Raw genomic sequence first — 72089 nt, forward strand, 5'->3', positions numbered from 1 at the left:
GAAGGTCTCCTGAAGACCTTGCTTCAATTGTTTGAGGTCTCTCTTCGTGACCTCAATGCCTTCTTCCATCGAGAATTGTTCTATCAACTTCTCAGAAATGTCTTCCAGGGTTCTCACCTCTTCCGGCTTCAGCCTCAAAAGCCACTTCTTGGCTATTCCTGTCAGAGAGATCGGGAACAACTGGGCCATCTGCTCACGGCTCAAACCGTACTACTGGGATAGAATGATAAACCATCTCATATGATTGCGCGGACATCCGGTTCCGTCATATTTATCATAATCCGGGGCTTTAAAGTTGGGCGGCAGAGATACTGTTGAAGACAGTATTAATTCGGAGACATCAAATTTCTTTGGCCCCTGTACCTTCATCTGCTCCATCTCATGAGCCATCTTGCTAAATTTTTCAGACATTTCCTTTTCAAATTTTTCGAACTTTTCTTTTTCTCTATCAGCCCCCGGAGCACAATACTCTGCAGCATATTGGGCATCATCTATATCAACCTCAAAAGGCGAGATAGCAGGTCTACGCGCTTCCGGAGATGTAGCACGAGTAGGCTGAAGTACAGGTCTAGAGGTGGAAGTCTTATCACTTATCTGGGTCTTCATGTTTGCCATCTCTTCTTTCATCCCCGCCATGTCTCGGGTGAGGTTTTTCATCATCTCTTGCATACTCAACAGAAGGTCAGTTGGGTCTGCCATTTGATTTACTTCAAAGGAATTTGAAGACTCTGGTAAAGAAGGTAAATGTACTATGGATGACACAGGGGAATCAAAGTGACGAACAAGTCTAGACACTGAAGTAGGTCTAGACCAGATAGGTTTAGCTTGGGAGTCCTTTTTGGGAGCGATGGTTGCTATCTTTCAGAATCCTGATTGGAAGTTAACAAACTAGATTAAATGATTGACAAATGAAATAAGATAGTTTGCACCAATAGAGAGAAAAGAAAAACAAATATCCTTTGTATTGATTATATTGACAACGATTGGTTACAATGTAAAATGCTGAAACCCTGAATCATTGACTGTCTATAACATGTATCAAGTAAAATTTCTTTCTTTAAATTTTCATCTATAATGAAATCAGATTTACAATCTTTGACTCTGATTATATTCAAGTAAAACAAATGAAAACAATAAAAGAAATGACAATCTCGATCCAAAGATCCTTATGGTTCACCAAATCGAGCTCTTCGGAATGCAGGCTCTCCAAATACTCCTCCCTTTCAAACCTTAAACATGAAAGCGGATCTCCTCTTCGTGATTTTGTTTCTCCAAGCAGCTACTATGGATGTAATGAGATCAGGAGTAAGGTCTTCACAACAAGGTGGTGTGATGACCTTAGGAGGACACAAGATTCCAATAATCTGAGAAGGGAAACACAAAGGTGCATAGAAAGATGATTTTTCTAAACCCATAAGATGGACAAATGAGTATGGGCAAGTACTGGTAACAATTTGTGGACATGATTGACTCACCCAACGGATTTGGTTTTCTCCTATGGTCTGCAACCAATGGTGTCATTCATTAAATTGAGATTGCTTAATCTTTGTCTTCCAGGAATGAAAACTTTTAAGGGTGTACTCAATGCGGTTCTATGGCTGAAGGATAGTGAGTTTCTCACATAGCCACACATATAACAGCTTGGCACAGCCGAAAAAGTTATCCTGCACCTTTTTACTAGCAATAAAGTCTAAGCCAGAAAAGGTTTCAGCTAGCATTGTAGGGATAGGATTTCTCCCCTCATTTATCTGATCTACGATTGTCAACAAGGTGAAAGGAGCAGCACTAGAGTCTCTACGAAGAACATGACGTGCAAAGACAGCAAATACTAAGGCATTACGTCGACACTCCTGAAAACGGGAGTCAGTAGGATCGACGTTTTTAGAAAACAGTTCAATGAGGGCTTGAAATTGCACGTTTTTCTCAGTTAAGCAGGGCAGAGTTTTCACGATCTTATTTTCAAAAAGTTTGCAAAAAAGATCATGAGGGGAGTCTGTGCTTGAAGGTCGGATCCAGAGTCCCTCGGGAGGAAGCTCTAACAAGGCACACCAGTCTTCAAATATAGGACAGAGTTGAAAAGACCCGAATCGGAATACATGAAAAACAGGATCCCAACATCTAGCAGCTGCTTGAAGAAACTTCCAATTTATACTGCGACTATTCAGATGAGCAAATGAACCGATGAAACGCTCAGTGATACTCCATTCTTCACACCTCAGCGGAAAAGATTTAATGGTCTCGGCTATCCACTTGTCTAGCAGATTATTCGCCATGATCAGACCTGACACTCAGATAGAACAAGATGATAAGGGAGAGAAGATAACCTTTAAGTAAACAATAAGAATAAATTTGACAATCAAATATACGGGAAGGATACAATCTGGGACATGGAATTTTTCATCAAAGATGAGAGATCATCAAGAGATCAGACAATAGACCACGGCCATTGACAAAAGTAGGTCGCAAACCGGATCTAAATCTGGAGATGAATATCATCAACTATGCGATCAAAAGGATCAGAATGATAGACCATGGTCATAGGAATAGCAAATGAGCTATCGGCCAGATCTCAAGACAAAACAAGTAAGGATCTAATCCAACTGGGCAATGAATACACAGGATGAACTTATGACATAACAAAAGAGTGGATACATAATCAAACGGTAACAAATAATTTGTGACCACAAGCACAATATGTACAGGCCACTGACCGAATGAAACTGAAAGGATATAAATACAACTGATCAAATCAGAAGTTCTCACTGGAAGTGGGTTCCAAGCTAATCAAAGCTTGTATATGGGAATCAAGATAAGGTAAACGGACTCCAAAGGATAGCAATCATGCTCAACATGTGTTGCGAACAATTCGGCAGCACAACGGCTATACAAGAAGGTCAAGGCAAGGTGAACTCATGGTTTAACTAACTCTAAGAAATAACGGTTATGCTCAAAATATTCTGCGAAAAATTCGGCAGCATAACGACGCTAGACAAGGAAGTAAGGTAAGGTAAACTCATGGCTTTCCTAACTCTAAGAGATAGCGGTTATGCTCAAAAATATTCTAGATAAAATCCGGCAGCATAACGACTATACAAAGGATTCCCACAGCTCAACCAAAGGTATGAACAATGGTTACCAGAGAAAGGTGATCAACTAAAAGACTGAGAATATACAACAACGGGTCAAACCCTATAATCAACAGATCAAGGACTAAACCTAGCCAAGGTAATGGTGGTAAAAAATCTACTGACGAAATTTAGATCTGAATTCGAGATGGATACAACTGATTGAAATTAATAAGAAATCTCTGACTAAGAGAAGAACCATAATATACATGATCAGTATGTATAGGTATATACACATACACACAAATCCTAACCAGGGGCACCAGCCCTAATTCTAATCTAGCTAAGTCAAGAAAATCTCGACTCAAGACAGACTGATAAGTGTACTAGGACCGTGTCGTAGCCATATAAAATGAACTACCCTAGTCTACAAATGGGGCAAAGCTCCTAACTCTAGGCTTCACATGTGTAAGCAACACATGTTCGCACCTATATGAATGCAATATACTTATATAAACACGGGTACTTCCTAATTGGATTTCACTAGGTCAGTAAGTAAATATATAATATATGGAAAAAAAAGTAGGGCTCCGGACTCAATCTAATGGGTACTATGCGTATGAAACATACTTAACATGTATAACACAAGTACGCCCCATGTTATACATAGTATGCTTCATTGCTAATCGGCTGCTGTAGACAAAAGTATGCCAAATGTCTACGGCTGCAGCACCGGCGCATAGCTTGGAAATAGATTCAACAGTACCATCAGGGTAAAGACATCCCAGTCGGGCACGCATTGAATCTATCCCGTGGAGCCAATAATAAAAAAAACAATGAAAAACAATGAAAGAAATAACAAATATGATAATGCATGATGTGTAGTGTGTGAATCCCTTGTTTTAATTATGCACCTGTCTGGTGCCCCTGGATTCTAAGCGAAAAGGTTCCCATTTAAAATGATTTTAACTCAAATTCCTCCAAAGTTAGCAAAAATGGCATTTTTATAGAGTTAGGCAATGTTTCAAGAGATCCCCAGCAGAGTCGCCAGCCTGTGGACCCCGATCCGAGATAGGCGGCGAGAGGAAAACGGGTCCCTAACACCGTTTGGATCATCCACGTGTGAAGGAGAGTTCTACCAAGAAACTCTCGAAACGGATGCCACCCTCATAGCATAGCACGAGTGGCGATATAAAAAGAAAGAGATATGTCTTGATCCGGAACCGAGGTTCGAAACCGAGACATACCTAAAATAAACTCAGAGTCGCCATCCATGGATATGCCATGGAACCCTAAAATCAAATCCTCTGTGCAATGGATAACCAGAAATATATATGGGTTCGTGCCTGGTTACGAATGGGGAAGGTCTGAGAGCACCCCCGATTCGTCCGAGTGCAAGCACTTGGTCTCTTATGCCATTTATTATTAACTCCAAAGAAGTTTGGGTAAAAATCATGTGAAATGGGAACAATCCTCAGGAGTCGTCTACCTAAGCATGCATTTCATGAGGATAAAAATAATAAACACATATAAAATAAAATGAAAGATGTGTCACCTAAGCATAGCTAGGTTATGAGTGACATGCCTAATGGGTGTCTAAGTTCTGATGTGCAAACACATGCAAGCTATAGCTAAAAGTATAGGATCAGTACGAAAAGTAAGAAAACACATCAAAATATGTAATAACAACACAATAAATCCTAAGACTCTAAAACATTAGCCCAAGTCCTCGGATGGTCTGGTATTCGTCCAAAGAAGCCTACGTATCCCCGCCTCCACGAGAATCAAGGCAACGTAGTTCTTCGCGCCTATTCTAAGCTATGATGCCTAAGACACCTAGCCCTCTATCCTAGACTCGATCTAAAAGACCGGACCAATTATTAAAGTTTATTGTACGATTATTTAAATTCCAGTGAATTGTGAATTTTAGGACACCCTATATGCCCTAACTAAATGCAGATTAGCCCTAAGCTAATGCAGGTGGTTCCTACAACCTATGTGTAACTAGGCTGTATTTCCTAAGGAAAACCAAAGGTGGACTAGCGTATTTTTTAATCTAGTCATCACTCGGCGATGTGGATCGCCAACTGATCGGACGGAGGCGCTCCTATAACTCTAGGACAGACCCCCTAACTCTAAAACAAGCACACAACAAACAATCAATCAAACAACCTATCAAAAGAAAAATCCTAACTCTAACACTCTCTATTTAGGAGAAATACCTAACTCTAGAGGAAGATCTTTTGAAAACAGGATTTTAAAGGTTTTCAAAGAAGGTTTAAAATATTATTTACAAAAAAGTTTGGCTGGACTTGGGATATGGATCCCAAGCTGCACTACGTACCTCGTGAAAGAGGATCAAGCCAACGTAGTTCGAAACGAACTCTCAAACTACGCTTCTAAAAGAAACACTCAACACTTTAGATTTTTTTTAAGGTTTTTTATGTTTTTCAAATGTTTTTGATATTTTTAAAGTTTTCAAATGTTTTTGAGTTTCAAATTTCTAATATTTTTGGATTTTAAAGCTTTTCCAATGCTCTAAACCTTTAAATATTTTCAATCTTAAAGGGAACACGCAAGAACAACCACAAACTAGGGCAAAGCCCTAAATCCAAAAGGGGAAACCCCGAAGAAACAACAAGCAATTAGCGTCTCAAAGAGACGGACCACAACAAGAAAGATAGTGTCCCAAGAACAGAGAAAACAATCTAAGATCCCAAGCAGGGAAGGCTCTAATAAGACTGAGTTAGTCTCGAATCAAGAAGAAAGACAATTCTAAAGGAGAAACTCCTAACTAGAAAAACACCAAAGAGGGGGACAAATGAGTCAATGACTCTCTAATGACGTTACCAAGAAAAAGACTCGCTCTAAAAGAGGAGGCCACTCTAACATGAGGCTAGGTAAGCCTCCTAAAGGGGAAACTCTCTATATGAGACAATGCTTGTCTCCGAGACACAAACGACGTAAACAACGGTTCTGATGAGACCGGGCAACTCTCCTATATACAAAGGAGGGGAGCTCTACTCGGACTGAGCAAGTCCCCTAAGGATGGGCTTGGGCTAGCGCCTTCATCGCCCTCGCAATGGAACAGTTAAACGCCTCTTGAGATCCCGAATGGAACGCATCCGCAACTGATTGCAGGAATCCTCCAAGGCATAAGCTCGACGAACACTTGTTCGCAGAGGAACAGAAGGGTGATGCTCGAGCTCAACGAATAAAACTTCTATTAACGAGCATGATCAATCAATGTAAAAGAAAAGAGAGAACCTTAAACTCACAATTCCTGACAGGAACAGAGTAACGAATTCTCAATTTTTAGAATTCGATGCAACACTAATAGGGCCCTAAATTTGCAATGAACAGTCCAAGACCTCCATCACTTTTAAGTTCAATCAACGCTAAGGAAGAAAACCAAAAGAGATTAGATGGCTGTAGCAAGGCAACATCAATAGCCATTAACATTAGCATATATCACCCCATATAGAAATTAAACTATCATTGCATCCCTAACATGAACCAACATTGCTTTCAAGGTCAGCAAGACTATTCCCATCACTTTTCACTCTTACAAGCCTACAATCATCTGGAAGTAAAGGGAATTCAAACAAGCTGATTCTATTGTGAATTCTTTTCCAACACATATATCCATAAAACAAATCTCTCCCTAATCCATATCTAGAATTTTAGAGATTAGAGCAAATAGAACCCAAATTCCCAAATCCTTTTGGTAGAACCATAAGAGGAATAATGAATCAAACATTTGCATCAGAGGAGAGATTAAAAATGAAAGAAAGCAATTGCACAATCCAAGGAAACATAGAAGCTAGCCATTGAAAATACCTGAAGGCAGGGAAATTGATGCTACTCTTTTCTTCTCATACCAGAATTCTGGAGACTCAGACAGATTTGGATCTCAAAACGGCGATGATCGGATCTTCGGGTTTTGCCGGAATTCCGACGGATTCTCGACCGAGAATAAGATGAGGATAAATAAAAAAAATCTCTCTGTGATTTTCTTAAACAAAAATGGGGGAAGGGATTCCAATGGAATAGGAGTAGGGTTATTGGTGGAGTCTATGATGGTAAAAGGGGTTCCATGGGGTTGTGAAGAAGACGGAGGTGATTGGAGTGGCCGGATTTGCAGAGGTGGCTGTTATGGGGAGGAGAATGGCGGTCGGTTGATGGTGGCTGTGGGTTTGGGTGGTGGTGGAAGATGGTAGAGATAGATGAGTTGATGGCTACCAGTGGTGGAGATGGATGGCCTATATGGTGGAGATGGAGTTGGCCGACGGGAGGGTTGACCGGAGATGGTGGTAGATTTGGGAAGAAGAAGAAGAAGAAGAAGAAGACAAGGCCGATCAGAGAAGAAGATACTTGATCTGGCGATTGGAGCTCAGATTCCGGCCGGTAGATCCGTCGGAGAAGGATGTTGGAAGCTGCCTGCAACTTTCTCTCTCTCAGATCTCTCTCTCTCTCTCTCTCTCCACTTTTCTCTCTTCTCTTTTCTCAGATCTGAGATCTGAGCGTGATCGGAGCTCCGGCACCGTTGCCGGAGAGGAAAACCCTCCCTCTCTTGCCTCTCTGGAAAAATCCCCTCGAATCCCTCCTTTTTCTTTCGATTTTTTTTTATATATACACATATAGAGGCAATTGATATTGGCACCCTTCTTTTTGATAGGCGCGCGGAAAATGATGGGCGCGCCAATCGGACTCAAGCTCAAACGGGATTATGCAACCCCCTTTATATATAAAAAAATGATATATTTGCCTACTTTTTCCCGCGGACAACCCCCTTTTCTGATGTATTCACTCCCCTTTTTGGTCTACATTGTGCACATTCTCTCGGCCCGTTCACTGAGCAAACGCGCTCGGATCTCGACGAAATTTTACGGAGACCTATGGAAGACCCTAAGCTATCCCAGGGTTAAATTTGGGGCCCCAACTCAGCGATTTAACGAGGTTTTGCACCAACGCTACGAAATTGGGTCCGGTCAAAATGGGGTGTCTACAGTATGCCATTAGACATCCAAGCTGCCTATGTAACAAAGCCTCACTGGGATCAGAGTCGACGTAGTTCGGTGCACTTAAGCTAAGATACTTATGCCTAACTCGACTAAGACACCGACCTAGACGGGATTGACTGTTTCAACAGTTTTAGGAGAAGTTATTTAATTCAAATTGAGGATTTTATTATTCTAGGATTTCATCTAAGATGCTATATGATTCTTATCTAAATGCAAGTTATTCCTTAGACTAATGCAGGTTAGCCTACATCCTAGTTTACTAGGCTTGTCCTAGGGAAAGATTGGGCGACTAGTGTAATTAGACCTATGGTACGGTTGCTATCCATAGCCAGCGTCCGTGATGAGGCTGGACTCCTAACTCTAGGACTCCCTAAAACCTAAGACTCCCTAAAACTTAGGACACGACACGACACCAGTGTTCCTAAATTGGGCTCTAATGGTTCTTACGACGGAAACCATAATCCAATGGTTCCGAGAGGACACGAGATGAATCGATTCAGTTCTCGAAGTTAATTAATTTCAGATTTCAAGGATTTTCGGTTTCTGGACATTTAAGGATTACCAATGGCTCTAGGGTTCACCAATTTCGGCCTAGAATAACATCCAAGGAAGGGAATCGTGCACTATTTCCTTGTGCAATTTAATACTTAAGTTATAGCATCTTATTGCCTGGCATATCTCAGGATTTCCGTGGACAGTAACCTCGGAGCCAACAACATGCTATAGCTTAAATGTTCAAATTGTCAAAGATCGAGTGCAATAGGGATATGATTATGTATGCACTGGCCATTTTTCCAGGGAAATCTAAAGATCCTAAAATTTTTGTTTCAATGGATTTAGGAATTAATATGTGACAAAAATTCAAGGTTCTTTAGAAACTTTATGATGATTTTTAATTAATTTCGAATTTTCAATGGATTTTATCAATTTTAAACCATATGAGTGATTTTACAAGTGAAATTATTGCAAATGAATTCAAAATGAATTGAAACTTCTACAGCAGTAAGACATGATGAGATTTAGCTTACTGGAAGATTTTTGCAGATTTTTACATTCAGCTCATATTTAATTTTGATTTAACAATAACGAGACCAGATTGTAAAAATAACACAGAAACGACTAGAAATAGAAATCTAAATTCATTGAAATTTCTACAGTAGTAAGATATAAGTCAAAATAGCATGATGTGAGAGTTTCATTAATTTTAAAAACTATTTACTATCAATTTCGGATTTTTCAATTTTCAGACCAGATTATGAATTAACACTACATCCCATAGGAAACAAGATCCAAATAACTTGAAAATTTTACAGCAGCAAGAAATATAAAATATAAGACTACTGTAAAACTTTTGTGAATTTTAATGGTGATCGGATGTCAGTAAAAATTCTCACAAAATCTGATAATGTTCAAAGAAAGCATTAAATAATATATCAAACAGAATGAAAAAATTCTTAAAACTTTATGGTAGAATGTATCAGTACTATATTATTTTATCACAAAATTTCATTAATTTTGGAATCCATTTAGTATATATTTAAGTTTTCTTCGTCGAAAAGATATTTTTGAAGAGTTTTCCATTTTTAAAACACGATTTTCGAGGAGATTACGACTCCGGAAAATGTCCTTTAATCTTGTTCTGATATGATGAACACAAGAAAAATTTAAAATTCCAAAAAATAGATCATCCTAAGATGGCTATTTTTTCAAATTTTGTAATTTCTCAGCATTTTAAATAAAATTCCACTCATCACTCAAATTTTCGAAATCCTTTGATTCAATGTCCGATCCAATCCGATGGTTATTTTAGTCTATTTAAATAGATCAGTTTATTTAATTTCGGGACGAATCGGAATTGAAACACTCATGTAGATCGTGATTTTGAGCACACACACATATAATACTGAATTAAATTCAATTAAATGCTAAAAATCATGCAAAAATACATAAAAAATATCAAATAATCCTGGAAAAATCTGAGAATAGTGCACCTACCTGTGATGGAGATTTTGGGTATCCTTTGAATAGGACAAGATTTGAAGGCGGGGATATGGAGGATTTCTTTAGTAGTTTTCTTTGAGTCTTCTTCCTCTTTTTCTTCTCCTTTTCTGAAAGAAGAGAGCATGGGTATTTATAGGTGAGGGATGAGCCAGGTTGCCATCTTTAGGGCCTAGAGGTGTAGGGTGGAGATTGAGTGATGGAAAAAGGAAGGGGAAAGAATGGCCAAGATCGGATTTTTCTAGAATATTCTCCCTCTTCTTTGGCATCTTCCATTTAAGCCATGACTATGTTAAAAATAGCAGACACTTATGCGGCCAGGATCAAATACTAAAGATTTAGGAACAATTCAAGGTCCAAGATGATGCCATTTGTCCTTGGAATCTTTGTAGATTTTGGAAGCAAATTTCAAGGTAAGAGAAATGTCCAATTTGGTTGCCTTTGTAGAGAATGGCAACGATTTGGATGGTTGCGATTAACTGCAATTTCCATGTGATCGAAAGAACGGGCGAGATCGGGTCTCCAAATATCCTGAAATCTTTGCAATGATATGGAATAAGATTGGGTGGTTGAGATCAATTTCGATCGAAAGAATGGACCAGATGATGCCTCCAAATCTCCTAGAATCTTGTAAAAGATTTTTCAAATATTTTGAATGTAAAAATCGAAAAACGCGGTTTTCAGGAGATTTTGAAGTCCGATTTCGATAATTCTTTCGCCATTAAAATCGTTGATTTTTCCTCTTTCATTTAAGCCCAATGTTGTCATAGATATATTATTTTCAGAATTTTTGACCAATGCGAGCCGTCGGTTTTTAACAGCGAATCGTTTTTCCAACCGTTGATCAAATTGACGATTCGATTGATCCAACCAACTTAATCAATTTTTGATGAATGATCCTAACCTTTGAAATATGAATTTTGACAACAATTAAAGTACTAAAAGCACTGTTGTTGATAATTTGGTTAAATTATTTCGACGGCTCTCGTTCACCCACATTGATCCGTGATTTTTCACTGGGTTTTTGCTCAATTAAGTGACACAATGTTTAATCTGAATTTGAGATTAACCTTGATCGATCCTATTTTGACTAAATGATCACAAATTCTTAATAAGGAAAGACACCCAGGTTAAGATCTGCCCTTGATCTAACGATTTACGAAAATCGGGTCTCGGAATGGAATCAGGTCTCGGGCTGTGAAGTGACCCTAGCTTATTTTGTCCCGATTGATGATCCGTAAAGTCAGATCGAGATATTAATGACCTAAAACATATAAATCCATGATAGAGAGGCTCTCACATGGATTTAACACACTAAATTCACCAATCAGGGTATTTTTCAATTTTTCGGATCTAATCATCTCACCAGGTACATCTCTTTATCATTTCGGTTTTCAGAAAATTTGAGGATGCATACTTTACCAATGAAATTCCACGGATCAATATATTAGGTCATTGTTGGTTAAAGTGTAGCAAAATGAGGGTGTCTACATTCATTAATAGACATGATTTCATAGCAGGGTTCTCTCTTAAAACAATCTCCTATGAGATGTGTATTTAGAGATCTGCACTCAATGTCCACGTCAAATCGGCACATTGTATCTATTGGTGGCGGTTTCATGGGAAATTTAATATCTTAGACTCGTTTGCCTTTTCGAAGTGGTGTTTTCCCAGAGAAAATTTACATTAGGTGCCAGCCATGTGTATGTTCAATTGTTTTGGTCATGACGCGATGCTCAAGCTGTGGGATTTGGTGATCTTGGTATGGTTTTGAAGCTCCTTCAAATACCTAATCAATGGTGCAACTTTCATCCATTTAATTCTATAAAGGACTAATTTTAAAATTGTCCAAATCAAGTTCTCTACTATGGATTGTTTGTGGTTGTTGGGTTCCCATCCTGTTAAGGGCATGTTTTGATAGGTTGGGTTTTGTTTGGTCTTCTAGAGGGCTCTGAAAGTTAAGGGTTGTTTTAAGCTTTGGTGGGCGATGAAGGCGTTAGCCCAAGCGCATATTTTAAAGGACTTGCTCAGTCCAAGTAGCGTACCCCTCCTTTGTATATAGGAGACTTGCCCAGTCTCATCAGAATCCTTGCTTACATCATTTGTGTCTCGGAGACAAGCGTTGTCTCATACAGAGAGTTTCTCTTTAGAAGGCTTACCTAACCTCATGTTAGAGTGGCCTCCTCTTTTAGAGCGAGTCTTTGACTTGGTAGTGTTATTAGAGAGTCTCTGACTCATTTGTACTCCCTCCCTAGTGTTATTAGTTAAAAGTTTTTCCATTAGAGACTAACTCAGTCACATAGAGCCTTCCCTGCTTGGGATCTTAAATTGTTTTATCTGTTCTTGGGGCACTAGTTACTTGTTGTGGTTCGTCTCTTTGAGGCGTTAGTTGCTTGTTTGGGGTTTCCCCCTTTGGATTTAGGGCTTCGCCCTAGTTTGTGGTTGTGCTTGCGTGCTCCCTTTAATATTGAAAGCATTTAAAGGTCCAGAGCATTGGAAAAGCTTTAAAATCCAAAAACATTAGAAATTTGAAACTCAAAAACATTTGAAAACTTTAAAAATATCAAAAAACATTTTAAAAGCATTAAAAAACCTTAAATCAGCTAAAGTGTGGAGTTTTATAGCGTATTAGGAGAGTTCGATTTTCGAACTACGTTGGCTTGATCCTCTTCCACGAGGTACGTAGTGCAGCTTGGGATCTTCATCCCAAGTCCAGCCAAACTTTGTATATAAATATACTTTAACCCTTTTTCTTTAAAACCGTGTTTTCAAAAAGCTCTTCCTTTAGAGTTAGGAGTTTGTCCTAGATAGAGAGTTTTAGAGTTAGGAGTTTGTCTTTGATTTGTTGTATGCTTGTTTGTGTTTGTTTTAGAGTTAGGGTTTTGTCCTAGAGTTATAGGAGCGCCTCCATCCGGTCAGTGGGCGATTCACATCGCCGACTGATGACTAGAATAGGATGCGTTAGTCAACCATTTGTTTTTCTTAGGAAATACAGCCTAGTTACACATAGGTTGTAGGAACCACCTACATTAGCTTAGAGCTAACCTGCATTTAGTTAGGGCATATAGGGTGTCCTAAAATCTACAATTCACTGGAATTTAAATAATCGTACAAGAAGCTTTAACAACTAGTCCGGTCTTTTAGATCGAGTCTAAGATAGAGGTCTAGGTGTCTTAAGCATCAGAGTTTAGAATAGGTGCGAAGAACTACGTTGCCTTGATTCTCGTGGAGGCGGGGATACATAGGCTTCTTTGGATGAACATCAGACCATCCGAGGACTCGGGTAAATCATTTAGAGTCTTAGGATTTGTTGTTTTGTTATTGTGTGTTTTGATGTGTTTTCTTACTTTCTTGTACTGACACTATACCTTTAGTTGTAGCATGCATGTGTTTGCACATCAGAACTTAGACACCCATTAGGCATGTCACTCATAACCTAGCTATGCTTAGGTGACACTCCTCTCATTTTATTTTGTGCATGTTTATTACTTTATCATTAGGAAATGCATGCTTAGGTAGACGACTCATAAGGAGGATTGTTCCCATTTCACATGATTTTTACCCAAACTTCTTTGGAGTTAATGAAAATGGCATAAGAGACCAAGTGCTTGCACTCGGACGAATTGGGGGTGCTCTTCGGACCTTCCCCATTCGTAATCAGGCACGAACCCATATATATTTCTGGCTATCCATTGCACAGAGGATTTGATTTTAGGGTTCCATGGCATATCCATGGATGGCGACTCTGAGTTTATTTTAGGTATGTCTGGGTTTCGAGCCTTGGCTCCGGATCAAGACATATCTCTTTCTTTTTACATCGCCACTCGTGCTATGCTATGAGGGTGGCATCCCTTTTGAGAGTTCCTTGGTAGAGTTCTCCTTCACACGTGGATGATCCAGAGGGTGTTAGGGACCCGTCCCCTCACCCTCCTTCTCAGGATCGGGGTCCACAGGCTGGCGACTCTGCTGGGGAGTTCTTGAAACATTGCCTAACTCTTTAAAAATGCCATTTTTACTAACTTTGGAGAAATTTGAGCTAAAATCATTTTAAATGGGAATTCTATCGTTAGATTCCAGGGGCACCAGATAGGTGCATGAATAAAACGAGGGTTCACACACTGCACATCATATGTTATCATATTGTTTATTCTTTATTTCTTTCATTGTTTTTTCATTACTATTGGTTCTACGAAAATAGATACAGTGCGTACCAGACTGAGAGATCTTCACCCTGACGGAACTGCTGGATCTATTTTCAAGCTATGCGCCGGTGCTGCAGCCGATGAGCAATGAAGCATACTATGTATAACATGGGGCGTACTTGTGTTATACATATTAAGTATGGTTCATACGCATAGTACCCGATAGATTGAGTCCAGAGCCCTACTTTGTTTTATATATTATGTATATACTTACTGACCTAGTGAAACCCAACTAGGAAGTACCCGTGTTTATATAAGTATATTGCATTCATATAAGGGTCGAACGTGTGTTGCTTACACATGTGGAGCCTAGAGTTAGGAGCTTTGTCCTACTTGTAGACTAGAGTAGCTCATTTTACATGGCTACAGCGCGGTCCTAGTACACTCATCAGTCTATCTTGAGTCGGGATTTTCTTGACTCTGTTAGATTAGATTAGGATTGGTGCCCCTGGTTAGGATATATGTATATGTGTATATATATATATATACTAATTATATATATTAGGATTTTCCTCTTAGTTAGAGTTCCTTATTCTTTTCAATCAGTTATATCCATTCGTTATTCAGATCTAGATCTAGTCAGTGGTTTTTGATCGCCATTACCTTGGCCAAGATCTGTCCTTCGATCTGTTGGTTATAGAATTTGACCCGCTGTCATATGTTCTCACCTATGGTCAATCCTTCGTTTGCTTATCTTTCTTTGGTAACCTATGTTTGTTTACCCATTATGAGTTGATTTTGCCACCGTTATTCATATACCTTCGGTTGAGTTGTGGGAATCTTGTCTAGTGTCGTCATGCTGTCGGATTTTATCCAGAATATTTCGAGCATGACCGCTATTCTTTAGAGTCAATTAAACCATGAGTTTACTTTACCTTGACTTTCTTGTCTAGCCGTTATGCTGCCGAATTTTTCGCAGAGCATGTTAAGCATGATCGCTATTCTTTAGAGTTAATTAAACCATGAGTTTACCTTATCTTGACTTCCTCGTCTAGCCGTTATGCTGTTGAATTTTTTGCAACGCATTTTGAGCATAAAGGCTATTCTTTGGAGTCTGTTTTCCTTGTCTCGATTCCCATGTATAGCCTTGATTTGGCTTGGAACCCATTTTTAGTGAGAATTTCCGGTTCGATCAGTTGTATTTACATCCTTTTAGTCTCACTAGGTTAGTGGTATGTACATGTCGCTCTTGTGGTCACAATTTATTCGTTACCCTCTGATTATATTTCTATTCTTTTGTTGTGCCATAGATTCAATTTGTATATCTACTATTCATTAGGATATATGTTTGTCCGTATACCTATTTCGCCTCGAGATCTGGCCGATAGCTCATTCCCTGTCCTTATGGCCATGGTCTACCATTCTGATCTTCTTGATCGTACATTTGTCAGTATTCATCACCAGATTTAGATCCGGTTTATGACATACTTCTGTCATCTTATGGCCGTGGTCTATTTTTCTGATCTATTGGCTACCTCTCATCTCTGATGAAAAATTCATTATCGCAGATTTCATCCTTTTCATGTAATTGATTTTCAGATTACCCTGGTCATTTGTCTATGCGGTTATCCCCATTCTCTCCTGATCTTTGTCTTATCTGAATTTTAGGTCTGATCATGGCGAATAATTTGTTAGACAAATGGATAGTTGAGACTGTTAAATCTTTTCTGTTAAGATGTGAAGAAAGGAGTGTGGCTGAGCGTTTCATCAGTTCTTTTACCCATCTGAATAGTCACGGTATAAATTGGAAGTTTCTTCTTTTCTTTTTGATGGGTAAGCTGGGGTTAGGCGGACCCCTACCAGATATATTAATAAGAGAAAATGTATGCAATAAGATCAAAGCAACCCCTCACAGAGACGAGGGGGAGAACAAGCTCTAACAAACTAGAGCAGAAAACAAACCAACGAGACAACCCCAAACAAGTCGGAAGGGGGGCAACCCACACACAAAAAAGCTCAAGAGAGCAAAATCCCACAAAGAAAAACAACAGAAGAAAAACACAACCAGGGGATTCAAACAGCCCTTAGAACCACCCGAAGCCAGCAAAAAACCACCACTACCTTTTCCCGAGGTTGAAGAAGTGGAGGCCGCTGGATGTTGGAGAAAGGAAAGATAGAGGGGCTTTGTTCCTCTTTTTTTGGACAAGGTGCCAAACCTCATCTTCCGCAGCAGAGGGGGATGAGACTGATTTCAATTTCTCCATTTGAATTGCATTACGCCGGGTGGTGCTGTCGATAGATGGATCAGGTTCCTTGGCTGCAAGGGCGGCATATCTATTTGGATTGTTGATGGCAATTTGATGGAGATCCTCCCTTCCCTTGGGAATATTCTTTATAAGAGAAGAAACAGATGGATGGGGATGGGGAAGGGTGGCATCACTGTGCTTTTGATTTTCCCTCCATTCTTTACGGATCGGAGCTTGAGGTTGCCTTGTGTTAAGATCACAGTTTTCTGAGATGTGACTAAAGTCCCTACAATTTGTCCAAGCTCGCGGTTTCCATTCATAAGTGATCGGTTGGTTGATCTCTCCCTTGGAGGTCTTCAACTTGATGGAGTCAGGAAGGGATTGATCAACATTTACTTGAACGCAAAAGCGAGCATACTTGAGTCTGGTGGCACCCGCAGTGTGGGAGTCCATGTACAAAGGTTTCCCCAACATACTAGCAATTCTACTGAGACAATGGTGACTCCAAAACTTGAGGTGAAGACCGGGAAGACAGATCCAAACTGGAACGTCAGTAAGCTTCTTCTTCTCAAGAGGGGAATCAGGGTCCCAACGATGAAGAATAAGGGGTCTACCTCCAACAGAATGGGAATCACCTTCGAGGACCCTCAAACAATCCTCCGGGTCAGAAAATTTAAAAAGGAAGAAGCCATTATCTAAGGATAATATCTGAAGGTCACCATGGAGTTTCCATTTATGCATAAGGCTATCTCTTAGAGAAATGATGTAGGGCCTTCTTCCTAGAAAATAACCAACTAGACTGTTTTCCCATCTAGTTTCAGACTTTTGGATTTCCTCATCCTGGAACAGGAGCTCCATGTGCTCTTTTTCATCTTCTTTTGGGGAGATATGATCAAGCTTGGTTTCGGTTGGCTCAGATTGAGGGGTGAGGAGTTTTTTCCAAGGGTTAAGAGGAGCCAAAAGAGAAGAATCCTTGCGACCTCCTGAACAGCCCAAACTGGACTGAATCTGATTTTCTTGGGGGATCGAGGAACAGGGAGCTGAGGGAAGAAGAGGAACATGAACACGAACCGGGCGAGCTTCAATGGACCCATCCGAGGGATGAGAATTTCTTGGGCAATCAATGGAAGCAGGGAAGGAGAGGGTTGCCTTATTCGAAGCAAAGTTTGAGGAAATTTGGGGTAGTTGGTATCTGCTCTAGTGCTGGTTTCAGACTTTCCAAAAGCATTTCCAGCAATTTCCACTTTATCTCCAAAAAAGCTTGGGCGGGAACTGATGGGAAGGTTTACCACTGAATCATTCACTCTAGCTGCTGCAGGAAGCACCCCAGAATTCCACAAAGGAGACTCACGAGGGGAAGATTCAAAAGCAGAACGGTGGACATCCAAAGCTTTTGAAGCTAAACAAGGGCTGACCTTTATGCATCCATGGGGATTTGCAGCATTACACTCTAGGAGCTGAGGTGAAGAGGGAAAAGCTGCATGAATTTCTTCATTATCTACTGCTTTTTCTCCAAGAGGCTTTGAGAGGGAGCCAAGGGTGGGAAATTGATTTGAGATATTAATTTTAAATGAAGAATCAGTAGGGGAATTGGGTTCCCAAGGAGTAGACAGATCATGGGATTCCAGGATTTTGACTAAAGAAGAGCTGCAGCAGTCTCCTCCAATTAATGCGTCAGACTTGGGAAGGACAGAACTAGTGCTGGGTACAGCTGCTATGGGACCAAGGGGAGCCGAAGCTGTACCGAAACTGGACAAAGTCATTGCAGGGGTATCTTCTCCATTAATGGGAGGGAGAGCTGTCAAAGGATTCAAACTAGGACTAGCTAGAGGAGGGGCTTTAGCTGCATTGATAAGGACAGAATTGCAGCAGCTAGCTTGCCCAAATTTTGGGCCATCAGAGCCAGCATTTGAAATCTCTGAACCAACACGTTTTTCCAGGGAAGAGTGGTCCAAGGTGGTTTTCTCAAACCCCTGGTAATGCAAAGGAGTGGTATTCGAACTGGTAAGGTTGGTTTTCTCATCAAGAACAATGGGAATTCCACCAGATTTGGACGACATAAGCTTTCTCACCCGATCATCATACCCAATACAGAGATCTTCTTCCTCATTAATTTGCAACCGAAATCTGGCTTTTGCTTTCTTCCTGCTTTTCTTGTTCTGCTTTTTCTTGGATGAGGATCCAGAACTAGAAGAAAGATTTGGGCTTGATTGAGTTGGGGATTGGTTGAGTTCTGCCTCAATGAGCTTCAAACAGTCCATTTTATCCCGCACAGAAAGGGAGCTGTCAAAGTCACTGGATTGAGCAAGATGTTTGAGCTCAAGGAGTTTCTCACTTAGAGAGCTGGTTTTACTGAGTTTGTGTTGAACAAAGTCAGCAAAAGACAGAGATGGGAATCTTGAGAAATCATTTCAGGGAGGCCGATGTCTGGACCCATTTGCACTTGATGATCATTATTTGCCTGAGGTGAAGGGTCTATCTCCAGACTAGAGGTTCCCATGAGATCTCTTGGTTTAAACCCTGGAGACCAATGTTAATGGTCTGTGGAGGTCTCTCTTTGAGCAGAAAAAGGAGAAAGAAATTGATCTCCACTTCTCCCCATCCCTCTCCCCAGGTAGAAACCAATCTCCCTTTCTTTAATCCAATCATCTCAGAAAAGGGGGAAAAAAAGCAAAATTTGAAGATGCAGATTATTTTGAGGCAAAAGATAAATGGAAGCCAAGGGGAAGAAGCTCTCAAAATACTTTATTTGAGGATTCTGAGATTCTAGAGAGAGAAGCTCCCTCCTGATCTTCTTCTTCCTCCGGCATCTGCCGGTGGGAAGCCAAGGGGCCTATCCCTCCTTGCTCCTTTCCCTATCCAGTTCAGATCACAGAAACCATGGAAGTTCAAGATAAGATCCACCGTCCTCCTTTGGATTCTGATGAAGAACCTACTCTCAACTCCTTTGCAAACCTAAATTGGAAGTTTTTTCAAGCAGCTGCTGGATTTTGGGACCCTGTTTTCCATGTCTTTCGATTTGGGTATTTTGAACTTTGTCCTATATTTGAAGATTGGTGTGCCTTGTTAGAGCTTCCTCCTGAGGGACTTTGGATCCGACCTTCGAGCATAGACTCCCCTCATGATCTTTTTTACAGATTATTTGAAAATAAAATTGTGAAAACTCTGCATTGCTTAACAGAGAAAAATGTGCAATTTCAGACCCTCATTGAGTTGTTTTCCAAAAATGTCGATCCTACTGACTCCCGTTTTCAGGAATGTCGACGTAATACATTAGTCTTTGATGTCTTTGCTATCTTTGCACGCCATGTCCTTCACAGAGACTCTAGTGCCGCCCCTTTCACTTTGTTGACGATAGTAGATCAGATAAATGAGGGGAGAAATCCTGTCCCTACCATGCTAGCCGAAACCTTTTATGGCTTAGACCTTATTGCTAGTAAAAAGGTGCAGGACAATTTTTTCGGATGTGCTAAGCTGTTATATGTGTGGCTATGTGAGGAACTCACTATCCTTCAGCCACAAAACAGCATTGAGTACACTCTTAAGAATTTTCCTTCTTGGAAGACAAAGATTAAGCAACCTCAGCTTAATGAATGGCACCATTGGCTGCAGAATGTAGGGGAAAACCAATTTCATTGGGTGAGTCAATCCTGTCCGCAAATTATCACCAGCACCTACCCATACTCATTTGTCTATCTTATGGGTTTAGAAAAATCATCTTTCTATGCACCTTTGTGTTTCCCTTCTCAGATTACTGCAAACTCTTGTACTCCTAAGGTTATCACACCACCTAGCACCTTACTCCTGATCTCATTGCATCCATAGTAACTGCTTGGAGAGACAAAATCACAGAGAGGAGATCTGCTTTCGCGTCTAAACTTCGGAAGAGAGGAATATTTGGAGGGCCTGCAAACCGAAGAGCTCGGATTGGTGAACCATGAGGATCTTCGGCATGAGATTATCGTTTCTTTACTGTCTTCATTTGTTTTACTTGAACATAATCAAAGTCAAAGATTGTAATCCGGTCTCATTATAGATGAAAATATAAAGAAAAGAGTTTTACTTGATACATGTTATAAACAGTTGGCGATTCAAAGTTTCATCAATTTTTATGTTGCCAATCGTTGTCGTTGTTACAAGACATAATCAATGCAAAGTGTGTTTTTTTTCTTTTCTCTTCATTTGTGGAAGCTACCTGATTTCATTTGTCAATCATTTAATCTAGTTTGTTAACTTCCAACCAGGATTCTGAAAGATAGCAACCATCGCTCCGAAAAAGGACACCCAAGCTAAACCTACCTGGTCTAGACCTACCTCAGTGTCTAGACTTGTTCGTCATTTCAATCCCACTGCATCACCAACAATACCTTTACCCTCTTCACCCGAGTCGTCAGGTTCTTTTGAAGTCAACCAAATGGCTACTGACCCAGTGGACCCCATGATAGTTATACAAGAGATTTTGAGAACTATGTGTCGAGATATAGCAGGATTGAAAGATGAAGTGACTCATCTAAAGAACCAGAATACTGAAAAAGTCTCTACTTCTAGAGATCCCGCCATTCAGCCTCCTCCGGCCATATCTCCTAACCTCACCAGACTAGTCATCTCTCCCGTAGAGATCGATCTAGAGGAGGAGCAATATGCTGAAGAATATTATGTCCCTCAGGTTAACAAGGAAAATGAGTTGTTCGATATGTACGAGAAGATGGCTCGTGACATTGAGAGCATGAAGGTTCAAGCCTCCAAGGGATTCGATATTTCTGAATTTCTGATGTCCCCCAATGCCATGTTCCCACCTAAGTTTAAGACTCCTGACTACGATAAGTATGATGGAACCGGGTGTCCGAAAAACCACGTCAGGTGGTTCATCACCCTTTCTCAGCAACATGGCCTAAATCGAGAGCAGATGGCCCATTTGTTTCCCATGTCTCTTATAGGGGTGGCCAAAAGGTGGTTTTTGAGATTGAAACCAGAAGAGAATAGGACATTGGAAGAGATCTCTAGCCAATTCGTAGAGCAATTCTCCATGGAGGAGGTGATCGAGGTCACTAAAAGAGATTTAAAGCTGTTGAAACAGAATCCTCAAGAGACATTCACATCTTTCATCAGGCGCTGGAGGCGCAAGTCTGCCCAACTGAGCCAGAGAATGTCAGAAGAAGACCAGATAAAGTTGATCCTCAAGTGCTTGTCTCCACAGTACTTTCACTTCATGGCGCCGCAGCACTTTCAGAATTTCAATCACTTGATTAAGACTGGCACCCAGATCGAGGATGCTATTGCTAAGGGCCTCAGAGCCAAGACTCTATCTGATGTCCGAGAAGGGAAGAGGCCTATGATCCAACTGAAGGAAGTACAAGCCGTCAGTTATATTAGACCAGTGGCCAAGCCTGTGGCGGAAGCTGTTAGACCAGTGGTAAAGAAGCAGCTGAGACAGTTTGACCCATTGCCGTATCTGCTGCCCATGATATTAAAGAAATTGATTGGAGACAGGAAGATCAGACTTCCAGATATCAGACCTGCACCTAATCCACTGCCTGCAAGCTGGAGAAGGGATCAATACTGTGAATATCACAGAGGCCCTGGGCATTTGACTGAGAACTGTTTGGCTTTGAAGCACACGATTCAGAACATGATCGATAAAGATGAGCTTGCGGTTGAAAGGTCGAATACTACGCAGAATCCTCCTCCCAACCATCATGCTGTTGCTCCTCCTGCTAGAAATGCCATCTTTATAGATGAGCCTATCCTTGATCCCTCTGCTCTCATTTGCGCTATCACGTCAGACAATACATACGTTTTGAAATTTGACGATGAGGAGCTCAAGGAATTCAAAGGAAAAGAGCCTTATGTGCTGTCGTTCAATGACGCTGAGCTCGCTGAGTCATCTTCAGCCCAGTCATATGCGCTTCAGAGTGTTGGTCTGGAAGAAGCAAAGAAAGCCACCTATGTCCTAAGGATTGAGGACTTTGAAGAGGATGTCAGTAATGCACCATATATTTGCAGAATGGAGGAAGACGAACTGATGTTACTAGACGATCAATGTGACGAGATGCGTCACATGACCAGAGGGGGGCGTGTATTCAAACCTCCTGAGTTGAGCGCAGAAAATTCGGCAGAGGTTGCGCGAAACGCAGGAAACCAGAGGCAGAATAAAGTGAGAACAGACGAAGAAGATGAGAGCCTGTTAAAGCAGCTGAAGAAGACTCAGGCCAATATCTCAGTCTGGGCATGGCCTCATCAAAGCACAGAAAGCTGGTCCTTCAAGAGCTTAATGCAGCACAAGTTTCCGTTAATACCTCACCTGACGAGCTTGTCAGTCTCGTAGACATGGCCAGAGCAACGAAAACATTGTCATTCGCTAACGACGATTTACCTCCTGAGGGCCGAGACCATACCAAGCCTCTTAAAATCACGGTCATCTGTAACAGGAAGAGGGTGCCAGAGGTGTTGGTTGACAATGGCTCTGCACTGAATGTTCGCTCGCTAAGCACCGCAGCAACCCTTGGGTTCGGTCCTGAGAATTTTATTCCATCCGAGCAGGGTATTCTGGTATATGATGGCACTCGCCGAGACGTAATCGGGACTCTGGTCACTGGGATACGGATTGGCGGAGAGGACTTTGAGGTAGAATTCCAAGTCTTAGATATTAAGGCTTCATTCCTACTGTTGCTTGGCCGTCCGTGGATGCACAAGGTCAGGGTTGTTCCGTCTACTCTCCACCAAAAACTGAAGTTCATTCGCAGGAACAGAGTGATAACTGTAAAGGGGGATCCAGACCTTGAGATAGGGCAGGTTACTCCATATTTGACCACGGGAAAATCCGAAGATGTCAGTTTGACTGGATTTTCGCTAGAGGTGACTACGATCACTTTCAAAGAGGCTTTGAATGATGAAATTTGTTTCCTGACCAGTACGAATTCAAATGCCATCAGGATGATTCGCCGACAGGGGTATATACCAGGCGCCGGTTAGGCAAATATCATCAGGGTTTGACCGAGTTTCCTGTGTTCAAAACATTCAATGGTTTGTTCGGATTGGGTTACAAACTTACAGTGAAAGAAATCGGAGAGATGAAGCAGTTAATGCTGAAATGGGCAGAAAACCGTCGCCATGGGTTGGGATTACCAATGGCACCTATTGATTTGAAAATGAACGGCTGATTCCAAAAAGAAGGCGCAACCTTTCCTTTCTGTGGCTTTGCTGAGTTTTGGTTAGATGAGAGTACAGGGCAGATGCTTCCGGGATTTGAGATTTTCTTTGATCGTGAGCTAGAAGATGAGCCAGTAAGTTTGCAGATTGTAGAGGCAGAGTCTGAGACTGATTGGGCAGAGCACATAGAGCCGAGCCTTCTGAATTCACTTTTCCAAGAAGGGTCGCAGACTGTGGCCGTGATTGGCAGGAGCCCACTGATACTAGACCCAACTCGTCTTATCACCCCGGCTGAGGAACCTCTGACTAACTGGACTTCTCAAGTCCTACCCCAGGTTATTTTCCAGTACAATCGAATCCCTTCAGAAGAGTCAGTCGTCCGTAAGTACGTGTCAGTCTCCGAGTTTGATTCAGAGTCTATTTCTTCTAATAAGTCTTTTGATGCAGGTACCATAGAGGACTATTCTCCTAAGGTCGGTGGCGGTTCTTCTTTTTATAACAAGATTGAGTTGAAGATTGTTCCTAATAAAGCATCTGATGTTGTTTCCCCATATAGTTCTGAGTCAGTTGACGCAGGTGTCAACATATCCATCGAGTCTGTAAAAATGAGTCCAAAGTTCATTGTACACCCCGATGAGGGTAATTCATCTGTTGATGTATTTGATTCAAATTTCAATGAAATAAAGGATTCTTCTTCTGAGTACATTCCTGTCCCTATTTCATCTACTGAATCTGCTTTAAAATCTGATAATCTTGATAATAACAATCAAGACTCCCCCTCTGATGAGGATGCCGACGAAACTCCCCCTGAATTCAGACATATGATCCAACAGGAGGAGAGTCGCCGAGCAAAACCACTTGATGAGGAAGTTGAAACTGTGAACATCGGTGACGAAACCTCAATTCAGGAAATAAAGATTGGCAAAACTTTATCTCCTGAAGAACGTGAGGAATTGATCGCCCTGCTTAAAGAGTTCAAAGAAGTTTTTGCTTTGTCATATGATGACATGCCAGGATTAAGCGAGAAAATTGTTCAGCATCGCTTACCCTTAATCCTTGGTGCTAAACCAAAGAAGCAAAAACTCCGAAAGCTCAAAACAGAATGGGAGTTGAAAGTCTATGAAGAAGTGAAGAAATTGTTGGAAGTAAAATTCATCCAAGTGGTAGAGTATCCTGAATGGCTCGCGAACATAGTACCGATGCCCAAAAAGGACGTGAAAGTCAGAATGTGTGTTGATTTTAGAGATTTGAACAAGGCAAGTCCTAAAGATGACTTCCCTCTTCAAAACATTGATCTCCTGGTGGATAACACTGTCGGGCATGCTCTTTTATCCTTTATGGACGGATTCTCGGGGTACAATCAGATTAAAATGGCACCTGAAGACATGTTGAAGACAACGTTCATTACTCAGTGGGGTACATATTGCTACAGGGTGATGCCGTTTGGTTTGAAAAATGCTGGTGCTACATATCAGAGAGCCGCTACGACTCTTCTTCATGATATGATTCACAAAGAGGTTTAGGTTTACGTTGATGACATGATCGTAAAGGGGAAGACTCGGCCTGAGCACACTGTCGCCCTGAGAAAGTTCTTTGAGCGGATCGGGAAGTATCAGCTTCGTCTGAACTGTAAGCCCAAGGGTCTACTCTCCTATCTTGTTTTGATGATTCTAAACATAATTGATTGTGTTTTTTAATACTAATCAATTTGCTTTGAAGTGTTGTGTTTAAGATAGGATTGATCGTTGAAGAAACCAACACTCAACTTGGTCATGCTTAAAGGTGTACCAAACAAGAGCCAAAGGAGCTAAGTGTAGCTCACATCATCACTCAAGCAAGCATCCAAAGATGGAAGATCATTTGAAGACCAAAGCTAAAGAGGAATCGAAGATTGCATAGGTATCATTGTACATCCTTTCTCTTTAGATTTTCAAGTCAAGGCAAAACGTTTTCAAAGTGTTTTCAAATTGTTTTTCAAAGAACATTTAAGAACTTAAAATTGATTAGTGAATGGTTATGTGGTGGACCAATATGTTGGGACCCTCATAAACATTCCAAAATAATCATAGGAGTTGAGTTCCAAAAGCTAAAAATCAAACAAGCAATAAAAATCAAAAACTGCAGATTTTTAGGCTTCTCGGAACTCCGAGATTTTTCTCGGAGCTCCGAGCTCGGAACTCCGAGAGTTCCCTCGGAACTCCGAGAAAAGGTCCAGTAGCGTCTGGACATTTTCTCGGAACTCCGAGAAAATTTCTCGGAACTTCGAGAAATGGTCCAGTAGAAATTTTATTTCTTCTGGCCGTTGTCTCGGAACTCCGAGAATATTTCTCGGAACTCCGAGAACCTTGCGACAGCTCAAAAAAGAGCCGTTGGGTTTTGATTTAAAATTTGATTTTTGTTATCTACACCCCCAAACGGTCATATTTTGAGGAGAGACTATTTATACAACATCTAGAGGATTATTTCCTCTCTCTTGATTTTTGAAAAACCCTCTTAAGCACTCAAGCTAACTTGCAACCCCTTCAAGCTTAAGATTTTTGGTTTTTCCCAAACTTGCCTTTCACTTGTGAAACTATTGAGTTTGGATATTTTAGAGCTATCACTTGCAAATCTTTATTGAAGAGCAATCAAGGATCTACAAAGAGCATCAAGCTTTCAAGAAGAAGCCAAGCTATTCAATCTTCATATCTTGTATAAGTGGCTAGGGCATTCCGTTTTTAATTCCCTAGAGAGCAACCGCTTAGAACTCGGCGGAGAAGGAGAGTCTTTGTAAAGGTGTAAGGGCATCCTTGTTTAATATCCCTTGGAATTGTAACCGCCTCGGAGCCGGGCATCGTGGAGGTCTCCAATAGTGGAATCCCTCAAGTGCGACCTTGAGTAGAGTGGAGTAGGCCGTTGGCCGAACCACTATATATCGGTGTGTCATTTCTCACTCTTGCATTTCCATTATTGTTTGGCTTGGCATTTCACTTTGTTCTTTCAATTATATTTGCACTAACCAAATATTTAATTAAGTGAAGAAAAATTCCAATTAGAGTTCATAGGTAATTTTCAAAAGGCCTAATATTGAGTTAAATTCAATTCACCCCCCCTCTTGAGTATTTCAATTGGTATCAGAGCCTCGTCTCTAATTTTTAGAAAACCCTAACCGGTCTAGAGTAAAGATTCTAAAATGGCAAACTACCCTCAACACCATAAAGGTTATTCAAACACTAGGCCACCCTATTTTGATGGAACAAACTATGGTTTTTGGAAAACCAAAATGAAAATCTTTTTAACCCAAGACTATCAAATGTGGAGAGCAATTAATAATGAATACATCTTACCCACAAGAAATTTAAATGATTGGACCGAAGCCGAACAACAAGCTTCGAATTATAATGCCAAAGCCATGAATTCTCTTATTTGTGCTCTATCTCCCGGAGAATTCAATAGAGTATCAAATTTGAATTCGGCTAAGGAAATTTGGGACACTTTAGAAGTCACCCATGAGGTAACCAATCAAGTAAAAGAATCTAAAATGAACCATCTTTTTCGGCATTACGAACTCTTTCAAATGACACCCGATGAAACAATTGCCGACATGTACACTAGATTCACCAATCTTGTAAATGGATTAAGGGGTCTTGGAAAACAATTTTCCAATAGAGATTTAGTGACTAAAATCCTTAGGTCCCTACCTTTGTCTTGGGAATCCAAAACCTCCGCAATCACCGAAGCCAATGACATGAACACATTGAACCTAGATGAACTAATAGGGTCCTTGATCACCCATGAAATGATTTTCAAAACAAAAGCACCCGAAATCGAAACTAAAATCGAAAAAGGAAAAGGAATTGCTTTTGCTTGTAATGTAGGTGAAAATGAAGATGCAAAAGAAGACATGGAAGATGAAGTTGCCCTCCTAACAAGAAGGATCAAATTCTTGCAAAGGAACATGGGAGGGATGAGAAATAGAAGGACAAACCCTCCATTCAAGAAGAAAGAAGAACTCGGTGATGGATCTTCTCAACCACGATGTTACGGTTGCAAGAAGCTTGGACACATTCGCCCGGATTGTCCACTCAACAATGAACCCACTTCAAACAACCGCTTCAAGAGAAGAGAAGGCAAGAAAGGAATGACCGCCACGTGGGATGAAGAAATTGAAAGCGAAGGCGAACAAAATGATGGTGAAGATTGCTTGATAGCAAGGAACGTATGCTTCATGGCCTCAACAAACGACAACAATGAGGTAAACACTTTAAATGATGTTATTGTTTTAAAAGAAGTTCTTGATTCCCTACAAAATGCAAATGATGAACTTGAAATTCAATTTGATAAAATTGCATCACTTGAAAATTCTCTTGCTAACATGACAAAAGAATTTGGTTGGTTAAAAAAGGATCATGAATTTTTAGATGATAAGAATGAAAAATACAAAGTAGAAATTCATGAGTTAAATGCTTCTATCAAAATCTTAAATAAAAACCGACAAGAACTCTCAAATGAAAACAACAATCTAAAGCATGAAAATGGTAGATTATCTTTTGAGTATAATGAACTAAAGAAACTTTTTGAAAAATTTGAAAATAGTTCATTAAAATTGGATAGGCTTGTAAATCTTCAAAGAATGTCAAGTGACAAAAGTGGACTTGGACATAAATGGAACACCACAATATCCAACTATAAAACTAAACTTGAAAAGGTTTCTTCTAGCGGTAACAAAATTTGCTTTTATTGTGGTCTAGAAGGTCATTACAAGGTTGCTTGCTTACATGCTAAACAAGATAAGATTAAGTTGAACTCTAATGTGAAAACAAATGAACATAGCAAAATTAGGAAGATTTGGGTACCTAAGGGATCTCACTTGCCTATTCATATGTAGGTATGCCTTAAAAGCCATAACAAGAAGAACACATGGTACCTTGATAGTGGATGCTCTAGACATATGACCGGAGACCTTACTCAATTCGCATCCCTATCGCTCAAGGATGGTGGAGACGTTACCTTTGAAGATGATAAGAAAGGAAAAGTCAAAGGTGAAGGCACCATAGGTAACTCTACCTCTCCCATACATGATGTACTATTTGTTGATGGCTTGTCCCATAATCTTATTAGCATTAGTCAATTATGTGATAATGGTTTTAAAGTTGTCTTCAATCCCGATAAATGCATTGTTAAAAATAAGATAAATGGAGAAGTAAAATTCATAGGGTCTAGAGACAATAACATTTATACAATTGGACTAGATGATCTTAGACTCCAAAATGTGACTTGTCTAAATGCCATTAGTGAGGATTCTTGGCTATGGCATAGGAGGTTGGGTCACGCCGGAATGGATCTCATTTCGACCCTCTCCTCAAAAGAAAGTGTTAGAGGATTGCCTAAGTTCAAATACATCAAAGATCACATTTGTAGAACTTGTCAATTAGGAAAACAATTGAAAAGCTCATTTGCACCTAAAAATATGATTTCAACTTCCTACCCCTTGGAGCTACTTCATATGGATCTTTTTGGACCAATGAAGACTAGTAGCCTAGGTGGAAAGTGGTACGTGTTTGTAGTTGTGGATGACTACTCACGATTCACATGGGTCATATTTCTAGGACATAAAGATGAAACTTAGGAAAACTTTCTTACATTGTGCAATCAAATTCAAAATGAAAAAGGTATTGCCATCTCCCACATTAGAAGTGATCATGGAACGGAATTTGAAAATGTACATTTTGACACTTATTGTAATGAACATGGCATAAAACATAATTTTTCCGCACCTAGAACACCTCAACAAAATAGAGTAGTAGAAAGAAAGAATCAAACTCTCCAAGAAATGGCTAGAACTATGTTGCATGAAAATGATCTCCCTGGATATTTTTGGGCGGAAGCGGTTAGCACCGCTTGCTATATTATAAACAGGGTATATTTAAGGCCAATTTCTAAGAAAACACCTTATGAGCTTTGGAAAAACTTGAAACCAAATATAAGCTATTTTAGAGTGTTTGGATGTAAATGCTTCATTTTAAACATTAAAGAAAATTTACACAAATTTGATAAGAAGTCGGATGATGGAGTATTCTTAGGGTATTCGTCACATAGCAAGGCATATAGAGTATTTAATCGAAGAACCCTAGTTGTAGAAGAATCCATGCATGTGACATTTGATGAAAGAGAGCCAACACCTCAAGAAATGCCACATGATGAGGATGAACCCATTGAACATCTTTTTCCAAAATTGAGTGCTCCTCCTCATGCATCAACAAGTCATACATTACCTAGTGAGGGAGTAGAAAATGAAAATGATGACTCATTGCCTAGGGATAGGAGAACATTGGTAGATCATCCTAAATCCCAAATTTTAGGTGATGCCACATTGCCAGTAAGAACTAGATCATACTATCGTAGTGTGAGTAACAATTTGGCGTTCCTATCCGAATTAGAACCAAAATCCATCAAGGAAGCTGAAAAGGATGAATATTGGTTGATGGCCATGCAAGAAGAGCTAAGTCAATTCGAAAGGAACAAAGTGTGGAGGCTAGTACCTAGACCTAGTGATCATCCAGTCATTAGCACGAGATGGGTGTATAGAAATAAATTGGATGAAAATGGAATTATCACTAGAAATAAAGCTAGGCTTGTAGCCCAAGGGTACAATCAGGAGGAAGGGATAGATTATGATGAGACATTTGCTCTTGTTGCCCGTATGGAGGCTATTAGGATACTTTTGGCATATGCATCTCATAAAGGATTTAAACTATATCAAATGGATGTCAAAAGTGCCTTCCTAAATGGCTATATCCAAGAGGAAGTGTATGTTGAGCAACCTCCAGGTTTTGAAGACTTTAAACATCCAAATCATGTCTTCAGGCTTGATAAAGCTTTATATGGATTAAAGCAAGCTCCTAGAGCTTGGTATGAGAGGCTTTGCACTTTCTTAGTTGAAAAGGGATTCGAGATGGGAAAGGTGGATAAAACCTTGTTTATCAAAAGAGAAAATCATGATATCCTCCTTGTCCAAATCTATGTGGATGATACCATCTGTGGCTCAACTAATCAAAAATTGTTTGATGAATTTGCAACCTTAATGAAAAATGAATTTGAAATGAGCATGATGGGAGAGTTAACCTACTTCTTAGGACTCCAAATTAAACAATACAAAAATGGAATATTTTTAAATCAAGAAAAATATACAAAGGAGTTATTAAAGAAGTATGGCATGGATAGCAGTAAGACATCAAGAATTCCCATGAGTACTTCTGCTAAGCTAGAAAAAGATGAATTTGGCAAATCTGTGGATCAGAAATTGTATAGGGGTATGATAGGTAGTTTGCTCTATTTGACAGCCAGCAGACCAGACATTATGTTTATTGTCTGTCTCTGTGCTCGATTTCAATCGGATCCTAAAGAATCTCACCTATCAGCAGTTAAGAAGATCTTCAAGTACTTAAGAGGAACCCAAAGTCTAGGACTGTGGTATGAAAGATCATCTTCCTTCACTCTCATCGGATATTCAGACGCAGACTTTGCTGGATGTAGAGTAGATAGGAAAAGCACTAGTGGGACTTGCCAATTCTTGGGTAAATCACTTGTTTCATGGTTTAGCAAGAAGCAAAATTCAGTAGCTCTGTCCACAACAGAAGCAGAATATGTGGCAGCTGGAGCTTGCTGTGCTCAAGTCCTATGGATGAAAAGCACATTGATGGACTATGCAATCAAAATGGAAAATATTCTCATCCAATGTGACAATACTAGTGCTATAAGCTTAACAAAGAACCCCATACAACACTCAAGAACAAAACACATTGAGATTAGGCACCACTTCATCAGAGATCACTCACAAAAAGGAGATATTTGCTTAAAATATATCAACACTGAAGATCAATTAGCGGATATCTTTACAAAACCCCTTAGTGATGATAGAATTTGTTATATCCGAAGTGCCTTAAACATATGGAGTGCGGATCAAATCAAAGAAATTGCCAAATAAATACTTTGTGCCTTTAACCAGCTTATCTATATAGTATTTATATATATAATCTTTGGTTGGTATTATCTGCATGAATGAGATGTCAAATTTTTAATCTTAAAAATCACTCAATTGATATTCTTAGCCTTCTTAGTTTTTCTAAGTTGGAGAGGTATCTTCACTTTAATTAAAATACCTAACATCTTGACATATGTCAACATCTCGATCATGAACAGGTATATGTGCATTACTTGGTTATATATTTTTATACCATAAGCATTGATTTAGGGGGAGTTATCCTCTCCTAAATTTTTTTTTACACCCTTTCTGTCGATGACAAAAGGGGGAGAAGTTTGAAATTGATTATCTATTCAATTGACTATATGCACCACTTGCTTATAACTTGTATCATTTATATGTGTGCATATAATGAGGGGGAGTTCCAGTATTCACTTGCCTACTATGTCACTCCACACACACCTCATAATCAATTTTGTTTGTCATCATCAAAAAGGGGGAGATTGTAAGCCCAAGGGTCTACTCTCCTATCTTGTTTTGATGATTCTAAACATAATTGATTGTGTTTTTTAATACTAATCAATTTGCTTTGAAGTGTTGTGTTTAAGATAGGATTGATCGTTGAAGAAACCAACACTCAACTTGGTCATGCTTAAAGGTGTACCAAACAAGAGCCGAAGGAGCTAAGTGTAGCTCACATCATCACTCAAGCAAGCATCCAAAGATGGAAGATCATTTGAAGACCAAAGCTAAAGAGGAATCGAAGATTGCATAGGTATCATTGTACATCCTTTCTCTTTAGATTTTCAAGTCAAGGCAAAACGTTTTCAAAGTGTTTTCAAATTGTTTTTCAAAGAACACTTAAGAACTTAAAATGGATTAGTGAATGGTTATGTGGTGGACCAACATGTTGGGACCCTCATAAACATTCCAAAATAATCATAGGAGTTGAGTTCCAAAAGCTAAAAATCAAACAAGCAATAAAAATCAAAAACTGCAGATTTTTAGGCTTCTCGGAACTCCGAGATTTTTCTCGGAGCTCCGAGCTCGGAACTCCGAGAGTTCCCTCGGAACTCCGAGAAAAGGTCCAGTAGCGTCTGGACATTTTCTCGGAACTCCGAGAAAATTTCTCGGAACTCCGAGAAAATTTCTCGGAACTCCGAGAAAATTTCTCGGAACTCCGAGAAAATTTCTCGGAACTCCGAGAAATGGTCCAGTAGAAATTTTATTTCTTCTGGCCGTTGTCTCGGAACTCCGAGAATATTTCTCGGAACTCCGAGAACCTTGCGACAGCTCAAAAAAGAGCCGTTGGGTTTTGATTTAAAATTTGATTTTTGTTATCTACACCCCCAAACGGTCATATTTTGATGAGAGACTATTTATACAACATCTAGAGGATTATTTCCTCTCTCTTGATTTTTGAAAAACCCTCTTAAGCACTCAAGCTAACTTGCAACCCCTTCAAGCTTAAGATTTTTGGTTTTTCCCAAACTTGCCTTTCACTTGTGAAACTATTGAGTTTGGATATTTTAGAGCTATCACTTGCAAATCTTTATTGAAGAGCAATCAAGGATCTACAAAGAGCATCAAGCTTTCAAGAAGAAGCCAAGCTATTCAATCGTCATATCTTGTATAAGTGGCTAGGGCATTCCGTTTTTAATTCCCTAGAGAGCAACCGCTTAGAACTCGGCGGAGAAGGAGAGTCTTTGTAAAGGTGTAAGGGCATCCTTGTTTAATATCCCTGGGAATTGTAACCGCCTCGGAGCCGGGCATCGTGGAGGTCTCCAATAGTGGAATCCCTCAAGTGCGACCTTGAGTAGAGTGGAGTAGGCCGTTGGCCGAACCACTATATATCGGTGTGTCATTTCTCACTCTTGCATTTCCATTATTGTTTGGCTTGGCATTTCACTTTGTTCTTTCAATTATATTTGCACTAACCAAATATTTAATTAAGTGAAGAAAAATTCCAATTAGAGTTCATAGGTAATTTTCAAAAGGCCTAATATTGAGTTAAATTCAATTCACCCCCCCTCTTGAGTATTTCATGAACCCGAGTAAATGTGTATTTGGCGTTACGTCAGGAAAACTCTTGGGGTTTATGGTTAGCGAAAGAGGGATTGAAGTGGACCCACAAAAATTCAAGGCGATTCAAGAAATGCAGCCGCCGAAGACAGAAAGGCAGATCCGAGGTTTCCTTGGCAAAGTTCAGTATCTGAGACGATTCATAGCACATCTGACGATGACGTGTGAACCCATTTTCAAGCTTCTGAAGAAGAATTCCTCGAATAAGTGGAATGAAGAGTGTCAGGAGGCTTTTGAAAAGGTTAAGCAATGCCTATCCTCGCCCCCTGTTCTATCGCCAGTTATTCCAGGCCAGCCGGTACTGTTGTACTTATCTATCACAGATACAGCGATGGGTTGCATGCTTGCTCAGCAGGATCTTGAGTCTAAGAAAGAAAGGCCCCTTTACTACATCAGCAAGAAGATGCTAGAGTATGAATTAAAATACACTGTTTTGGAGAAGACTTGTCTCGCATTAGTTTGGGCAACCCAGAGGCTTAGACATTATCTGCTTTCGAACAAGGTTCTTCTGCTTTCGCAAATGGACCCTCTAAAGTACTTATTTGAGAAACCTGCCCTTACAGGAAGGACTGCAAGGTGGTTATTGTTATTGTCTGAGTTCGACATCACTTATGTCACTCAGAAATTAGTTAAGGGACGGGTTATAGCTGAACAATTGGCTGATGCTCCAGATGAGGAGAATGCTGTTCTAAAAGCCGAATTTCCTGATGAAGAGATTATGGATATCGAAGGAGAAGAGGTTCTCAGCACCAAGTGGTTAATGTACTTTGACGGAGCCGTAAACAGTCGTGGTCAAGGAGTGGGTGCAGTCTTGGTCTCTCCGAAGAAAGAATACATTCATATCTCCATTAAGTTGTAGTTTGAGTGCACCAATAATATGGCAGAGTATGAAGCTTATATTGCCGGACTCGAAGCAGCCTTGGCTTTGAAGATTCGAGACATTGATGTGTTTGGGGATTTCATCCTGATCATTTACCAGATTAATGGGCAATGGAAAACTCGAGAAGATAGATTGATCCCTTATAATATGTATTTGGAATCTCGATCCCTTATAATATGTATTTGGAATCTCTAGTCCAGAAATTCAGGAGCGTCACATTTACTCACTTGTTAAGGACCAGAAATTATTTTGCTGATGCTTTGGCTACTTTGGCCTCGATGTTAGATATCTCTGCTACAATGGAAGTTCAACCGCTGGCCATCAGACTGCAATGGGCTCCTACGCACGTAAATGCTATAGAGATTTCAGCTAGATGTCCAGATGGGAAACCTTGGTACACAGATATCAGAAACCTCATTTCAGGCAAGGGTCATCCTCCAGAAGCTTCAAGCAAGGAAAGGAAAACTCTTCAGAAGTTAGCTGCTAATTTCATCATTTGCGGTGAAGAGCTGTATAGAAGGTCATTTGATGGCATACAACTCATTTGTGTTGATGAAGATAAAGCTGCAGAACTTATTGAGCAGACTCATGAGGGTGTTTGTTGACCTCATATGAACGGGAAGATGCTATCTAGAAAGATCCTTAGAGTTGGATTCTATTGGCCTACAATGGAACCAGACTGCTTCGCATTTGTAAAGAAATGCCATAAGTGTCAAGTCTATGCGAATCTTATCCATATTCCTCCTTCAGAGTTGCACTCCCTGACTTCGCCGTGGCCATTCTCAGTATGGGGAATAGACATCATTGGGAAGATTTATCGGAGATCCTCGAGCGGACATGAGTACATTCTGGTGGCTATTGATTATTTCACAAAGTGGATAGAGGCTGCATCTTATGCTTCCATCACTTCGAACACAGTTGCGAAGTTCATCCGTACCAATATAATTTGCAGATACGGAGTACCTCACGAGTTGATTTCAGATAATGGATCACATTTCAAGAAAGAGGTGTTACACCTGTGTGAAGAATTTAAAATCAAGCACCACAAGTCGTCTCCTTACAGGCCGCAGACGAATGGAGCCGTTGAAGCAGCAAATAAGAACATCAAAGTCATTATCAGTAAGATGACTAAGACTCACAAGGATTGGTCGAACAAGCTTCCTTATGTTTTGTGGGCTTACAGGACGTCGATCAGATCCTCAACAGGTGTGACTCCGTATTCTCTGGTGTACGGAATGGAAGCTGTTCTCCCTGTTGAGTTAAGAATTCCCTCTTTGAGAGTGATGATAGAGGCTAACCTGCCAGAGTCAGAATGGGCGAAGGCCAGACACGATGAGCTGTAGATGATAGATGAGAAGAGGCTGAAAGACTTGTATCATATCCAGGGATATCAGAGGCGGATTGAGAGAGCTTTCAACAAGAAAGTTCGTGTCCGAGATTTGAAGCCTGGAGATCTTGTTTTGAAGTCCTATAGGGCACCGGTATTTGACCCAAGAGGAAAGTTCAGGCCAAACTGGTCTGGTCCTTACATTGTTGATGAAGTCCTGCCTGGAAAAGCCGTAAGACTCCTCAATGAAAATGGAGAAAAATTAAATGAACCTACAAATCTGGATCAATTAAAGAAGTATTATACTTAAATACACCAGGAGGCCATCATTGGACGATTCGAGCTTCAAGCCAATATCCCAAATGTTTTAAACCATTTGCAAACCCTTTGGGCTTAGAAAAAATGAATGATGAAAACCCTTTATGCTAAAAGCATCTTTTGAGCCAAAAGCAAAATCAAAATTTCTTTGTTAAAGTTAAACTGGGGGCATCTTTTATGACTTTCGTCATAAAAGATTTTACACTCGAACTACGCGTGACCTGATTCCCAATTTCTTCGGGGATACGTAGGCAATCTGGAAGATCCAGATTCGGTTCAGATACATGCAAACATATCAAAGTCTAACCGGTTTGAACCAAAGCCTACCTGAAAGTCCTTCTGGTGTATTTTAGGCCCCAGTTTGTAGAGAAATAGAAATAAAGAAAAATGATGGAGTCTTAGACCCGCTAGACTGAAAACCCGCAAGGGCGGTCTAGGCAAAAGTTAGGGTCATTCGCCCGCTAAGCTGAAAACCCGAAAGGGCAACTTAGGCAAAAATCAGGGTGCTGAGCCTGCTGGATGGAAAATCTGCAAGGGCAGACCGTCCAGGCAAAAATTAAGGCATGCGGTCCGCCGAATCGAAAACCTGAAAAGGCGATTTGGTCATGGTTGTGACTTCATGAAGAGATGACAGAACTTTAAAAAGCCAGCTAAACTTTCAGTTTCCTTTTGGCACCTTCTCAAAGTCTGAGTAAACGCCATCAAGACTTCTTTTGATACTCTTTGAGTTAGGGGAGGTTGAAACCGAACAATCTAAAGGGGTAGTAACCACGATAGAAATCTTGAAAAGAGGGTTGAAGCACCTTTAAACATAGTATTTAAAAGATTCTAAGAGTGTTTGACTTTTACCATTTTAAAAATCTTATCAGACTAAGAAGCAGATTTCAGTCTATCTTGGAATTTGAGTCAGGTGTCCGTCAATGTCCTTGTTTGTTGTTTGTCAAAGTCTTTCCTTTGTCGAGTCGAGGTTAGTTTCTCGGAGTTCTGTTTAGTTAAAATTCCTCCCCAAGCCGGGGTGAAAAAAAAATAGAGAAAGTAAGAAAGAAGGCAGAACTCTCAGAGAAGCAGAGAATTCTTGGCTCCTGTGAACAAATGCAAAGCAAAGCAGAGTTCAGAAGTCGATAGGCTTTTAGCCCAGTTCCAGCGTTGGCAGATGACAGTGATGAAGCAAGATTTTGAGCAGAACCATGTTCTTGTATTTTTGAGAAGCTTTATAAGCCCAAGTGTTCATCAGAAAAGTTTGTAACCCCAAGTGTGCATTAATGAAAGCCTTTGGCCTGTTTTTCTTGTGTTGCTCTCCAATGAATTTTGTTATGGAAGTAATCATACTAGGGGCATCTTTTATGACTTACGTCATAAAAGATGTCAAATACACATTGATATTTGAAATGGACATTCTCCTCAAATAGAGACTAGAGAAGTTTGAAGACGCTCTTTTGGTTCAAGCTCTCTCGTCGAGTTATTTTCTTTTAGATTAAGATTTCCAAAAAAAATTTATCCTCAGCAAAAAGAGCTTTTTGATTGATTAATGTGCTTGTTTAATCCTTTCTGTCGAGTATTTGGTTAGTGTTGCTTTGGTAAAGCTTCAATCTCTAAAAAAAAATAGTGACTCTTTGAGCGTGGCATTTGGGACTCTTTAAGTGTCCGCAGTGTATCCCTGCCTAACAGGTTAGGAGTCAGGCATATCTGCGTGGAGGTTTGTATGGATCCGTGTCGCATGATGGGCATACAAACCTAGATTTATGTGGAACTGTGTTACATCACGGGCGTATAAATCTGGGGTCTTGTGAGATGATTTAGCAATTCCTTTGTCAATTTGAGACTCTTTGAGTAGGTAAGACCCTTTGAGTGTTACAGACTCTTTGGGTAGTTGAGGCTCTTTCAGTATAAATGTTTTGTGTGTGTTTGAGACTCTTTGAGTAGTTGAGACCCTTTGAGTCTTACAGACTCCTCGAGTAGTTGAGGCTCTTTGAGTATAACGGTTTCTATGTGTGCTTGAAGCTCTCAGAGTGTTACAGACTCTTTGAGTGATTGTTTTTGGACTCTCAGAGTGTTACAGACTGTTTGAGTGATTTGTTTTAGACTCTCAGAGTGTTACAGACTGTTTGAGTGATTTGTTTTAGACTCTCAGAGTGTTACAGACTCTTTGTGTGATTTGTTTTAGACTCTCAGAGTGTTACAGACTCTTTGAGTAATTGTTTTGAGACTCTCAGAGTGTTACAGACTCTTTGAGTGATAGTTTTGAGACTCTTAGAGTGTTACAGACTCTTTGAGTGATTGTTTCAGACTCTCAGAGTGTTACAGACTCTTTGAGTGATTTGTTTTAGACTCTTAGAGTATTACAGACTCTTTGAGTGATTTGTTTTAGACTCTCAGAGTGTTACAGACTCTTTGAGTAATTGTTTTGAGACTCTCAGAGTGTTACAGATTCTTTGAGTGATAGTTTTGAGACTCTCAGAGTGTTACAGACTCTTTGAGTGACTGTTTTTGGACTCTCGGAGTGTTACAGACTCTTTGAGTGATTGTTTTGAGACTCTTAGAGTGTTACAGACTCTTTGAGTGATTGTTTTAGACTCTCAGAGTGTTACAGACTCTTTGAGTGAATTGTTTTAGACTCTCAGAGTGTTACAGACTCTTTGAGTGATAGTTTTGAGACTCTCAGAGTGTTACAGACTCTTGGAGTGATTGTTTTTGGACTCTCAGAGTGTTACAAACTCTTTGAGTGATTTGTTTCAGACTCTTAGAGTGTTACAGACTCTTTGAGTGATTATTTTGGACTCTCAGAGTGTTACAGACTCTTTGAGTGATTGTTTCACATTTGTTTGAGTGATTGATTTATATTTGCGTAAATAATGGTTTACACTCTCCGAGATTTCATTGTGTTTCGTTTTCATAAAACTTTGTTTTAAAAAAACGAAAGAGTATGTGTTTTGTGTTTTGTGTTTTGTGTTTTCTTGCTCTAATAGAGTCCTTGCGTTTTGGTTTAGATAGTTGGGTCGTGAGTATTAGAGAGAGGCTATCTCATTGAGATATCGTGATTGCCAAGTTAAGGGTCGGTGAGAGGTTATCTCCCCTTGGCTTGCAGTCTTTGAGTCTCGTAGTGTTATTTTGTAGTCTTACCTTTGTGAGTACCTTTTTTAGAACCTAAAACCCAACAATTTGCTTTATTTTCGGGTCGGTCGAAATGTGTTGTCGGTTCAGCTTTGACATTCGCGCGTTACACACGCTCTGCCAAAGAGGGGCATCTGTAGACACCTCATTTTGACCGAACCCTAATAGAGTCGTTAGGATAGAAATCCTATCAAACTAGTGTTTTAATGTCCCAAATTTGTTCTTAGAATAGGTTAGGGTCTCATTTAGGTCCCCGTGAAATTTCGTCCGGATCCGTCGCATTTGCCTAGCAAACGAGTGAGGTTTGTAGCATAGTGTGGTGTAGGAATAAGGGTGGCGATTTAGCCAGAAATGGGGGTGCGCTGGAACCTGGAAAACCAGTTCAAATTTTTCGTATTGGGTTGTCCAGGGAGATACGGGGGTATACGGATTAGTGTGCAACAAAATTAGTTATGGGAGAAGCTTCCTAGGTGGTTAGCATTTCTTTGATCTTAACCCTTGAATCAAAAGGTGATTTGAAGGGTTAAGATCAAAGGGAGAGAAGATATTTTTTGCAAAGATTTTTCCCCCCCTGTTTTCTACTTGGTCCCCCCCTGCTGGTATAAAAAGTAATTATAAATACACTAGGGTTGGTTGTCCATGGAAAAGGAGGGGGATCAGATTCATTTCATTTTGCTTGGGTTGGTCTTACTCAAGGCACCACCCCGTAATTTTGGAGTAGTTGTAAATGCACGGCAAAGGGGGGTGGCCTGGGAAGGAAAAGGGGTCGAATATATCGTCGCCTTTTCTCCTTAAAACCCAGCGAAATAGGGTTTGAGGAGGGTCGGATTTTGTAAGAAAGCAGAGAGAAACAGAGAGAGGAGGAGAAGAGATTGCAGAGAGAGAGAAACTTCTTCGGCCAACCCATCGATTCCGACCAACTCCCCACCACCATCTTCCTCCTCCTCTACAATCCAAACCACAACCATCTTCTTTCTTTCATTTACCTTTTTTCTAAAACCCAAAACCCATTCCCACCACCACCATGCTCCGGCCAATACCCCATTAACTCCGGCCAGCCACCTCCATTAAAACCCCTCTCTCAATCCTTCATCTACCTAGCCGACCCTACCACCACCTTCTCCTTCTCTAACTTCCCTTTCCACCATCTTCAACTTCAAAACCCCCATAGAAACCCACTTCAAAACCCATTTCTATCCCTTGAACCCATCTTCATCCCCACGCTCGAACCCACCTCTGATCATCTCCATCTCTGCAACACACCTCCACCAATACCATCTCTCAGCCACCTCTCATTTCTATTTTTCAAACCTAAGAAAAACCCACTTCGTCGGTTCCATTTCACACCGGAGCTCCGACCAAACCCCTTCACCTCCTCTCACTTCCACCTCCAACACCATTATTCTTGGCACCCCGAGATCATCCCCGCCACAGACCTCTCTCAGCCACCTCTCATCTCCACTTCTCAAGAGCCCCAAAATCCATTTTGTTTTCCCATTCAACTCCCACAACCCCGTTCTCGCCGCTTCATTTCTTTTCTTAACCACCATTAAAACCCTCATCCAATAAATCTGTCTCCACCCCCATTGTCTAATAATCTCGCTAACCCACCTCCATTCTCACTTCACAAACCCCATTCCAGTCATCTTCTCCGTTTGTCCTAGCCGGAATCCGGCCGTTGTTTGTCACCGCTTCCACCATTTCTTCATCTTGATTTGACCCCCCCTGTTCTAGCAGACCCAAAACCCTGTTATTCATCTCCCATTTTGCTAAGCTAGGAGCTAGCTGCCATTGCCTTTGGAAATAAGAGAGTAAAGAGGGTTTACTAGATCTCTTCTATTCTTTTGGGTTCTGAGACTTGGGTTGCGAAAGCTTTGAAAAGGAGAAGAGAAATTTGAGATCTGAAATCTGAGATCTGTAAAATCGGAGAGCATTTTTTCTGGTGATCTAAGAGCTGCTGTTCGGCGCATTTGATCAAGGTAAGTAAAGCTAGCTTTCCTTAATTTTTACGATTCATTCTCTGTTTTGTGGTGCTCCAGTCTTTTCTTGATGAGATGTTGTGCTGCCCTGAGGTTTTTATTTTTTATTTTTTTTTAGAAATTACTATGGGTACATGAGTTGTTTTACTGGAATTTCTCAGCCCATTGTTCTTTGATTAGTTTTAATGAAAATGGCGATTTCTCTGGGGCATTTCTATTTGATTTCTGAACATAAGAATCTGTGAATTCGTTTATGAGGCATGATTTTGTTGAGTATTAACGATTTTAGAAACAAAACCCTTGTTTCAAATCTGTGTTCCTTGCAGCTCGTGATTTCTGTGTATTCTACTTGAAAGGTTTGAAGTTATATAAGGACATGCATAGCTGTTCTGATTATTAGGTTTATCCTTTATGATTATGCATCGTTATGTTGTTCCATTCATTTAATTTTATGAAATCTTATATCTCTTGTTGATAAAGCCACTGGTAGAAATAACTTGTCATTTCACTTTTGCTTTGTGGGGTGTTATTTGTTGTAAAAAGAAAAAAGAAAAAAAAAAGTTGGAACCCAATGTTAGTGGCAGCAAATGCTCTTAGTATTCCCCCCCTGTACTGGTGCAGCTATGGTAGTTTTCTTCCTTCGAGTATGAGTCATAGCAAAAGAAGCCTTTCCTTTGGTGTTCAGTTATGGTGGTGTTGATATTGGTTTATTCATTTTGTAGCGTTAGGTTTTGGAAATTGTCTCCTATGATGATAGTTTCATGATCAAAAAGAAAATTGTGTCAATAGTGTCCGTTTTCACTATGACCGGATGTTGACATTTCCCAGTTAAGATAGTTGTGAGAGTTCATCTTGTCATATATTACTCTCAATGATAAGTTATTTTGTATTTCATTAATAGACAAGATTTCATAGCCGGGTTCTCTCTTAAAACAATCTCCTATGAGATGTGTATTTAGAGATCTGCACTCAATGTCCATGTCAAATCGGCACATTGTATCTATTGGTGGCGGTTTCATGAGAAATTTAATAACTTAGACTCGTTTGCCTTTTTGAAGTGGTGTTTTCCCAGAGAAAATTTACATTAGGTGCCAGCCAAGTGTATGTTCAATTGTTTTGGTCATGACGCGATGCTCCAGCTGTGGGATTTGGTGATCTTGGTATGGTTTTGAAGCTCCTTCAAATACCTAATCAATGGTGCAACTTTCATCCATTTAATTCTATAAAGGACTAATTTTAAAATTGTCCAAATCAAGTTCTCTACTATGGATTGTTTGTGGTTGTTGGGTTCCCATCCTGTTAAGGGCATGTTTTGATAGGTTGGGTTTTGTTTGGTCTTCTAGAGGGCTCTGAAAGTTAAGGGTTGTTTTAAGCTTTGGTGGGCGATGAAGGCGTTAGCCCAAGCGCATATTTTAAAGGACTTGCTCAGTCCAAGTAGCGTACCCCTCCTTTGTATATAGAAGACTTGCCCAGTCTCATCAGAACCCTTGCTCACGTCATTTGTGTCTCGGAGACAAGCGTTGTCTCATACAGAGAGTTTCCCTTTAGGAGGCTTACCTAGCCTCATGTTAGAATGGCCTCCTCTTTTAGAGTGAGTCTTTGACTTGGTAGTGTTATTAGAGAGTCTCTGACTCATTTGTACTCCCTCCCTAGTGTTATTAGTTAGGAGTTTTTCCATTAGAGACTAACTCAGTCACATAGAGCCTTCCCTGCTTGGGATCTTAGATTGTTTTCTTTGTTCTTGGGGCACTAGTTACTTGTTGTGGTTTGTCTCTTTGAGGCGTTAGTTGCTTGGTTTCCCCATTGGATTTAGGGCTTCGCCCTAGTTTGTAGTTGTGCTTGCGTGTTCCCTTTAATATTGAAAGCATTTAAAGGTCCAGAGCATTGGAAAAGCTTTAAAATCCAAAAACATTAGAAATTTGAAACTCAAAAACATTTTAAAACTTTAAAAATATCAAAAAACATTTGAAAAGCATTAAAAAACCTTAAATCAGCTAAAGTGTGGAGTTTTATAGCGTATTAGGAGAGTTCGATTTTCGAACTACGTTGGCTTGATTCTCTTCCACGAGGTATGTAGTGCAGCTTGGGATCTTCATCCCAAGTTCAGCCAAACTTTGTAAATAAATATACTTTAACCATTTTTCTTTAAAACCGTGTTTTCAAAACTCTTCCTTTAGAGTTAGGAGTTTGTCCTAGATAGAGAGTTTTAGAGTTAGGAGTTTGTCTTTGATTTGTTGTGTGCTTGTTTGTGTTTGTTTTAGAGTTAGGGGTTTGTCCTAGAGTTATAGGAGCGCCTCCGTCCGGTCAGTGGGCGATTCACATCGCCGACTGATGACTAGAATAGGATGCGTTAGTCAACCCTTTGTTTTTCTTAGAAAATACAGCCTAGTTACACATAGGTTGTAGGAATCACCTGCATTAGCTTAGGGCTAACCTGCATTTAGTTAGGGCATATAAGGTGTCCTAAAATCTACAATTCACTGGAATTTAAATAATCGTACAAGAAGCTTTAAGAACTAGTTCGGTCTTTTAGATCGAGTCTAAGATAGACGTCTAGGTGTCTTAAGCATCACAGTTTAGAATTGGTGCGACGAACTACGTTGCCTTGATTCTCGTGGAGGCGGGGATACGTAGGCTTCTTTGGATGAACATCAGACCATCCGAGGACTCAGGTAAATCATTTAGAGTCTTAGGATTTGTTGTTTTGTTATTGTGTGTTTTGATGTGTTTTCTTACTTTCTTGTACTGACCCTATACCTTTAGTTGTAGCATGCATGTGTTTGCACATCAGAACTTAGACACCCATTAGGCATGTCACTCATAACCTAGCTATACTTAGGTGACACTCCTCTCATTTTATTTTGTGCATGTTTATTACTTTATCCTCAGGAAATGCATGCTTAGGTAGACGACTCCTGAGGATTGTTCCCATTTCACATGATTTTTACCCAAACTTCTTTGGAGTTAATGAAAATGGCATAAGAGACCAAGTGCTTGCACTCAGACGAATTGGGGGTGCTCTTCGGACCTTCCCCATTCGTAATCAGGCACGAACCCATATATATTTCTGGTTATCCATTGCACAGAGGATTTGATTTTAGGGTTCCATGGCATATCCATGGATGGCGACTCTGAGTTTATTTTAGGTATGTCTGGGTTTCGAGCCTTGGCTCCGGATCAAGACATATCTCTTTCTTTTTACATCGCCACTCGTGCTATGCTATGAGGGTGGCATCCGTTTTGAGAGTTCCTTGGTAGAGCTCTCTTTCATACGTGGATGATCCAGAAGGTGTTAGGGACCCGTCCCCTCACCGTCCTTCTCAGGATCGGGGTCCACAGTATGTTTTATATAGTTTCTAAAATTAGAAACTTTCTATTTTTTCAATTCTCATCTTCAACCTAAAACTTGGCTAAAAGCTCATTGACACCATCTATAAGCTTTCTTATGTCTAAAAGATGAATGTTTTGTAAAGTTTCTAAAATAAAAAACTATCTATTTGTTTAATCTCAATCTTTGATCAACTAATTCTAGGATTCAATACCATCTCATCCCCATCCTAAAACTTGGCTAAAAGCTCATTGGCATTTTCTCTAGGGTTTCCTCTGTTTAAAAGATGGATGTCTTATAAAGTTTCTAAATTAAGAAACTTTCTATTTTTTCAATCTCCATCATGCGTCAACTAAATCTAAGATTCAATATCATCTCATCCTCATCTCAAAACTTCGCTAAAAGCTCATTGACAACATCTCTATGATTTTCTATGTCTAAAAGATGGAGGTTTTATAAAGTTTCTAAAATCAGAAACTTTCTATTTTTTTCATTCTCCATCCTTCATCAACTAAATTTAAGATTCATTACCATCGCATCCTCAACAACTAAACCGGGCGACCGCGAGATGCTTACTGGAATGTCAACACATCTCGAAATTTATCGGGCCAGTCGACCGCTAACCCCTCGGCCGACCGCAAAAAGTTTTTAGGAAAAATGAATTTTAGAAACATTAAACCCATGGCGGGCGACCGCATAACCTTTTTAAGCCAAAATATTTCTAAAACAGTAAGCTATCGGCGGGCGACCGCGACCACCTCGGTCGACGGCAGCGATAAAGATTTTAAAAATTAAAAAGGGCGCCCGATAAGGGCGGGCGATCGTGGTGGCTCGGTCGACCGTGGCGGACTCGTAAAAGAGTCGTTGGGGTGTACAGTGGGTAGGTGCAACCACCCAATTTTATTGCAGTTTTGCCCTTATTCTCTCTCAAATGAACTAGGGCTATTTAAACCCCATCAAAGACCTTCTCTAAACGCCCTTTTGAATTTTTTTTGAATATCAAACTTAGAGCTTTCTCTTGAAAATCAAAAGGATTCTTCTTCAAATCTCTTGAGCATTTAAACTTGCATTTATTTCTTGTTAAGAGGTTCTCCCTAAGCTTTTAGTGTTAATCATTAGGAGTCTTGTGAGCTTTGAGAGTTGTATACGCCTATAAGAGGCTTGAGTGTTCTTCATTTTCCTTTCTTCTTCCCTTTATGTGTATGTGAGATTGCAAAGAGCAGTTTCTTGCTTCAAGGCCCAAGTGCAACAAAGAAGAATATCTTTAGAGGTGGATTTGTAATACAAGGGTGTGTCCCCTTGTGGAGGTGGTGAATGTGTATACGCTTTGTGAGACGGCGGCAAGGAGTCTTACCATAGTGGAAAAAATCCCAAGGAAAGGCGAAGTACTTGGGTAGTGGAGTAGGTCAAGTTGTGACCGAACCACTATAAATCATTCGGTGGTCTCCTCACTCTTTCTCCTCTCTTTTGTGGTGTTGGTAATCTCTTTCCCTTTTATTTTTAATATAACTTGAACAAGGGTTTGAACTAATTAGGCCAAATTCACTTGCCCAAGCTTTTCAAATAGAAAATTTTGAAAACACCAATTCACCCCCCTCTTGGTTGTTGCCCTTCAGGATTTCACTTGGTATCAAAGCTAAAGGTTCTTAATAGAGATTTTATATTCTAAAATCTACAAGAGAAAGATCCAAGGCAACCGATTGTGTTAAAGAGCTTTTAGCCAAATTTTGAGATGGGGATGAGATGGTATTAAATCTTAGATTTAGTTGATAAATGATGAGGATTGAAGAAATAAAAAGTTTTCTATATTAAAAACTTTATAAAACATCAATCTTTTAAACATAAGAGACCCGTAGAGAGGGTATGAAGGAGCTTTTAGCCAAGTTTTGAGATTAGAATGAAATGGTATTGAATTTTTGATTTAGTTGATGAAAGACCATCTTTTATGGTACTAAAACCCTAGAGATGATGTCAACCAGCTTTTTGTCAAGTTTTGAGATGAGAATGAGAGGGTATTGAATCTTAGATTTAGTTGAAGAATGATGGAAAATGAAAACATAGAAAGTTTCTTATTTTAGAAACTTTATAAAACATTCATCTTTTACACATAGGAAACCCTAGATATGGTATAAAGAAGCATTTAGCCAAGTTTTGAGTTGAAAATGAGAGGGTATTAAATCTTAGATTTAGTTACTGAACGAAGGAGATTGAAAAAATAAAAAGTTTTTTATTTTAGAAACTTTATAAAATATCAATATTTTACACTTAGTAAACCCTAGAGATGTTGTCAAAGAGCTTTTAGCCAAGTTTTGATATGAGTATTAGATGGTATTGAATATTAGGTTTTGTTGATTAAGGATGGAGATTGAAAAAATAGAAATTTCTTATTTTAGAAACTTTATAAAACATCAATCTTTTAGACATAGGAAATCCTCAAGATGGTGTTAAGAAGCTTTTAGCCAAGTTTTGAAATGAGGATGAGATGGTATTGAATGTTACATTTAGTTGATAAAGGATGGAGATTAAAAAAATAGAAAGTTTCTTATTTTAGAAACTTTATAAAACATCCATCTTTTAAACATAGGAAACCCTAGAGATGGTGTCAAGGAGCTTTTAGCCAAGTTTTGATATGAGAATGAGATGCTATTGAATCTTGGATTTAGTTGATGAAGGATGGAGATTGAAAAAATAGAAAGTTTCATATTTTAGAAACTTTATAAAACATCCATCTTTTAGACATAGGAAACCCTAGAGATGGTGTCAATGAGCTTTTAGCCAAGTTTTGAGATGAGAATGAGAGAGTACTGAATCATAGATTTAATTGCTGAGGATGGAGATTGAAAAAATAAAAAGTTTCTTATTTTAGTAACTTTATAAAACATCAATCTTTTACACTTAGTAAACCTTAGAGATGGTGTCAAGGAGCTTTTAGCCAAGTTTTTAGATGAGGATTAGATGATATTGAATCTTAGATTTAGTTGATGAAGGACGGAGATTGAAAAAATAGAAAGTCTCTTATTTTTGAAACTTTATAAAACATCTATCTATTAGATATAGGAAACGCTAGAGATTGTGTTAAGGAGCTTTTAGCCAAGTTTAGAGATGAGGATGAGATGGTATTGAATCTTAGATTTAGTTGATGAAGGATGGAGATTGTAAAATTGAAAGCTTCTTATTTTAGAACGTTCATAAATATCCATCTTTTAGACATAAGAGACCCTTGAGATGGTGTCAAGGAGCTTTTAGGCAAGTTTTGGGATGAGGATGAGATGATATTTAATCATTGATTTAGCTGTGATGGACCATCTGTTATGTTTTTGAAACCTTAGAGATAATGTAATGGAGCTTTTAGCCAAGTTTTGGGACGAGAATGAGAGAGTATTGAATCTTAGATTTAGCTGATGAAGGATGGCGATTGAAAAAATAGAAATTTTATTATTTTAGAAACTTTATAAAACATCAATCTTTTAGACAAAGGAAACCCTAGAGATGGTGTCAAGGAGCTTTTGGCCAAGTTTTGCGATGAGAATGAGAGGGTACTGAATCTTAGATGTAATTGCTGAAGGATAGAGATTGAAAAAATAAAAAGTTTCTTATTTTAGAAACTTTATAAAACATAAATCTTGTACACCTAAACCCTAGAGATGGTGTCAAAGTGCTTTTAGCGAAGTTTTGAGATGAGGATTAGATGGTATTGAATCTTAGATTTAGTTGATAAATAAAGTAGAATGAAAAAAAGAAAGTTTCCTATTTTAGAAACTTTGTAAAACATCAATATATTACTCTTTGTAAAACCCTAGAAATGGTGTCAAGGAGCTCTGAGCCATGTTTTGGGATGAGTTAGTGATGGTATTGAATCTTAGATTTAGTTGATGAAGGATGGGGAAATAATAAAAAGTTTTTTTTAAAAAAACTGTATAGAACATCTATCTTTTTGACATATGAAACCCTAAAGATTGTGACATGGAGCTATTAGCCAAGTTTTGAGATGATGATGCGATGGTAATGAAGCTTATATTTAGTTGATGAATGATGGAGGATGAAAAAATCCGAAAGTTTCTGATTTTAGAAACTTTATAAAACCTCCATCTTTTAGACATAGAAAATCATAGAGATGTTGTCAAAGAGCTTTTAGCAAAGTTTTGAGATGAGATGATATTGAATCTTAGATTTAGTTGACGCATGATAGAGATTGAAAAATAGAAAGTTTCTTAATTTAGAAACTTTATAAAACATCCATCTTTTAAACAGAGGAAACCCTAGAGAAAATGTCAATGAGCTTTTAGCCAAGTTTTAGGATGGGGATGAGATGATATTGAATCTTAGAATTAGTTGATTAATGATTGAGATTGAAGAAATATATAGTTTCTTATTTTAGAAACTTTACAGAACATTCATCTTTTAGACATAGGAAAGCTTATAGATGGTGTCAATGAGCTTTTAGCCAAGATTTAGGTTGAGGATGAGAATTGAAAAATAGAAAGTTTCTGATTTTAGAAATTTTATAAAACATACATTTTTTAGACATAGAAAACCCTGCAGATGCTGTCAAGGTGCTTTTAGCCAAGTTTTGAGATTATTATGAGATGATGTTGAATATTAGATTTAGTTGACGCATGATAGAGATTGAAAAAATAGAAAGTTTCTTAATTTAGAAACTTTATAAGACATCTATCTTTTAGACATAAGAAACCCTAAAGATAGTGTTAAGGAGCTTTTAGCCAAGTTTTGGGATGAGGAAGAGATGAAGTTGAATCTTAGATTTAGTTGATGAAGGATGGAGATTGAAGAAATAGAAAGTTTCTTATTTTAGAAACTTTACAAAACATTCATCTTTTAGACATAGGAAACCCTAGAGATGGTGTGAAGGAGCTTTGAGCCAAGTTTTAGGATGAGTTAGCGAAGGTATTGAATCTTAAATTTATTTGATTAAAGATGGCAAAAAAATAAAGAGTTTCTTATTTTAGAATAAAACATCTATCTTTTAGACATATGAAACCATAGGAGATGGTGTCAATGTGCTTTTAGCTAAGTTTCGATATAAGGATGACATGGTATTGAATCTTAGATTTAGTTGAATAAGGATGAAGATTGAAAAACAGAAAGTTTCTGATCTTAGAAACTTTATAAAACATCCATCTTTTAGACATAGGAAACCTTCTAGATGGTGTCAATGAGCTTTTAGACAACTTTTGAGATGTGGATTAGATGATACTGAATCTTAGATTGAGATGATGAAGGATGGAGATTGGAAAAAAATAAAGTTTCTTATTTTTGAAACTTTAAAAAACATCCAACTTTTAGACATAGGAAACCCAAGAGATGGTGTCAAAGAGCTTTTAGCCAAGTTTTGGGATGAGGATGAGATGGAGTGAAGGAGCTTTTAGCCAAGTTTTGGGATAGGAATGAGACGGTATTGAATCTTAGATTTATTTGTTGAATGATAGAGATTGAAAAAATAAAAAGTTTCTTATTTTAGAAACTTTGTAAAACACCAATCTTTTACACTTAGTAAACCCTAGAAATGGTGTCAAGTAGCTTTGAGCCAAGTTTTGGGGTGAGTTAGTGATGGTATTTATTCTTAGATTTAGTTGATGAAGGGTGGGAAAAAAATAAAAAGTTTCTTATTTTAGAAACTTTATAGAACATCAATCTTTTAGACTTATAAAACCCTAGAGATTGTGTCAATGAGTTTTTCGCCAAGTTTTGAGATGAGGATGCAATGGTAATGAATCTTAAATTTAGTTGATTAAAGATGGAGAATGAAAAAACAGAAAGTTTTTTATTTTAGAAATTTTATAAAATATTCATCTTTTAAACATAGAAAACCCTAGAGAAGCTGTGAAGGAGCTTTTAGCCAAGTTTTGAAATGATGATGAGATGATATTGAATCTTAGATTTAGTTGACGCATGATGGAGATTGAAAAAGTTGAAAGTTTCTTAATTTAGAAACTTTATAAGACATCAATCTTTTAGACATAAGAAACCCTAGAGGGTATGAGAGGGTATTGAATCTTAGAATTAGTTGATGAAGGATTGAGATTGAAGAAATAGAAAGTTTCTTATTTTAAAAACTTTACAAAACATTCATTTTTTAGACATAGGAAACCCTAGAGATGGTGTCAAGGAGCTTTGAGCCAAGTTTTGAGAGGAGAATGAGAGGGCACTGAATCTTGGATTTAATTGCTGAAGGATGGTGATTGAAAAAATAAAAAGTTTCTTATTTTAGAAACTTTATAAAATATCAATCTTGTACACTTAGTAAACCCTACAGATGGAGATTGAAAAAATAGAGAGTTTCGTATTTTAGAAACTTTATAAAACATTAATCTTTTACACCTAGTAAATCCTAGAGATGCTGTCAAGGAGCTTTTAGACAGATCTTTTATACTATTGAAACTCTACAGATGATGTCAACGAGCTTTTAGCCAAGTTTTGAGATGAGAATCAGAGGGTAATGAATCTTAGATTTAGTTGATAAAAGATGGAGATTGAAAAAATAGAAAATTTCTTATTTTATAAACTTTCTAAAACATCTATCTTTTAGACATATGAGACCCTATAGATGGTGTCAAGGAGCTTTTAGCCATGTTATGGATGAAGATAAGATGATTTTGAATATTTGATTTCGTTGATGAAAAATGGAGATTGAAAAAATAGAAAGTTTCTAATTTTAAAAACTTAAAAAAATATCCACCTTTTAGACATAGGAAACCCTAGAGATGGTGTCAAGGAAGTTTGAGCTATGTTTTGGGATGAATTAGCGATAGTATTGAATCTTAAAGTTAGTTGATAAAGGTAGGCGAAAAAATAAAAAGTTTCTTATTTTAGAAACTTTATAGAAAATCTATCTTTTGGACATACGAAACCCTTGGAGATGGTGTTAAGGAGCTTTTCGCCAAGTTTTGATATGAGGATGATATGGTATTGAATCTTAGATTTAGTTGATGAAAGATGGAGATTGAAAAACAGAAAGTTTTTAACCTTAGAAACTTTATAAAATATCCATCTTTTTGACATAGGAAACCCTCTAGACGGTGTCAAGGAGCTTTTAGCCAAGTTTTGAGATGAGGATTAGATGTTTTTGAATCTTAGATTGAGTTGATGAATGATGGAGATTGAAAAATATAAAGTTTCTAATTTTAGAAACTTTATAAAACATCCATCTTTTATACATAGGAAACCCTAGAGATGGTGTGAATGAGCTTTTTGCCAAGTTTTGGAGAAGAGGATGAGATGGTATTGAATCTTAGATTTAGTTGATGTGCTTTTAGCAAAGTTTTGGGATGATGATGAGATGGTATTGAATCTTAGATTTAGTTGATGAATGATGGAGATTCACAAAATAGAAAGTTTCTTATTTTAGAAACTTTATAAAACATCCATCTTTTATGGTATTAAAACCCTAAACATGATGTCAACGAGCTTTTAGCCAAGTTTTGGGATGAGAATGAGAGGGTACTGAATCTTAGATTTAGTGGATGAAGGATGGAGATTGAAAAGACAGAAAGTTTCTGAGTTTAGAAACTTTATAAAACATTCATCTTTTAGACATAGGAAACACTAGAGATGGTGTCAAGGAGCTTTTATCCATCTCATCCTCATCCCAAAACATGGCCAGGTTCGTTGTCACATTCTCTAGGGTTTACTAAGGGTAAAAGATTAATGTTTTATAAAGTTTCTAAAATAAGAAACTTTCTATTTTTACAATCTTCAACTTTCACTAACTAAATCTAAGATTCAATATTATCTTATCCTCATCTCAAAACTTGGCTAAAAGCTCATTGACAAAATATCTAGGGTTTCCTATGTCTAAACAATGGACGTTTTACAAAGTTTCTAAAAAAAAAACCTTTCAATTTTTTCAATCTCCATCTTTCATGTACTAAATCTAAGATTCAATACCATCTCATCATCATCCCAAAATATGGCTAAAAGCTCATTGACACCATCTGTAGGGTCTCTTACATCTAAAAGATGGATGTTTTATAAACTTTCTAAAATTAGAAACTTTTTATTTTTTCAACCTCCACCTTTATCAACAAAATCTAAGATTCAATACCATCTCATCTTCATCTCAAAACATGGCTAAAAGCCCCTTCACACCATCTCTAGGATTTTCTATATCTAAAAGATTGATGTTTTAAGAAGTTTCTAAAATAAGAAACTTTCTATTTTTTTAATCTCCATCCTTAATCAACTTAATCTAAGATTTAAACCATCTCATCATCATCCCAAAACCTGGGTAAAAGCTATTTGACACCATCTCTAGGGTCTCCTATGTCTACAAGATAGATGTTTTATAAAGTTTCTAAAATAAGAAACTTTCTACTTTTTCATTCTCCATCCTCTATCAACTAAATCTAAGATTAAATACCATCTCATTCTCTTCTTAAAACTTGGCTAACAGCTCCTTCACACCATCTCTAGAGTTTCCTATGTCTAAAAGATAGATGTTTTACAAAGTTTCTAAAATAAGAAACTTTATATTTTTTTAATCTCCATCCTTTATCAACTCAATCTAAGATTCAAAACCATCTGATTATCAACCCAAAACTTGGCTAAAAGCCCCTTGACACCATCTCAAGGGTCTCCTATGTATAAAAGATGAATGTTTTATAAAATTTCTAAAATAATAAACTTTCTATTTTTTTCAATCTACATCCTTTATAAACTAAATATATTATTCAATACCATCTCATCCTCATCTGAAAGCTTGGCAAAAAACCTGATCTTGTTCAGGAAGAGCAATGGCTTGCTACTAACTTTAAAGGTGCTGGCCAGTCAGCTAAATTGGCCTACTTAGCTTTTGAAGCATCAATCTACAAAATCTGGATTGAGAGGAATCAGCGAGTTTTTCACAATATTTCTCATCCAAACACAGTGCTGATGTCTGATCTTCTTTCCCTGGTAAGATCAAAGATTCAGAGCGTGAAGATTGAGGATGTTGATAACCAAAGCAATCTCTCTATAGCTTCCAATTTTGGCTGTACCTTATGCCCTAGGATCTGTCCTCCTCAAGCCTTCTCCTGGATTAAACCGCTTCAAGGGTGTTTTAAAATTAACTCTGACGCTTCTTTGGATAAGGAAGGAGGTGGTATTGGCGGTGTAATTCGGGACAACAATGGATTCCTTGTTTCCATGTTCTCTGCTAACGTGGAGGGGGAGGATATTCTTGCTCTGGAAATTCATGCTGTCCTTGAAGGATTGCAGCTGGCCGCATTTTTAGGTATTGACAAAATCTAGATGGAAGTTGACTCTAAATCTGCAGCTGATGTGATCAATGGGATCTCTAAAATTCCTTGGAGATGCTTCCACCGTATTCAGGAAATCCACCAGCTCTTATCTCTATTCCTCCAATGGAAAATCTCTCACATTTGGCGAGAAGGGAATAGTGTTGCAGACTTCCTATCCAAACGGAAATGCCCTTACAAAGGGACAGATATCCCTCCTTTCCTGTCTCCACCGGCTCTCCTTCAGCTCCTGGATACTGATAGGAGTGGCATTGAGTTCTGTAGAATGTAAATCCTCCATGACTTGTATCTTTGTCTTTTGGATTCTCTGTTGTTGGGAGCTTGTTCCCTTCTTGTTGGCTTATCAGCCCCCTTAGTTGTAACTCTTTTTATTTCCTAATGCCTGGTTGGGGACCTGCCTAACCCCTGCTTACTCATCAAAAAAAAAAAAGCTTGGCAAAAAGCCCTTTGACACCATCTGTAGGGTATCCTATGTGTAAAAGATGGACTTTTTATAAAGTTTCTAAAGTAAGAAACTTTAAATTTTCTCAATATCCATCCTTCGTCAATTAAATTTAAGATTAAATATCATCTCATCCTCACTTCAAAACATGGCTTAAAGCTCCTTTTCACCAACTCTAGGGTTTACTAAGTCTAAAAGATTCTTGTTTTATAAAGTTTCTAAAATAAGAAACTTTCTATTTTTTCAATCTCCATCCTTCATCAACTAAATCGAAGATTAAATACCATCTCATCCTCATTTCAAAACTTGTCTAAAAGCTCCTTGACACCATCGTTAGGGTTTCATATGTCTAAAAGACGGACGTCTTATAAAGTTTCAGAAATAAAAAACTTTCTTTATTTTCAATCTCTATCCTTCATCAACTAAATCTAAGATTCAATTCCCTCTCATTCTCATCCCAAAACTTGGCTAAAAGTTCGTTGACATCATCTCTAGGGTTTCCGACGTCTAAAAGAATGATGTTTTTAAAAGTTTCTAAAATAAAAATTTTCTATTTTTTCAAACTCCATCCTTCATCAACTAAATCTAAGATTGAACATCGTCTCATCCTCATCCCAAAACATCGCTAAAAGTTCATCGACACCGTCTCTAGGGTCTCTTATGTCTAAAAGATGGATGTTTTATAAAGTTTCTAAAATAAGAAACTTTTTATTTTTTCAATCTCCATCCTTCATCAACTAAATCTAAGATTCATTACCATCTCATCCTCATCTCAAAACTTGGCTAAAAGCTCCTTCACACCATCTTTAGGGTTTCTTACGTCTAAAAGATGGATGTCTTACAAAGTTTCTAAAATAAGAAACTTTCTATTTTTTCAATCTCCATCCTTCATCAACTAAATCTAAGATTCAAAATCATCTCATCCTCATTCCAAAACATGGCTAAAAGCTCCTTGACACCATGACTAAGGTTTACTAAGTCTAAAAGATTGAAGTTTTGTAAAGTTTCTAAAATAAGAAACTTTCTTCTTTTCAATATCCATCCTCAATCAACTAAATCTATGATTCAATACCCTCTCATTCTCAACCCAAAACTTGGCTAAAAGCTCGTTGACATCATCTCTAGGGTTTCAATACCGTAAAAGATGGTCCTTCATCAACTAAATCTAAGATTCATTACCATCTCATGCTCATCTCAAAACTTGGTTAAAAGCTCCTTCACACCATCTATAGGATCTCTTATGTCTAAAAGATGGATGTTTTATAAAGTTTCTAAAATAAGAAACTTTCTATTTTTTCAATCTCCATCATTTATCAGCTAAATCTAAGATTCAATATTATCTAATCCTCATCTCAAAACTTGGCAAAAAGCGCTTTGACAACATCTCTAGGGTTTACCAAGTGTAAAAGATTGATGTTTTATAATGTTTCTAAAATAAGAAACTTTTTATTTTTTCAATCTCCATCCTTTAGTAACAAAATCTAAGCTTTAATACCCTCTCATTCTCAACTCAAAACTTGACTAAAAGCTCATTTACATTATCTCTAGGGTTTCCAATGTCTTAAAGATGGATGTTTTATAAAGTTTCTAAAATAAGAAACTTTAAATTTTTTCAATCTCCATCCTTCATCAACTAAATTTAAGATTCAATATCATCTCAATCTCTAGGGTTTCAATACCATAAAAGGTGTCTTTCATTAACTTAATCTAAGATTCAATACCAACTCAATCTAAACTCAAAACTTGGCTAAAAGCTCCTTCACTCATCTCTAGGGTCTCCTATGTCTAAAAGAATTATGTTTTATAAAGTTTCGAAATTAAGAAGCTTTTTATTTTTTCAATCTTCATCTTTTATCAACTATATCAAGATTCAATACCATCTCATCCCCAACTAAAAATTTAGCTAAAAGCTTCTTAACACAATCTCGAGGGTTTCCTTTGTCTAAAATATTGATGTTTTATATAGTTTCAGAAATAAGAAACTTTCTATTTCTTTCTATTTCTTCAATCTCCATTGTTCACCAACTAAATCTAAGTTTCAATGCCATCTAATCCAAATCTCAAAACTTGGCTAAAAGCTCTTTGACACAATCTCTAGGGTTTACTAAGTGTAAAAGATTGATGTTTTATAAAGTTGTAAAAGAAGAAACTTTTTATTTTTTCAATCTCCATCCTTCAACAACTAAATCTAAGATTTAATATCCTCCCATTCTCATCTCAAAACTTAGCTAAATGCTCCTTGACTCGATCTCTAGAGTTTCCTATGTCTAAAAGATGGATGTTTTATAAAGTTTCTAAAATAAGAAACTTTCTATTTTTTCAATCTCCAACATTCATCAACTAAATCTAAGATTCAATACCATCTCGTCCTAATCCCAAAACTTTGGTAAAAGCTCCTTGACATCATCTCTAGGGTTTCAATACCGTAAAAGATGGTCATTCATCCACTAAATATCTGATTAAATACCATCTCATCCTCATCTCAAAACTTGGCTAAAAGCTCAAGGACACCATCTCTAGTGTCACATATGTCTAAAAGATTGATCTTTTATAAAGTTTCTAAAATAAGAAACTTTCTAGTTTTTAAATCTCTATCATTTATCAACTACATCTAAGATCCGATACCATCTCATCCTCATCTAAAAACGTGGCTAAAAGCTCTTTAACACCATCTCTAGGGTTTCCTATGTCCAAAACGATGGATTTTTAAAAACTTTCTAAAATAAGAAACTTTCTATTGTTTCAATATACATGTTTCATCAACTAAATCTAAGATACAATACAATCTAATCCGCATCTCAAAATTTGGCTAAAAGCTCTTTGACAACTACTTTAAGGTATACTAAGGGTAAAAGATTTATGTTTTATAAAGTTTCTAGAATAAGAAACTTTCTATTTTTTCAATCTCCATCCTTGGTCAACTAAATCTAAGTTTCAATATCATCTAATCCTCTTCTCAAAACTTGGCTAAAAGCTCCTTAACACCATCTCGAGGATTTCCTATTTCTAAAAGATGGATGTTTTATAAAGTTTCTAAAATAAAAAACTTTCTATTTTTTCAAAATCCATCCTTCATCAACTAAATCTAAGATTCAATACCATCTAATCATCATCTCAAAACTTAGCTAAAAGCACTTCGACACCATATCTAGGGTTTACAAAAAGTAAAAGATTGATATTTTATAAAGTTTATAAAATAAGAAACTTTTTATTTCTTCAATCTCTATCCTTCAGCATCTAAATCTAAGATTCAATACCCTCTCATTCTAATCTCAAAAGTTGGCAAAAAACTCCTTGACAACATCTCTAGGGTTTCTTATGTCCAAAAGATGGATGTTTTATAAAGTTTCTAAAATAAGAAGCTTTCTATTTTTTCAATCTCCATCCTTCATCAACTAAATCTAAGATTCAATATCCTCTGATTCTCAACCCAAAACGTGGCTAAAAGTTGGTTGACATCATGCCTAGGGTTTCAATACCATAAAGGTGGTCCTTCATCAGCTAAATCTAAGTTTGAATACCATCTCATCCTCACCTCAAAACATGGCTAAAAGCTCCTTGACACCATCTCTAGGGTCTCCTATGGCTAAAAATGGATGTTTTGAAAAGTTTCTAAAATAAGAAACTTTCTATTTTTTCAATCTTCTTACTTTAACAAGTAAATCTAAGATTCAATTCCATCTCGTCCTGATATCAAAACTTGGCAAAAAGCTTATTAACACAATCTCGAGGATTTCCTATGTCTAAAAGATGGATGTTTTATAAAGTTTCTAAAATAAGAAACTTTCTATTTCTTCAATCTCCATCCTTCATCAACTAAATCTAAGATTCAAAACCATCTAATCCTCATCTCAAAATTTTGCTAAAAGCTTCTTGACACCATCTCCAGGGTTTACTAAGTATAAAAGTTTGATGTATTATAAAGTTTATAAAATAAGAAACTTTTTATTTTTTCAATCTCCATCATTCAACAACTAAATCTAAGATTCAGTACCCTCTCATTCTCATCTCAAAACTTTGCTAAAAGCTCATTGACACCATCTCTAGAGTTTCCAATGTCTAAAAGATGGATGTTTTATAAAGTTTCTAAAATAAGAAATTTTTTTTTTCAATATCCATCATTGATCAGCTAAATCTAAGATTCAATATCATCTCATCATCAATCCAAAACTTGGCTAAAAGCTCATTGACACCATCTCTAGGGTCAGCTATGTCTAAACGATGGATGTTATATAAACTTTCTAAAATAAGAAACTTTCTACTTTTTCAATCTTCATGCTTTATTAACAAAATCCAAGATCCAATACCATCACATCCTCATCTCAAAACTTGACTAAAAGCTCCTTAACACCATCTTTAGAATTTCCTATGTCTAAAAGATGGATATTTTATAAAGTTTCTAAAACAATAAACTTTCTATTTTTCAATCTCCATCTTTCATCAACTAAATCTAAGATTTAATATCATCTCATCATCATCCCAAAACTTGGCTAAAAACTCTTTGACACCATCTCCAGGGTATCCTATGTCTAAAAGATGGATGTTTAAGAGTTTCTAAAATAAGAAACTTTCTATTTTTTCATTCAATATCCTCTATCAACTAAATCTAAGATTCAATACCATCTCATCCTCTTCTCAGAAGTTGGCTAAAAGCTTCTTTACACCATATCTAGGGTTTTCTATGTCTAAAAGATAGATGTTTTATAAAGTTTCTAAAATAAGAAACTTTGTAACTTTTCAATCTCCATCCTTCATCAACTCAATCTAAGATTCAAAACCATCTCATCATCAACCCCAAACATGGCTAAAAGCCCCTTGACACCATCTCAAGGGTCTCTTACGTCTAAAAGATTGATGTTTTATAAAGTTTCTAAAATAAGAAACTTTCTATTTTTTCAATCTACATCCTTTATCAACTAAATCGAAGATTCAATTCCATCTCATCATCTCAAAACTTGGAAAAAAAAGCTGTTTGACACGATCTTTAGGGTTTCCGATGTGTAAAAGATGGACGTTTTATAAAGTTTATAAAATAAGAAACCTTCTATATTTTTAATATCCATCCTTCATCAACTAATTCTAAAATTCAATATCATCTCATCCTCATCTCAAAACTTAGCTAAAACCTCCTTTACACCAACTCTAGGGTTAATTAAGTCTAAAAGATTTAAGTTTTATAAAGTATCTAAAATAAGAAACTTTCTATTTTTTCAATCTCCATCCTTCATCAACAAAATCTAAAATTCAATACCCTCTCATTATCATCCTAAAACTTGGCTAAAAGCTCGTTGACATCATCTCTAGGGTTTTCTTTGTCTAAAAGATTGATGTTTTATAATGTTTCTAAAATACGAAACTGTCTATTTTTCAATCTTTATCCTTCATCAACTAAATCTAAGATTAAATATCATCTCATCCTCAACCCAAAACTTGGGGTAAATGCTCCTTGACACCGTCTCTAGGGTCTCTTATGTAAAAAAGAATGATGTTTTATAAAGTTTCTAAGATAAGAAACATTCTATTTTTTCAATCTCCATCCTTAATCAACTAAATCTAAGATTCAATACCATCTCATCTTCATCTCAAAACTTGGCTAAAAGCTCCTTGACACCATCTATAGGGTTTCCTATGTCTAAAAGATGGATGTCTTACAAAGTTTCAAAAATAAGAAAACTTTTTATTTCATCAATCTCAATCGTTCATCAACCATGGTTTAAAATACCAGTTTCGGTCCCTGAGAAAACTGTAATTTCGGTCAAAATTTCGTAAGAAATTAAAAAGAGTATTTATTTAATTTCTAAATTTCAGACCGAAATCCTGAAATTTCAGCCAAAATTTTGTAACAAATTTTTTTTTAAAAAGTCCCAAAAATAAAATTTCGATCCGAAATTTTGAAATTTGGTATTTAGCGAAAAATGGGATTTCGGGAAATTACGGTTTCGGTCCCAACCGAAATTCGAATATTCGGTTTTCGGTCGAAATTTAAAACCATGTCATCAACTAAATCTAAGATTCAATACCATCTAATCCTCATTTAAAAACTTGGCTAATTGCAACTTCACACCATCTATAGGGTTTCCAATGTAAAAAAGAGGATGTCTTAAAAAGTTTCAGAAATAAAAAACTTTCTATTTTTTCAATCTCCATCGTTCATTAACTAAATCTAAGATTCAATTCCCTCTAATTCTCATCCCAAAATTTGGCTAAAACCTCGTTGACATCATCTCTAGGGTTTCATATGTCTAAAAGATTGATGTTTTATAAAGTTTGCAAAATAAGAAGTTTATATTTTTTCAATCTCCATCATTACTCAACTAAATCTCAGATTCAATAAAATCTCACCCTCATTTCAAAACTTCGCTAAAAGTTCCTTGATATCATCTCTAGGGTTTCTTATGTCTAAAAGATGGTCTCTAAAATAAGAAAATTTCTATTTTTTCAATCTCAATCCTTCAACAACTAAATCTAAGATTCACTATCATCTCATCCTCATTCCAAAACATTGCTAAAAGCTCCTTAACACCATGTCTAGGGTTTACTAAGTCTAAAATATTTATGTTTTATATAGTTTCTAAAATAAGAAACTTTCTATTTTTCAATCTCCATCCTACATCAACTAAATCTAAGATTCAAAACAATCTAATCCTCATTTCAATACTTAGTTAAAAGCTTCTTGACACTATCTCTAGGGTTTCTTACGTCTAAAAGATGGATGTCTTACAAAGTTTCTATATTAAAAAAACTTTCTGTTTATTCAATCTCCATCCTTTATCAACCAAATCTAAGATTCAATACCATCTCATCTTCATCTCAAAATTTGGTCAATATCTCCTTTACACCATCTCTAGGGTTTCCAATGTCTAAAATAACAAATATTTTATTTTTTCAATCTCCATCATTCATCAACAAAATCTAAGATTCAATATCATCACATCCGAGGACGGTGCCGAGGGACGCGAGATCCCCACAGCAATCCTCAAAGAATCTCCACAACGGAAGAGAGCTCTGCCAAGGAACTCTCGAAACGGATGCCACCCTCACAGCATAGCATGAGTGGCGATACAAAACGAATGAGATACATCCTGATCAGGAGCCAAGGCTCGAAACCGAGATGTACCGAAAAATAACTCAGAGTCGCCATCCATGGACACGCCATGGAACCAAAACAAATGCTCTGTTTGCAATGGATAACCAGAGATACAGAAGGTTCGTGCCTGATGACGAATGGAGAAGGTCCGAAGAGCGCCCCCAATTCGCCCGAGTGCGAACACTTGGTCTCTTATGCCATTTATTATTAACCTCGAAGAGTTTTGGGCGAAAATCATATGAAATGGGAACACACATCTCCGAGAAAACGTCTATCTAATCATGCATGTCTCGGAGATGAAAATAAGCACACACAAAAGAACCGAAATAAATGTCACCTAATGACAACTAGGTTATGAGTGACATGCCTAACAGGTGTCTAAGTTCTGGTGGACGAACGCATGCATGCTACAGCTAAAGGTATAGGGTCTGCACAAGAAAGTAAGAAGACACAACAAAATACACAATATAACAACACAACAAATCCTAAGACTTTAAACGATTTGGCCCGAGTCCTCGGATGGTCTGATGTTCATCCAAAGAAGCCTACGTATCCCCGCCTCCACGAGAATCAAGGCAACGTAGTTCTTCGCGTCTATTCTAAGCTAGGATGCCTAAGACACCTAGACCTCTATCTTAGACTCGATCTAAAAGACCGGACTAGTTATTAAAGCTTCTTGAACGATTATTTAAATTCCAGTGAATTGTAGATTTAGGACACCCTATATGCCCTAACTAAATGCAAGTTAGCCCTAAGCTAATGCAGGTGGTTCCTACAACCTATGTGTAACTAGGCTGTATGCCCTAAGGAAAACAATAGGATTGCTAACGTATCCAAAACCTAGTCATCAGTCGGCGATGTGAATCGCCAACTAACCGGACGGAGGCACTCCTAGCTAGGACAAACCCCTAACTCTAAAACAAACACAAACAAGCACACAACAAATCAAAGACGAACTCCTAACTCTAAAACTCTCTATCTAGGACAAACTCCTAACTCTAGAGGAAGATTTTTGTTAAAAACAAGGTTTTAAAGTTGAAGGGTTAAAGCATTTTTTTATTTACAAAGTTTGGCTGGACTTGGGATGAAGATCCCAAGCTGCACTACGTACCTCGGAAGAGGATCAAGCCAACGTAGTTCGAAACGAACTCTCCTAATACTACCTAACAATCCAAAAGATTTAAGTTTTTTAATGTTTTTCAAATATTTTTGACATTTTTAAAGTTTTCAAATGCTTTTGGATTTTAAAACTAACTTTTTCCAATGTTTTTGAAGTTTAAAGAGTTTTCACCCTTTTGGTCAAAGACCTAAGGGAATATACAAAGCAAAAACCTAGGGCTAAACCCTAGGGCAAATAAGGGAAACCCCTAAACAAATAACACTATCAAAAGCAAAGGTAAACGAATCAAGGATTCTCTAACAACACTCCTAAAATGACAAATGAGTCAAAGACTCTCTAATAACATCGCTAAGAAAGACAAAAGAGTCAAAGACTTTCTAATAAAACTACTAAAATGACGAATGAGTCAAAGACTCTCTAATAATACCACCCAAAGGACGAATGAGTCAAAGACTCTCTAATAAAATTACTAAAGAAGATAAATGAGTCAAAGACTCCCTAGCAAGATCAATAAAGACAACAAAGTCAAAGACTCTCTAATAACACTATCTAAAGGACGAGCGAGTCAAAGACTCTCCAGCAAAATCATCCAAAGGACGAATGAGTCAAAGACTCTCTAAAAGAAATGGAAACATGAGTCAAAGACTCCAATAACACCAACTAAAGAATAGACGAGTCAAAGACTCTCTAAAAGAGAATGAAACACGAGTCAAAGACTCCACTAATACCAACTAAGGATAGAGGAGTCAAAGACTCTCTAAAAGAGAAGGAAACACGAGTCAAAGACTCCACTAACACCAACTAAAGGATAGATGAGTCAAAGACTCTAAAAAAGAAATGAAAACACGAGTCAAAGACTCCACTAACACCAACTAAAGAATAGACGAGTCGAAGACTCTCTAAAAGAGAATGAAACACAAGTTTGCACATTTGGCAGAGGTAAAAACACCCAGCCGGGCCGGACAGCTACCTAGCCCTAGGGTGCAACAAATGTGCAACCCAATACCCATAAGGGTAGGGGTATGCTGCCAAGCCGAGTAGGGTATTCTCCCAAAACCAAACGGCGCACAAAGATGAGGTTAAGCAAGATAATGAGACTGGACAAGTCTCCTATATACAAAGGAGGGGTATGCTACTTGGACTGAGCAAGTCCCCTAAGGATGGGCTTGGGCTAGCGCCTTCATCGCCCTCGCAATGAGAGGGGATTCTAGTATCTAAAGAAAATTAACAGAAATCTATAAGACTGTGTTAGTCTATCAAAGAGAGAAGAAAAGGCTACCAGATAATCTCAAATTTTCAATCAATTATTATAAAAACAAAACAAATATCCGCAAAGTATGATTTACAACTAAAGAGTGCACAATCTGTAAGAATATCAACCATAAAATGTTAAACAACATTAATTAGTCCAGACCAGCCGCTGGATAGCCTAATAAAGCAAGAAACAACATTAAACACTTCTATGCCCAACCACAAGTACCACTGCCCCAATATGGGGGTGAAATCAGATGATGCTAAAGTAATCATCTGATATCACAAATACACAGGATAATATTTCTAAGCCCGCCTTGAGATCAGACAGTACTCATGTCGATAATATCGAATAGAGTAGTCATCTGATCTCCTTCTTTCCTAAAACAATTTATTTAAATAAAAGACAAGTTTATGAACCTCAAGAGAGTCTCACCTGAGCAGTCCATTTATTATCATCTTCAAAACCTAACTCAAAGATTAGTACAAGAGAAGAATATATAAAAAAAAAAAAATATATCAAAAGATTATGATAATTCCAATTTATTAAAAATTTCAGTGCATACATGGGACATCAACTTGTGCAGATCCAAGTGAGAAGCGGTGAGCCATAAAACATAAAGACGGGCTCCAAGTAACCTTATCATTGCCCAGAGAAGGGTTCTTTTTTTTAAAAAAATATGGTTAAAAGAAATCCAAAAGGTTGGGTAGGCCTACTAAACAAAAGAGGGGAGCGCTACTTGGATTGAGCGAGTCCCTTAAAGATGGGCTTGGGCTATCGCCTTCATCGCCCCATCACAACGAAAGGGTTATCTACAATTAGAAGGCACCTAAAAGATAAGAGATCTCTACCTAAAGAAAGAGAAAGAGGATAGAGGGTATCATCATGACAAGGTAGGTCCTCTAAAGGGTGGGCTTGGGCTATCGCCTTCATCGCCCATATGACAGAGAAGATGTCTAAGCTACTGGACAAGATAACCTCTTAAAATGAAGGACAAGGCTCTAGAAAAGAATCCTATGGATATGAATAATATGACTTTAAGGAGGGGATCCCTAAACCTGTAAAACCCTAAGGTATGAAGGGACAAGGCTGGCTCAGGACACATATCGCCATCCTCAAACCTGAGAGGAAATTCTTGTAAATCGATAGAAAGATCAAACGACGGAGAAACTCTGACTCTAATAAAAATCTCGGCGACACGAAAGATGCTCAAAGAATTCCAAATGAAACCCGAATCTCTATACAAAACCTGGAAGAGAAGCAGAGAAAAAGAGAAGGGGGGGCTCCGAATAGCCTCTTCAACTATAAGACTTGATATAACGGACATTATCATGTTTAACAATTATACTGGCTACCTTCCTTCACCAAGCCAAACAAATTAGAACTTCTATCAAGAAAAATGAAAATCGCATAATGAACCCTGAGAATTCATATAATGAACTCCCCAAACAAAATCAGTAGCAGATGCTATATAGCCAAACCAGATCTGAACTTGCACGAATCTCTATTCATGAGCGGACTATCATTTTATAATCTCAAACGCCAAGGCTTTAAGTCATCCTCACACTCAACAGGATCCTAAGGTATATGCTGTAGCATGAGAGCCACCATTGTCATGTCAAAACACAAACTGAACATATTGTTTTTACCTGAATAGTAAGTAGATTCAGAGTTCTATTTGGGCATGACTATGGTTACTCAGCAAAATGAGGGCTGCTACTAATTCAAAGAACAAGACAAATTATGCTAAACTATAATCAGGGCATGTAGCAGCAAGAAAATATATGGTTGTACTGATACGATCTCTCTCAAGAACTGAAACAATAGGCCTCTTTTATACCAATGGCAAGGACACTGCCATGTTTCAATCATACTAATCCACTTCGTCTTCTCCTTTTGAATAGATTTTTTTTGATAATCTAAATTAGACAAAACCAGATTGGGAAAATTCATCTCATCATTTTTATAAAGACAAACCCAAATCAAAATTCAGACTCCAACTTGAGAGATACTTCTAGTAGGCAAGGGAAGAGACAGAGCACATAACCATGCTATTTAGACATGCAGGCATTAAAACCAAGTTGGAGAAAAAGAGTTTTCTTCTTGACCCAAACTCAGCAAATTTCTGAAATCAAATTTTCCAAACCAAACTCATCAATAATATGATGCTCCTGATTAATGCTCTTTGGATCTTCAAAACGTAAAAAACCAAGACCTGGAGATAAAACTCTGCATTTCCTAAAAGTGAACACCATATGTAGAACAGATAGGAGAAAAAGATAAAAATCAAGCAACCTCCAAGTAACAAAAATCAAACCAACCAAAGGATAGACAAGTGTTCAAAAGGAGGGCCATCAAGATAATTGTAAAACACATTCATGAGCGCATTGGGGAGAGAATAAAGTTAGATCAAAGAAGCACAGCAACATAAGCTTACCTTCTCTGTAGATTCAGAGCTGACAACCGCCAAGCGGGGTGGAGATAAACGTTGGAGACGACGGAGCGATTGGATGCGGCGGGGAAGAAGATGCTCGGCACCGGTGGAGTTGCCGGAGAATAAGGTTGGGGAAGATGAAACTTAGTGGCAGACTTGGGTAGGGTAGATGGTGGTTGTGATTGAGGCTGTGAAGGTGTTTTTTTTTTTTTTAATGGCTATAAATGGGGATAAACTCAGAAGGTGGGAATGAGGGGCGGCTAAGAGGTGTTGATGGTGGAGGTTTGGGGTTGATGAGGCCGGAGATGGGTTTGGGAGAAGAAAAGGGGTTTTAATGGAATGGGAGTGGGACGAATTGCAGAGAGGTTGGGGACGATTGTGGGGTGGCTGTGGTAGTGGTGGGGGTAGGAAAGAAGTGGATTTGGGGATTTTTAATGGAGGTGGGTGAGGTGGAGGTAGCAGCAGATCTTAGGGAAAAATGAAGGGGGTTTGGGGTTTTGGATTTTGCAGAGAAGGGGTGATGGGGTTGGCCGGATTCCGATGGTTTTCTCGGAGGATTTGGCCGGAAAATGGAGGTGGCGGCTGTGATGGGTGGCCGGAGATGGTGGTATTGTCCGGAGAAAATGGGTATCGACCGGAGGAGAGGTGGGTGAGAGAGAGGAAGAAGAAGAAGATGGCTGGGTTGGTAATGGTGGTCGGAGGTGACAGAGGTGGCCGGCCGGAGTTGCAGGGAAATGGGAGGTGGCGGCTGTGATGGATGGCCGGAGATGGTTTGAGGGTGGTAATCGGATTCCGGCAAGCTTGCCGGAATCAATGGAGATGGGGTCGGAGGTAGTGGAGATGGGTTTCAAGGGTTAAAAAAATGAAAATGACGATGGGAGGTGGCTGATGGTGGTTGTGATTGGGGGTAAGAAAAATGGGTTTGGGTCTTGGGTTTTAGAGAAGAGGAGAAAAATGTAGAAGAAGAAGGGGATGATGGTGTTGATTTGGTCGGAGCTCCGATGGGGTTGCCGGAGGTGGTTTTGGATATTAGGGGAGGTGAGTATGGAGGTGGTTGCCTCCTTCTCCTTCTTCTTCTTCCTCTCTTTTTTTTCTCTCTGGTTTTTTTTCTGTCTTTTTTTCCTCTGCTTCGAACGAAAAAAGAGAAAATCCTCCTCCAACCCTAATTCATTAGGTGATTATATAGGGTGATAATAAATTCGACCCTTTTTCCCCCAGGACAACCCTCCTCTATACATATTTATGACTACTCCTTTCTCAACAGGGGGGGCCCAGGAAAGAAATGGTCCATAAAAAGATGATATATTCTGCCCCCCCTTCCTCTCCTTTGGACAGCCTCCAATCAATGCATTTTGTACATTTCCTAACCTACAGAGGGGGGGTCTCAGGCAATGGCGGAGGGGGAAAATTTTATGGAAAATATCTCCCTCCTTTTGATCCTAGCCCTTCAAATCCACTTTTGTTTAAGGGCTAGGATCAAAGGAAGCCTAATTACCTAGGATTCCTTCTCTGGCTAATTCTAGTCCTTAACCCCCCCCCCCCTTAAGCTAGATTAAGCCCTAAACATTACTTGAAAAGAAAGAAAAGAATCTTTCTTAATTACAGAATTGCCCAACTTCTGGATAATGCACCCCTCAATTAAGCTGTACACTAATCCGCATACCCCTGCTTCTGCCTGGACAACCCATTACAGAAAATTTGAGCTGGTTTTCTAGATTCCTGCACACCCCCGCTTCTGGCTGAATCGCCACCCTTATTCCTACACTACCCTACTCCGCAAATGTCGTCCGTTTGCTAGGCAAACCACGATGGATTTTGATGAAATTTTATGGGGATTCTAGTGGGACCCTAACCTAGCTTGGGAACAGGTTTGGGACTCTAAAACACTAGTTTGGTAGAGCTTTCATCCTACCGACGCTTATTAGGGTTCGGTCAAAATGGGGTGTCTACAGATGCCCCTCTTTGGCAGAGCGTGTGTAACACGCGAATGCCAAAGCTGAACAGACGACACATTTTGGCTGACCCGAAAGCAAAGCAAATTTTTGGGTTTTGGGTTGGTATTCACAAAGGCACACAACAAAGAAACCCTATGAGACTCAAAGACTACAAGCAAAAGGGAGATGACCTCTCACCAACCCTTGACTCGGCAATCACGATATCTCAATGAGATAGTCTCTCTCTAATACTCACGACTCAACTATCTAAAACAATACGCAAGGGCTCTGTTAAAGCAAACACAAACACACTCTTTTTAATAACAAAGCTTCAAGAAAACTAACACAAAGAAATTACTTTTAGAGAATGCAGACCATTATCAATGCAAATATAAATCAATCACTCGAACAGAAGTGAAACAATCACTCAAAGAGTATGTAACACTCTGAGAGCTTCAAACACACACAAAAACCTTTATACTCAAAGAGCCTCAACTACCCGAAGAGTCTGCAACACTCAAAGGGCCTTAACTACTCAAAGAGTCTCAAATACAACCAAAACCAATTATACTAAAAAAGTCTCAAATACAAACAACCCATTTATACTCAAAAAGTCTCAACTACCCGAAGAGTCTGCAATACTCAAAGGGTCTCAACTACTCAAAGAGTCTCAAATACAAACAACCCATTTATACTCAAAAAGTCTCAACTACCCGAAGAGTCTGTAACACTCGAAGGGTCTCAACTACTCAAAGAGTCTCAAATACATCAAAAACCATTTATAGTCAAAGAGTCTCAACTACCCGAAGAGTCTGTAACACTCAAAGGGTCTCAAATACTCAAAGAGTCTCAAATACATCAAAACCCATTTATACTCAAAAAGTCTCAACTACCCAAAGAGTCTGTAACACTCAAAGGGTCTCAACTACTCAAAGAGTCTCAAATACATCAAAAACCATTTATACTCAAAGAGTCTCAACTACCCGAAGAGTCTGTAACACTCAAAGGGTCTCAAATACTCAAAGAGTCTCAAATACAAACACTCAAAGAGTCTGCAACACTCAATGAGTCTCCTTCCTTCTTCTTTTTTGAAATCGAAGCTTTACCAAAGCAAAACTAACCAAATACTCGAAAGTAAGAATTAAACAAGCACATTAATCAATCAAAAAGCCTTTTTATTGGGGATAAGATTTTTTTGAAAATCTTAATCCAAAAGAAAACAACTCGACAGGAGAACTTGAACCAAAAGAGCGTGTTCAAACTTCTCTGGTCTCTATTTGAGGAGAATGTCCATTTCAAATATCAATGTGTATTTGACATCTTTTATGACGTAAGTCATAAAAGATGCCCCTAGTATGATTACTTCCATAACAACATTCGTTGGAGAGCAACACAAGAAAAACAGGCCAAAGGCTTTTATTAATGTACACTTGGGGTTACAAACTTCTCTGATAAACACTTGGGCTTATAAAGCTCCTCAAAAATACAAGAACATGGCTCTGCTCAAAATCTTGCTTCATCACTGCCATCTGCTAACGCTGGAACTGGGGCTAAAAGCCTATCAACCTCTGAATTCCGCTATGCTCTGCACTTGTTTACAGGAGCCACAAATTCTCTGCTAGTCAGAGGCACTTGTTCACAGGAGTCACAAATTCTCTGCTTCTCTGAGAGTTCTGCTTTCCCCTTTATTTTTCTTGCCATCCCGGCTTGGGGAGGGATGTTAACTAAACAGGATTCTGACAACTGACCTCGACTCAACAAGGAAACTCTTTGACAAACCACGAACGAGACAACTGACGAACACACGACTCGAACATTAAGAGAGACTGAAATCTGCTTCTTAGTCTGATAAGATTTTTTTTAAATGGTAAAAGTCAACCACTCTTGGAATCTTTTGAATACCGCGTTTAAAAGTGCTTCAACCCCCTTTCGGTATTGCGCCATGGTTATTATCCCTTTAGATTGCTCGGTTTCAACCTCTCTAACTAAAAGAGTATCAAAAGGAGTCCTGATGGCACTTACTTAGACTTTGAGAAGGTGCCAAAGAAGCTGAAAGTTTAGCTGGCCTTTAAAGCTCTGCCATCTCCTCATGAAGTCACTGCCATGACCAAATCGCCTTTTCAGGTTTTCGATTCGGCGGACCGCATGCCTTAATTTTTGCCTGGACTGTCTGCCCTTGCAGATTTTCCATCCAGCAGGCTCAGCACCCTGATTTTTGCCTAAGCCGCCCTTTCGGGTTTTCAGCTTAGCGGGTGAATGACCCTAACTTTTGCCTAGACCGCCCTTGCGGGTTTTCAGTCTAGCGGGTCTAAGACTCCATCATTTTTCTTTATTTCTGTTTTTCTACAAACCTGGGCCTGAGTACACTAGAAGGACTTTCAGGTAGGTTTAGGTTCAAACAGGCCAGGCTTTGATATGTTTGTATATAATTGGACCGAATCTGGATCATCCAGACCGCCTACGTATCCCCAAAGGAATTGGGAATCAGGTCACGCGTAGTTCGGGTTTAAAATCTTTTATGACGAAAGTCATAAAAGATGCCCCTGGTTTAAGTTTAACAAAGAAATTTTGATTTTGCTTTCGGCTCACAGGTTCTTTTAGCGGAAAGGGGTTTCTTGTCTAGGCCCCAAAGGGTTTGCAAATAGTTTAGAACATTTGGGTATTGGCTTGAAGCTCAAATCGTCCAAGGATGGCCTCCTGGTGTACTTAAGCATAATATTTTTTTAATTGATCCAGGTTTGTAGGCTCATTTAATTTTTCTCCATTCTCATTGAGGAGTCTTACGGCTTTTCCAGGCAGGACTTCATCAACAATGTAAGGACCAGACCAGTTCGGCCTGAACTTTCCTCTTGGGTCAAATACCGGTGCCCTGTAGGACTTCAATACAAGATCTCCAGGCTTCAAATGCCGGACACGAACCTTCTTATTGAAAGCTCTCTCAATCCGTCTCTGATATCCCTGGACATGATACAAGGCTCTCAGCCTCTTCTCATCTATCATCTGCAGCTCTTCGTGCCTGGCCTTTGCCCATTCTGACTCTGGCAGGCTGGCCTCCATCATCACTCTCAAAGAGGGAATTCTTAACTCAACAGGGAGAACAGCTTCCATTCCGTACACCAGAGAATACGGAGTTACACCTGTTGAAGACCTGATCGATGTCCTATACGCCCATAAGGCATGAGGGAGTTTGTTCGACCAGTCCTTATATGTCTCAGTCATCTTACTGATAATGACTTTGATGTTCTTATTTGCTGCTTCAACGGCTCCATTCGTCTGCGGCCTGTAAGGGGACGACTTGTGATGCCTTATCTTGAACTCTTCACACAGGTGTAACACCTCTTTCTTGAAATGTGATCCATTATCTGAAATCAACTCGTGAGGTACTCCGTATCTGCAAATTATGTTGGTACGGATGAACTTCGCAACTGTGTTCGAAGTGATGGAAGCATAAGATGCAGCCTCTATCCACTTTGTGAAATAATCAATAGCCACCAGAATGTACTCATGTCCGCTCGAGGATCTCGGATAAATCTTCCCAATGATGTCTATTCCCCATACTGAAAACGGCCACGGCGAAGTCAGGGAGTGCAACTCTGAAGGAGGAACATGAATAAGGTTTGCATAGACTTGACACTTATGGCATTTCTTTACAAATGCGAAGCAGTCTGCTTCCATTGTAGGCCAATAGAATCCAAGTCTAAGGATCTTTCTAGACAGCATCTTCCCGTTCATATGAGGTCCACAAACACCCTCATGAGTCTGCTCAATAAGCTCTGCAGCTTTATCTTCATCAACACAAAGGAGTTGTATGCCATCAAATGACCTTCTATACAGCTCTTCACCGCAAATGATGAAATTAGCAGCTAACTTCTGAAGAGTTTTCCTTTCTTTGCTTGAAGCTTCTGGAGGATGACCCTTGCCTGAAATGAGGTTTCTGATATCTGTGTACCAAGG

The sequence above is a fragment of the Tasmannia lanceolata genome, unplaced genomic scaffold (assembly GCF_043159265.1).
Source record: "Tasmannia lanceolata isolate RefF3 unplaced genomic scaffold, GAP_Taslan_0.1 ptg000012l, whole genome shotgun sequence".
Taxonomy (NCBI): Eukaryota; Viridiplantae; Streptophyta; class Magnoliopsida; order Canellales; family Winteraceae; genus Tasmannia; species Tasmannia lanceolata.